Below are 70,894 nucleotides of genomic sequence, written 5' to 3' on the forward strand. Positions count from 1 at the left end.
CCGGGCCGGTCTGGGTCCTGCTCAGCTGGCCGCGGGCTCTGGACTCGCTGTCCACTTGCACGCGGTGGGCTGGCCTGGGGACGCCTCTTGCTGGGGCCTGGGCTGAGGCCCCTGCCAGTGCTGCGGGGTTTGCAGCAGACCCTGCTGGCGGGCTGGGCGTGGGAGCCCGGGTCCCTCGAGTTCTCTCATGTTCCTCAGCCCCGTCACCGGCCACGTACAGGCCGTCGGGGAGATAAAGGCAGAGCGGCCTTGTCTGCGGGAATGGCTGGACACGGGGAGGCCATAGTGCGGAGTCCATGTTTCAGTTTCAGGTTTTGCAGCGGGGAAACCGAGGCCCAGGAAGGTTAGGGGTTACTCAGGGTCACGGAGAAACCAGACAGCCCAGATCTCCAGAGCCACAGGCCGTGGTACCCAATGCTTTGCACCGTGGATTCCGAGAAGGAGGCAGGATGGTCCCATTTCAGAGCCGAGACACTGAGGCTCAGTGGGGCCGAGCGGCCAGCAGGTCACCGGACGGGCCCAGGTGGACCCAGCACCCTGTTCTGTCCAGTGTCCCGTGCCCCAGCCCCCTCGGCACACCTGAGATGTGTGGGAACAGGGCTGTGCGTCCACATTCCCTGCATATCAGCGGGGAGCTGCGAGCCCCGAGCAGATAAGTGGGGCTGGAACCACCGACGGAGAGTCTTTCCAGCCCAGACGCCCTCCGCTCGGGACCCCCCAGACCTGACGCATCTCCAGCCCTCCCCTGGCAACACCCCGATCTCAGCAGCCCATCAGCTGTGGAACATTAGAACTGAGAGGCCCCTTTGAAGCCGGCAGAGGTGGTGCTAGGACACAGAAAAGGAAGCGCTGTTTAAGAGGCTGTGTGGAGGCTTGGGGGACCTGGTCCCCTCGGGAGGCCGTTTAGGCTGAAAACAGAAATTAAACTCAAGGAGGGTTTAGATAAATGAGTGCACGACAGTAACAGCTGCTATTTCATTTGTGTCGGTGAGCCAGGCCCGGAGCAAAGCCCTTTCACAGACACCCTCTTAATCCTGAAAAGAAAACGTCGCTCTCAAGCAGGTTTCAATCTCCCGGCTTGACGGGGGAAGCCAAGGTGTGCACGGCTTGTGTGGCTTGCCTGAGGTTACACGGCTTGTAAGTGGGCAAAACAGGGACTCGATCCGCTTCCTTCTCATTCCGGAGACGCGGCTCGCAGGTAACCACTGTGCAGACCGCCAGCGCCCCCGTCTGTGTTCTCACCAGCCTCTCCGCTTCAGACCCTGCGTCCTGGGCTCAGGGGACCTCAGAGCTGCAGGAAGCCGGGCCGTCAGCAGGCTGCCCCTCACCCCTCCCTGCCCTCTCAGGACAGCTGTGGCCGTGGACCCGCAGGCTGACGTGTCCTGCTGTCCCGACCCACGGTAGCAGGTTTCCACCCTGCGCTCCCCGAGGGCTGACTTTCTTCCCATGGAAGATCACTCTTGGGGTCGAGCGTGGGGGCATCGCAGGGAGCTGTCTTAGGTTTTGATTTATTCATTCGACAATTGAACCCGCTCGTATTTATCGAGTGATTACCATGTGCTAAGTAAGCCCTGTTCTGCAAGTGCTCAGAAGGAAGGAAACAGCAGAGGTCAGAGCAGAAATGAAGGAAATACAGACTAGATCGACAACAGAAAAGAGGCACAGAACAAGAGCTGTTTTTTTTTTTTTTTTTTTTTTTTTGCGGTACGCGGGCCTCTCACTGTTGCGGCCTCTCCCGTTGCGGAGCACAGGCTCCAGACGTGCAGGCTCAGCGGCCATGGCTCACGGGCCCAGCCGCTCCGCGGCATGTGGGATCCTCCCAGACCGGGGCACAAACCCACGTCCCCTGCATCGGCAGGCGGACTCTCAACCACTGCGCCACCAGGGAAGCCCAAGGCTGGTTTTTTGAAGAGGTAGACAAAATTGACAAACCTTTAGCTAGACTTAGAAAAGAAGAGAAGACACACACATATAAAATCAGAAACGAAAGAGGAGACATTGCGGCTGAAACCACAGAAATACAAAGGCTCCTAAGAGACCACTATGAACAAGTTATACACCTACACGTTGGATCACCTAGAAGAACCAGATAAATTCCTAGAAACATAGAAACTACCAAGACCGAATCATACAGAAACAGAAAATCTGAACAGGCCAGTAATGAGTAAGGAGATTAAAGAGTAATCAAAAACTGCCCGACACAGAGAAGCAGATGGTTTCGCTGGTGAATTCTACCAAACATTTAAAAAAAGAATTTAACACCAGTTCTTCTCAGCTCTTCCAAAAAACTGAAGAGGAGGGAACACTTCCACATTCGATTCACAGAGCCAGCATTACCCTCATACCGAAGCCAGACAAAGACACCACAAAAAGACTACAGACCAGTATCTCGGATGGACGTAGATGCCATATTCTCAGCCAAGTACAGCTGACCTTTGAACAACAGGCGTCTGAACTGTGTGAGTCTGCTCGTATGTGGGTTTTTTCAACAAATAAACAGTTGGCTCTCTGTGTTCGTGGGTTCCGCATCCTCGAATTCAGCCAACTGCCGCTCAGATTTTCCATCCTCGGTTAGTTGAATCCACTAATGCAAAACCCATGTACACGAAGAGCCAACTGTACTAGCAAACCACATTCAACAGCACTTTAAAAGGGTTACACACCACGATCAAGGGGAATTCAGCCCTGGGATGCAAGGATGGTTCAATACGGCCAAATAAATAAACGGGATACACCACGTTCATGGAATGAAGTATAAAAATCATACGATCATCTCAATAGGTGCAGGAAAAGCATCTGACAAAATTCAATGTCCTTTCATGATAAAAAATACTCAAGGAGGTATAGAAAGATTGTACCTCTATGTAATAAACCCCACGTATGACAAGCCCACAGCTAAAAGCATACTCAGTGATGAAAAGCTGAAAGCGTTCTCTCCAACATCAAGAACGAGACAAGGGTGTCCACTCTCACCACTACTATTCAACACAGCACAGGAAATCTTAGTTCAGAATAATTGGGAAAGAAAAAGAAATAAAAGTCACTAAAAATTGGAAGTGAAGAAGTAAACTTGTCTCTGTATACACGACCTGATCTTATACATAGAAAATCCTAAAGACTCAACCGGAACACTGTTGAACTAATGAATTCTGTAAAGTTGCAGGAGACAAAGTTAACATACAAATATAAGTTGCGTTTCTATACACTAACAACAAGCTAGCTGAAAAAGAAATTATGAAAGCCATCTCATTTACAATAGCATCAAAAAGAATGGAATGCTTAGGAGTAAATTTAACCATGGATATGAAAGATCTACACACTGAAAACTAGAAAACACTGATGAAAGAAATTGAAGAAGACACAATTTATTGGAAAGATATCCTGTGTACATGGACTGGAAGAATTAATAGGGTTAAAATGTCTATACTACCCAAAGCCATCTACAGATTCAATGCAATCCCTAGCAAAATTCCTATGGCATTTTTTTACAGAAATAGAAAAAACAATCCTAAAATTCTTATGGAACCACAAAAGACCCCAAATCCAAAGCAGACTTGAGAAAGAAGAACAAACCTGGAGGCATCGCACTTCCTGATTCAAACTATATCTCAAAGCTATAGTAATCAAACAGTATAGTGCTGGCGTACAAACAGATGCATGTATCTGTTTAGAACAGAATAGAAAGCCCAGAAACAAACCCAGGCATGTATGGTCAGCTAATCTTTGACAAAGGTGCCAAGAATGTACAATGGAGAAAGGGCGGTTTCTTCGATAAATGGTGTTGGGAAAACTGGACAGCCACTTGCAAAAGAATGAAATTGGACTCTTATCTCACTGAAATCAACTCAAAATGGATGAAAGGTTTGGATGTAAGACATGAAATCATAAAAGTCCTAGAAGAAAACATAGGGGAAAAGCTCCTTTATATTGGTCTTGGCAATGACTTTTTGGATATGACATCAAAAGCACAGGCAGCAAAAGCAAAAATAAACAAGTGTGACTGCATCAAACTAAAAAGCTTCTGCACAGCAAAGGAAAGAATTAATAAAATGAAAAGACAACCTACAGAAGGGGACAAAGTATTTACAAACCCTGTATCTCATAAGGGGTTAATACCCAAAATATACTAGGAACTTACATAACTCAACAGCAAAAAAACAAATAACCTGAGTTAAAAATGGGCAGGGACTTCTCTGGCTGTCCAGTGGTTAAGACTCCACGCTTCCAATGCAGGGGGCGCTGGTTCGATCCCTGGTCGGGGAACTAAGACCCCACAAGCTGCGCTATGTGGCCAAACAAACAAACAGAACACCGTCATACGCCTTAAATATATACGACGATTATCTGTCGGTCAAACCCTAACAAAGATGAAAAACAAACAAAGATGAGAATACAGCCACAGCCCAATGGACTACGTCCCTGATCTTGTGTCCTTATACTCTGGGGGTGGTGGGGGGATGGGTCGTAAGCAAGGAGACACCACATAGCTCGGGGGGGGGGGCATTATCAAAGGGGCGGCCGGAACAAATTACCACAAACCGCATGGCTTATAACAACAGAAACGAGTCTTCTCATAGTTCCAGAAGTTCCAAGTCCAGAGTCAAGGTGTGGGCAGGGCCCCTCCCTCTGGAGGCCCTGCGGGAGGGTCCCTCCTGCCTCTTCCAGCCTCTGGGGGCTCAGGTGTCCTGGGCTCGTGGCTGCGTCCCTCCAGGGCCGTCTTCCCTGGTGTCTCTCTGTCTCTCCTCTTCTTGTAAGGACATCAGTCGTTGGTTTTAGGGCCCACCCAACTCCAGTACGATCTCAGTTTGATCCTTAACTAATTACCTCTGCAAAAACTCTATTTCCAAATAAGGTCATGTTCACAGATTCTGGGTGGACGTGAATTTTTGGAGGACACTGTTCATCCCACTACAAACCAAGATGAAGGAGGGAAGGGGCTAGAGTGACTGGTGGGGAGGCGCTGTCTAAAACAGACAGGTGGGTGGGGGGCCTCTGGGAGGAGGCCCGAGAGAGGGGAGAGTGTGAGCTTGTGGATGCGCCAGCCGTGCAAAGGCCCCGAGGCAGGAACCCACGGCTCCGAGCATCGTGATGGAGGCCGGAGGGGCTGACTCCGTGTTCACGGGAGGAATGGCCTGTGTCGTGAGTGTGGGGAGAGAAGCCGCCCACGGTTTCTGACCAGAGGAGAACCCCGCTGACTGGCTGCCAGTGGAGCTCTCGGGAGTGTGTGAACTTGGGGGCCAGGGGCCCCAGAAAGCTCGCTCTGCCATGAGAACGGGGCCTGGAGAGTGTCACTGTCTGCCTGACTGGTCCTTAGGGGGCCTGGCATTTCCCTCACTCTCCAACCCCCACCTGAAGCTCCTGGGCTCCCAGCCTCTCCGCAGACTCCCTCCCGCTCTGTGCTGCCCAAGGTTGCCTGGCCCGAAGCCTGCTTTCTCCCTTGGCAGCCCCAGAGAGCTAGCATCGGGTCCAACTTCCCAGGCTGAGCCGGCGCTCGCCCATCGGTGCCCAGGCCCCTCACCCTGATGGGGACCCACCTCGGGCAAGAGCCCAGAGGAGCCGACACACACTTGGCAGGCTGGGGGGGCCAAATGTGTGTGCCCACGGGTGCCCCACAGTGCCCACGGGTCAGGTCCACGCTGAGGGGCCGGGGGCGCTGTCAGAGCTGGGAGGCCAGGAGTGGCCGGATATGGACGTCTTCCTGAGACACAGAGCTGCCCAGGGAGGGTGGAGGAGAGGGGCCAAGACCCTCAGGATGCGGCTGCGGCCGCCCTGGGGAGGTGACGGGCACGCTCCCACGCTGGGCTACTCAAGGCAGCTCGTGACCAACATGCCGATCGCCCAACCCCCGCAGTGACACTGTGACATGAGCCCACAGGCATCCCGAAGGTCCACGTGAGGACGCAGGCTGCACGCCACAGCCCGGCACACGCACGGCCCCGCCACGCGCGTCTATATCCAGGGCCACTGCACCTGGTGCTCAGCAGGGGCTGAGGAAACGTCTCTGCTTCAGCCGCAACCCCCAAGGATGACGACTCCGTTTTCTTTCAATTAAAAATAGTGTTTTTAGTTTGGGAGCTAGAGCTATGTAACGTTGCCATTTCTCTATGTTTGCACGGGCTTTATTGTCGTCGTAAAATACGCGTACATAAAATTTCCTATTGCAACCATTTTAAAGCACACAGTTCAGCTGCACCGGGTACGTTCACGATGTTGTGTAATCATCTCCTCCACCTGGTTCCAGACTGTTTTTATCACCACAAAGAAAGTCCTGAACCCATTCACAGTGATCCCGGCAGCCGCCAGTCTACTCTCTGTGTCTACGATGTGTCGTATAAAGGCAATCACACAGCATGTGGCCTGTGGTGACTCTATTCCTGCACTTTGCATACTGTTTCTGAGGCCCGTCGATGTCGCAGCCTGTGTCAGAGCTTCGCTCTTTTTAACGGCCCAACAAACATTCCATTATATGGACGGACCACATCTTCTTTTATCCATCAGCCCTTGTACAGCCTGGGTTTAAACCCACTTGTGGATGTCAAAATAGCACATTAGAGCGAAAATCGTTTCACCCTCACAGACAAGCAAGAGCATGGCCTGGACCCCTAGGCCGGGCAGCTCCCCAGCTCCCCAGAGGAAGCCCCCTACAGCCCCCCTACAGCCAGCGCCGCCCCCAGGCCTGTCTCCAGCACAAAGACAGCTGCTGGGCCCTGTGAACGGTGAGCCCTGGACCTTTCTTGGGGTGGGGGGGGAGGAAGGCAGAACATCACAGTCACCATCTGCTTCAGGGCCTTCCTGAGGCCTTGGCCTTTGATTTAAGTTCTTTTAACAACAAACCCCGAAGCCTGGGGAGGAGGCCAAGTGAGCCCAGGGGCGGAGAGAGGCCTGGGAAAATCACCCCCTCTGTCCGCCCATCTTGTGGACAGGGTGACTGAGGCCCAGGCTGCAGGTGCTGTGCTAACGGGCGCCCGGGGCCAGCAGCGGGGAGGGACGGCGGGCCAGGCCGTGGCTCCCGTTTGCGGTTGCGCTGTGCTGTCGGGGCCCCTTGGGATGGCCGGGGCGCGTGAGGCCCGCGAGGGGCTCCGTGGACAAGCGTTTGTCACCCTCTTCCCTGTGCGCCCAGAGTGCTGGCCTTGCTGAGTCCCCACCCTCATGAGGGACGGACCACTGCTCCCCACTGATGACAAGGAAACCGGGGCCCGGCAAGGTCACGACACGTTTCCGAGGTCACACAGCCATGCGGGGGGCGGGGTGTGTGAGTTCCTATGAGCTGTGAAAAATCACCACGTCTGTGGTTAAAAGTAACACGTGTTTATTCTCTGGTAGTTCTGGGAGTCGGAGCCCAAATCGGCATCACGGATGGACGACCGTCAGGCCGTCACAGGATGGTTCCCTCTGGAGGCCCCCGGGGGGTCCGTTCCTTGGCCTTCTCCAGCACCTGGAGGGGCCGTGGTCCTCAGCTGGTGGCCTCCCCTCAGCTCGGCCTCTGCTCCCATTGTCACCTCTCTTCTCTGACCTCCTGCCTCCCCCTCGTAAGGACCCCGAGATGACACCAGGACCCCAGATAACTGTCTTCCGTCCCAAGGTCCCCCTGCCGTGTGGTCACACACTCCCAGGCTCCAGAATTAGGGTTTGGATGTCCCTGGGGTCTTTATTCCACCGACCAGGGGAGCCTGGGCTGGAACCCAGGCTGCCGGCCTCCCAGGTGGCCTCTCACGGGGGAAACTGAGGCTCCAGGCGGCCAGGCCAGCCACCCAGTCGCAGCTGGAGTGATGGTGGGCTGCCCTGCCCTCCCCAGAGTGCTCCTGGCCAAGGTGGGAGGCCACGGTCTGGGGTTTGGGATTGGGGGCCGAGCCCACGTGGTCCCTCCAGAGGCTCACGGGCCGAGGAGAGGGGTGGCGGGGGAGAAGGGAGCTGGTGGGAGGCCGCCCTCGGCATCAGTGTCTGAGGGATCAGACTTAGAGGGGCCGTTGCTGGCTGTCTTCTCTTTAAATGTGGAAAGTATTTTCCCTTCCGTAACTAAAAGCAGCTCTGTGTTTATAGCATCGGCCCCTAAGGTGGGGCAACGGGAGGGGTGACCTGGACATGGGGTTGCCGCGGAGAGGCCTGGCTGCTGACTTCCGTGCGGGGATCCCCTGGGGTGTCGGGTGGAGTGGGTGTGCGTGTGCCTGTGTGTAGTGTGTAGGGTGCCTGCCTGGTGTGTGGTGTAGCGTGTGCGTGCACCACTGTGCTGAATAGCACCCGGGCCCCACGAACCTTTCTCCCAGCCTCAGTTTCCTTATCTGTCCAATGGGGACGCGGCCTCCGACTGGCTGTGTGTCTGCTCTGGTGATGCTGGCAGGATGGAGGCGAAGGGCCGCCAGTTTCTTTCTCCAGCTTGCTGAGGCTTCCTCTGCCTCCTGGCTGGAGCCGTCCGTGCTGGCCAGCAGCCTCGCGGCCCCTGCAGGTCTTTCCCAGTGAAGTGATGGAAACTGGGGTCAGAGAGGCCCACAGCCGGGAGGCAGGGGATGGCATCCACGCCCTGGGCACGTGCACACAGGCCTGCGTGTGGTGCCCAGGGCCATGCTCTCCCACATGGCCGCTCACTCGCACACCCTGGGGGCTGCTGAAAGGGAGGGGTCCTCGGCACCTCCTACCTGGAGAGTCGGGGTCCCAGCGCAGGTAGGGCGGCTTACCCAGGCTCTCCCACATCCACCCCAGGCCCTGGAGCTCAGATGGCATCATCACGAGGCCCCCTGGGGCCTCAGGTGCTGGAGAGGACCTGGCCGGGTCAGCACCACCACTCCTGGACCTGGCTCAGCGCTACCCCTCACCCCTCTGACTAGTCCTTTGGGACAGAATTTGGTCGCTCGCGGTCCCCGGGCAAGGTCCTTCCCTGGGGGGCCCACACCCAGCACAGGCCTGAAACAAAAGCACGTGGCTCTGTCTGGGTGGGCGGGGGCGACGGCGAGGTGCAGCAGGCGCCCCAAGGGATGCGTCCACGTCGTAACCCCTACCTGTGAATGCGGCCTTATCTGGAGATGGGGGCCCTGCAGATATAATCTGGTTAAGATGAGGTCGCTACGGTGGGCCCTAATGCAACATGACGGCTGTCCTTATAACAAGAGGAGAGGACAGACACACAGGTGGAGCCCACGTGATGCCGGTCAGAGGCTGGAGGGACGCGGCCGCCAGCCAAGGACACGTGCAGCCCCCAGGAGCTGGAGGGGGCAGGAAGGACCCTCCCCCAGGCCTCCAGAGGGAGCGTGGCCGTGCGACACGCTGACTTCAGACTCTGGCCTCCAGACCTGGGAGGGGCTAAGTTCCTCTTCTTCCCCCGTCTGTGGTGCTCGTTACAGGCCCCAGGACTCCCCTGCAGCTGGGCGGGGCAGGGTGGGCCGTCCTGGGGGAGCGGATCTGCGCACCGCGTCACGGCCCCGTTCCCCCAGGCCAGGGTTCCTCGAGCCTCGACATCGCAGGGCAGGTCCACGGGGCCCCCGGGGATCAGGGTCTCTCCGGGATGTGCACGGGGCTCTGAGAGGCTCCGCCCCCTGCCCTTTCGCTCTCTCCTTCCCTGCACGGCTGGGGTCTTCCCCTCCCCTCCTCCCCTCAACCTGTCTCTTCTGGGACCCGAACTGACCCTCTGGTCCGTGGAGGTCTGGGGGCTGGAGAGGACTCTCGGGTGGAGACGGGACGTTTAGGAGACGATGGAGTAGCGTGGGCAGAGCCCGAGGTGACAGTGGGCTGGGGTGGAGTAGCGTGGGCAGAGCCCGAGGTGACAGTGGGCTGGGGCGACACGGCCATCGTTTCCTGGACTCTGGCTGCCTGACGGCTCGTCCTGTGGCTTCGAGGTGACACCGTGAGGGGCCCCGGCCAGGCTCAGGCAGGGCAGCACGGGGCAGGCTGATCAGAGTCTCCTGGAGGGCCTGGCCGGGGCCGAAAGCCTCGGCTACAGAGACGGGCCGGGCGGGGACGCCGACCCCTCCCCCCACACGGGCTCCCCCCTAAGCGAAGGCCGGCTCCTCCCCGTCCTGCACCCGCGGGCGGCTGGGCCAGGGGTGGAGAAACGCGCGTGGGACGGCGCCAAGAATTCCGGTCCCCAGAGATGTCAGCCGGGCACCAACCAAGAAGGAGCAGAAACAGAATAAAAACTCTTTTTTAATGCTCTCGGCTGCTAAGTTCAGCCCTTCAGCCAGAAATCCGAGCGCAGCGCTCACACCGAATCCCGTTCCAAAGCTCGGCCTCGTCCAAGAATCTCGGGAAGAGGGGCGCCTTTCCCGGTCCCTCCGGGGCCCTGTGCTGCCAGGTCGGCACAGAGATACCAGACTGGGAGCAGAGCAAGACCGTTCTCCGTGAAGAGCGGGCGGGCGGGCACACAAAGGCACGGTCGGGACCAGCCCCGCAGGTCGCCCCCGGGCCGGCAGGGCGGCCATGCGCGAGACCGACACCGGCCCGGGTGGGTGCGCGGGCCCAGCATCTCCACGGGAAAGCTCTCTCACAAAATCTGCCTCTTTCCAGGCCTCGGGGGCTTCACCAGCGGGCAGGGAACCCACGCCAACGTTCCAGGGCAGCCTCTTGGAAAGGGACCGTCCACCGCACCGCAAGCCACGAGGTCCCCTGTGAAGGTGTAAAAAGGGTCCGGAGGATCCCCATGTGGGCGAGGAAGGGCAGGTCCAGCCTGCCCAGGACCGAACCTGCATCCTGAGACGTCGGCTTGGAGGGGTCCTGGGGGCGCTGTCATTTTACAAGGGGGAGCCTGAGGCTGGGCGGGGAGCTGGGTGCCCAAGTCACATGGTGAGTGACCACCGCGGGGCCTCACCCAGCTCTCCTCACGCCTGGTCATCCTCACCAGCACCGACTTATAACGAAAACCGGCGCCCATGACGTTTAGCCGCAGAAGCTTGACCGGGAGGGTAGCTTTTTCAGCAAAGGTTCACTCTTTCCTCCCCAGGTTTGTGGTAGCGTCAGACTTCTCTGCCCCGGAGATGCTGGCCTTGCCCAGTAAAGTGTGGGTGGGCGAGATGAAGTGTGAGATCCGAGCCCAGGACTTGCCTCGGGCCAAGAGGAGCAAGCCCTGGTGCCCCACTGGACCAAGGAGAACGTGGGGCAGACCTGAGTGAACCCACAGTCTGGAGCGGGCACAGCTGAGCACAGGCCGGACCCGCCGTGTCCCAACGGACCCAGTGAGTGAGAAGGAAGTGCGCACTGCTCTGACACGCTGTGGTTATGGTTACACAGCCGTAGCTGGTGGATAAAGCTTGAAACCTGGTAAAGACACAGGGACGACAGGGAGGGGGGATGAAATCTACAGCGTGCTTTCTGAGTACCAGGCTCTTACGAGGATGGTCGGTAGGGCAATTTGCCCCATTTTGAGACAAGGAAACTGAGGCTCAGATCGGTAGAGTGACCTGCTCAGGGCCACACAGCAGAACGCGGTGGAGCCGCGTCGGAACCCACGTCTACGTCCCCAAAACGCACGTGTTCAGCCATTACATCTGCACCGTCCAATGCGAGAGCCGCCAGCTGCCTGTGGCTACTTAAACGTAAAGACTTAAATCAGACAGAACGACAGATTCAGGTCTTCACTCATACTTGCCACCTTCCAGGTGCTCCCAGGCCACGTGTGGCTGGTGGCTGTCACAGGCGACAGCGCACACACAGCATGTCCCCAGCGGCCAGAGAGTGCTGGTGGACAGGGCTCCCGGGGATGGGTTCCGGCTAGCCATCCTGACCGCCTGGGAGACGGCACGCCGCCACCTCTGCCTCTGCCACCAGTTTGCTCTGCGAGTGAACCAGGGGCCTCTGATGGTGGCTGGGCAGACGGCGCACCCACGACGGCTGTGCAGCAGGGCTGACTCCCCAGGGATGTGACCTCACGCGCTCCCTCCCTCGGGCCGTGGAAACTGCGTGGGGCCAGGGCAGCCACGCCAGACTGTCTGCTCATCTCAGGACCCGATCATCCCATGGGCTCTGTCACCACCCGGGGTGGCTCAGTTTACCCCTCTGTGACTTAGCCACCAGGCCCTGGGTCAGAGGTGGCCCTGGGTCAGAGGTGGCCCAGGTAGGGTCCCTGCTGGGGGGGCTTGAAGCTGGGGGCCAGGAGCAAGGGTGGGGGCCCATGCTGCCCAGGGGTTAGACACATGCCCAGGTGGCGATGCCCCAAGTGGGGACGCTTCAGCTCTGCGGGTCACTCAGCGCAGAAAGAAAACAGGGTCTCCGTATCCCACAGACACATGTGCTTGTACGCTCGGCTGCCCAGTGAGGGGCAGGGCTCAGTCCACTGTCTTCCTCTCACAGGCCGGCAGGTCGGGGGTCACTTCCCCTGCCAATGGGCGTGCTGCCCGGGGGAGGGGGGTTGGAGATTGGGGGTGTGGGCCCCCATAGGCACCAGCAGATAGTAAGCACTTCATAAACAGGGGTTAACACTGCCTGTGAAAGAAGAATGGCCTTATGTTTTTAAAGGTTCATAAAAGAAAGTGACAGACACCATATGTGGCCCGCTGAGCCTGAAAGAATTACCATTAGCCCTTCACAGGAAATGTCTGCAACCTCTGGGATGGAGAAAAGGACCTAGCACACAGGCCCCAAGGGAGGGGGCCTCCTGGGGTGGCCAGGAGCCTGCAGACATGCTCCACTCCTTGGACACCAGCCCCGCACCTGCCCAGACACCTGGCGTCTCTAGACGGTCCACGTCCCCACGCAGATCCCTGGAGACTCTGGGGGGCCCACCTCCCCCACCCAGATCACTGGAGTCTCTGGAGGGCCCACATCCCCCACCCACATCCCTGGCGTCTCTCGAGGGTCCACGTCCCCCACCCAGATCCCTGGAGACTCTGGAGGGCGCACCTCCCCCACCCAGATCCCTGGAGACTCTGGAGGGCCCACCTCCCCCACCCAGATCCCTGGAGACTCTGGCGGGCCCACCTCCCCCACCCAGATCCCTGGAGACTCTGGAGGGCGCACCTCCCCCACCCAGATCCCTGGAGACTCTGGCGGGTCCACCTCCCCCACCCAGATCCCTGGAGACTCTGGAGGGCGCACCTCCCCCACGCAGATCCCTGGAGACTCTGGAGGGCCCACCTCCCCCACCCAGATCCCTGGAGACTCTGGAGGGCCCACCTCCCCCACCCAGATCCCTGGAGACTCTGGAGGGCCCACCTCCCCCACCCAGATCCCTGGAGACGCTGGAGGGCCCACCTCCCCCACCCAGATCCCTGGAGACTCTGGCGGGTCCACATCCCCCACCCAGATCTCTGGAGACTCTGGGGGGCGCATCTCCTCCACCCACATCCCTGGCATCTCTGGAGGGTCCACCTCCTCCACCCAGGCCCCTGGTCCCTCTGTGAGGCCCCCCCCCCCCGCCCTCTCCATGGCCCCTAAGGGCTGGTCTGCCAGCAACGTGTGTTCTGTGGACAAGCTCTTCATCCTACCCCCCTGGCTGACCAAGGTCTGCAGATTCTGTTCCAGGAGGCCCACCCTGCACGGTCACTGCCTCCTTGGAGCTGTGGGTCCCATGCCTGTCGTGCCGCCTCCTGGGCCTAAGTGTCTTCATGCGCTTCGTGTGTCGGCTAGACTCACCCTCCCTGGGGGGGTCCTTCCAGCTCCCAATGCCCGCATTCCCTAACCCCCCAAAGCTGAGGACCACACCTGACTTCAGGGTCTGACACCTGGCTCTGGCGCCTGGCCTGTGGCCCCTGGCCCTGACCTCCATCTCACTCCCACCTGTGAGGTGCTCTGGCCTGAACCACAGTGACCCCATCCTCAGGCCACGCCCACCAGCTGGCCGAGTGGGCCTGACTGGCACCGTTGGATCAGCGATGTCTGCTGGAGCTGGGGAGGTGGTGACAAGGAGTGCTGGGTACTCGCCGACCCCGCTTTACAGTGTGGGCTGTCTTCCTGAGCCTCCATTCTGGGGCCCTTCTTCCCTCAGAATAGACTGCAAACTCGCAATGTTTATGACAAGGCCGCCCTCTTGTTCCCCGGCACTGGCCGCCCGCTCACGTCAGGGCCCCTGGGTCCAGGGCTGATGGCTCAGCTGCTTCCCTGTAATCGCCGTCCTCTCTCTCGCCCCCCCTTGGGCTTTGTGACTGTGCCCCGCCGTGGCCTGCAGCCCTGCCAGGGGAGCTGCGCTGGGGGTCAGAGTGGGTGCTCGGTCGACACTGGGTGCCCTGGAACAAAACGAGGCCCTCCAGAAGGACGGCAAGCACACAGGACGGTTACTAGTTACGGGGACACGTGGGGGGTCGGGGCGGAGGCCCCGGGGGGCAGGGAGCTGAGTGACGGGGGGCAGGCGGGGGCGTCATCCGTCTGCCCTGTTGTATTTCCTGAGTGAGAGGCGCTGGGAGGGTGCGTGAGCTTTTTCTCGACACCTTGCGATATCACCAGAACACTGCAGAATAACAGGAAGAGAGCCGGCGGAAGAGAAAGGGGCACACGGGCGCCTCTGACACGCCCGGGGGCATCGGCGCGAGGGGGGTGGGGGGTGGGAGCCCCAGGGAAGCACCTCTTCACACTTGTGGGAGCAGAGGTAAGAACAGGGTCCCCGTCTTCCATCCGTTGTGACTGTTCCCGACAAATCGGCATCCCGTGCTTGGAGGGTGACGCTGCAGGCCACGGCCGACCCCCGGGGGAGCGCCCAGGGGGAGACTCTGCTCACAGGCCGGTGTCCGTGCCCCCACGGTGCCCCCCCGCCCTGCCGCCGCCATCACACGGCCTCCTCTGTGTGTCTGTGCCCCCCCCCGCATAAGGGCACCAGTGTGACCACCTCTTAACTAATTACGCCTGCCAAGACCCCATTTCCAAATACGATCGCCCTCATGGGTGCCGGTGGGTGTGGATTTGGAGGGGCTCTGTCCACCCGGCACACAGGCCGCGCCTATCCCAGGTGGGATAGACCCGGGTGGGTCTTACATGGGGACAGCCATAGGAGAGAAGATGGTCCAGTACCTCTGAAGGGGACAACAGTGTCCTGGGGGGATGGGGCCCCGTTGTACCCAGGAGATGGCCCTCCTCTAGCAACTGGCCCACGTGTCACCAGAGACACGAACAAATCAGTGGCACTTGGGTTGCCTGGCCTCATTTCCCGCCAGGACAGACGCCACTAAGAAATCACAGACCACCTTCCCTACGGGCAGTAGCCAGCACACGTGGGAGGCCTCCTTCCTGGAGGCGGAGGGTCCCCCCGGGTAATCAGAGGGACTGCAAGGGCTACGCAGAGCTGGGAAGGGGCAGCCAGGCAGTTTGCACGCGGCCCGTGGGAGAGCTCACAGCTACAACCGCTGATCACGTTACATCATTTTTCTGAGATGTGTCACCCAAAACGCAGGCAAAAAAGAAAAGCAGATAAGTTGTATTCACTGAACTTGCAAATGTTTGTGCTTCAAAGCGCACCATCGACAAAGTGAAAAGACCACCCACAGAATGGGAGAAAATAGTTACACACAGTATATCTGATAAGAGTCGAGTAGCTACAGAAAATCTATAGAACTCTTAAAGCCCAACTGATCTGAACAGACATTTCTCCAGGGAAGATGCCCGGATGGCTGAGAAGCACAGGAAAAGATACTCCACGTCATCAGCCACGGGGGAAACGAATGCAAACCACAGTGAGGGGCCACTTCACGCCCCTGGGGCGGGCTACAGTCAGAAGCGCGGATAATAACAAGTGTTGGTGCTGGTGTCGAGGAATCAGGGCCTCCTACTCAGCCGGCGGGAATGCAAACCGGTGCAGCCGCCTCGGAAAACAGTCCAGCAGATCCTTGAAATGGTAAATGAACAGAGGGACCCAGGACTCGGCAATTCCACACGCAGGTGTGCACCCAACAGAAATGAGAACATGGGTCCACGCGGAAACTCACACCCGCAGGTTCATGAGAACATAGGTCCACGCGGAAACTCACACCCGCATGTTCATGGGAACATAGGTCCACGCGGAAACTCACACCCGCATGTTCATGGGAACATAGGTCCACGCGGAAACTCACACCCGCATGTTCATGGGAACATAGGTCCACGCAGAAACTCACACCCGCATGTTCGTAGCAAACCAAACGCTCGTAAGTGATCATGGGTAAATACAATATGTTCTATCCACACAATGGGATGCTATTCAACCGTAAAAAGGAATGAAGGACTAACACATGCTACAATGTGTACAAACCTTAGCAACATTATACTAAGTGAAAGAAGCCAGACACAAAGGGACCATAGTGTATGAATCCACCAACAGCAAACGTCCAGGAGGGAAAATCCACACGGATAGAAAGTAGCCTTGCGGTTGCCAGGGGCTGGGGGAGGGGAAATGTGATCCCCTTGAGTTCAGAGTTTGGGGATGATGAAACTTGTTTGGAATTAGATGGTGGCAGTGGTTGCATAACTTTGCGAGTACACTAAAAGCCACTGAATTGTACACTTTAAAAGGAAGAATTTTGTGGTGTGTGAACATATCTCAATTTTTAAAGTTTCATCCATGCATCCACCTGTCCATCCATCCATCCATCCACCCATCCTTCCATCTGTCCATCCATCCATCCTTCCATCTGTCCACCCATCCATCCTTCCAACCATCCACCCACCCATCCATCCATCCGTCTATCCATCCTCCCATCCATCCATCCATCCATCCACCCATCCTTCCATCTGTCCATCCATCCATCCTTCCATCTGTCCACCCATCCATCCTTCCAACCATCCACCCACCCATCCATCCATCCGTCTATCCATCCTCCCATCCATCCATCCATCCATCCATCTTTCCATCTGTTCATCCATCCATCCATCCATCCATCTGTCCATCCATCCATCTGTCCATCCATCCATCTGTCCACCCATCCACCCACCCACCCACCCACCCACCCACCCATCCATCCGTCCATTGCCGCTCGCTCTGGAAAGCTGTTAAGCTGGTTCTGTGTGAGGCAGAGATGAGTGGGTCGGATCTGGCCCCCACGGGGCTTCTCGTCTGGGGGACTTGGGATCAGGTTGCTGGTCACATTCCCCCATCAGCCCATCACTGCTTTGATGAACCAAGAAGTCCTGTCCAGTGAGCCATCCTCAACCAGGTGAGAGTAGGGACGGTGGCTCTGAGCCACCCCTGGGTGACCCAGACCCCCAGGGTGGCCACAGGGGAAGTCATCCTCTGCTCCTCCTCCCACTAAGCCCCTCCCCCATGCCCACGTGCTTGACCAACGGGACGCAGCAGAAGGGAGGTGTTGGGAAAGGAGAGTGAAGGTCCAGGCCATCAGGAGGCCCCTTGGGCTGCTCCTATCAGCCCTGAGCTGCCATGGAATAAGTCTGACGGCTGCTGGAGTCCAGCCCGTGGTCACAGCTGGCTGGCCTCCCAGCTGTCCCCGCCGAGGTGCCCACCGTGGGAGGGCCGCCGTCTCGGACCTACTGCGGCAGCCTGTCTGCCGGCCGACCACCACGGAGGAACGCCTGTTGACACCACAGGGCACTGAGGAGCCGCCTGGTGGTCCTGCCCATGTCCCTGACCCTGGGGAGGAGGGGATGCAGTGACCCGGGCTGTCCCGAGTGCTAAGTTTTGGGGGGTCATCACGTAGCAGCAGAGAGCTCCCCCTGTGCTGCCCACCGCCACCTCCCTCCCTGCCTTCCCTTCCCGTGGAGCAGGGGACGTGCCCCATGGGGTCGATGTCACCTGCCCCGTCCCCGCCCTCACCCTGGAACCAAAGCCATGTCACGTGGCACGCTGATGGGGCTGCTGACCCGCGGCTCAGGTGGGAAGACGCCTGCTGCATCTCTCGGGGCCCAGAGCACTCACCCTAAGGCAGCAGCCCCTGACCCGGGTCCTGTGAGCCGCTGGGCCCATGTCGGTCCCCGGGGTATCGTGTGGTCGGTTCTACGGCTCTGCCAGGCATTCGGTCCTTTGGGTTTCCCTGAGAAGATGCAGCTGTGTCCACACCCCCACCCCCCGGCCACAGGGGGCCCCACGTGGGGGCTGTGCTCCCTGTGCGCTGTGGCCGGGGGTGGGGGTTTGCCTGGGGGAGGGGACACAGGAGGGGCTGCGGACCGAGCGGGCGGGAAAGGAAAATGACCGGCTGACATCAGGCGCCGTCGTCAGCAGAGGCGGCAGGGCCTGGCCTGATGCCTTCGCCAGGTTGGCCCGAGTGTGGCCCCAGGTGGGTGGGGAGGCCAGTGGCCAGCAGGACGCACCTGCACAGAGCCCTGCCCGGCCCTGCACCTGCCCTGCGGGCCGCCTGGCGAGGTGGGAGCCCCCAGAGCCGAGTTCCCCGCCAAGGCTGGGGCCTGGTCCTGGTCCCATCTGTCTAGTGTCGCCGGATTTGCCCAGAGACCTTCAGCTTCAGCTTCCGGGTGGCTTATGCTACAGTCCCTCTGTGCACCCGTAGTGCCGCCCTGGAACTCACGTCCACCTGGAGCCCGTGAGGGTGACATTACTCGCCAAGGGTCTCTGCAGATGGGACTGAGTTAAGATGAGCTCACACGGGACAGGGTGCGCCCTCGCCCAGTAGGACTGGTGTCCTCACAAGAGGACAGGCACAGAGGACAGGCCGTGAGGAGACAGGGTGGGGCTGGCCTCAGGCCCAGGGGCTCAAAGGCCTGCAGGCAACGGACTGCTCCTTTCAAGCTGGTTATTTACATAAATCCATTCATAAGAACCCACAACGGAGAGACAGCGTTTATACATTTTATTTCCTTTTAAAACGAAGATGTCCACTCTTACTTTGTCTTATAGCTAAGGTAACGCACGTCTGGGTTTGGCAGGGACAGTCCCAGTTTATGTCTGTTGTCCCAGCACCCCATCCAATTTGACATTTGACCCAGAATTTAGAATTTTAATATTCTTCTGTTAATAGTTGGATTAAAATAGGCCTAGATAAGCTTGGTGTAACGCCCTGTATTTTTTCCTACTAGCTTGTGCAAGGTTCTTTTCTAGTAGGGCGTGAGGTGCACAGGCAACGAACAACTTTCATACTTTATTTTTTTAATTTTTATTTATTTTTGGCTGCGTTGGGTCTTCATTGCTGCATGCGGGTTTTTCTCTAGTTGCAGTGAGCGGGGGCTACTCTTTGTTGTGGTGCGCGGGCTTCTCATTGTGGTGGCTTCTCTTGCTGTGGAACACAGGATCCAGGCACGCAGGCTTCAGGAGTTGTGGCATGCAGGCTCAGTAGTTGTGGCTCACAGGCTCTAGAGCACAGGCTCAGTAGTTGTGGTGCACGGGCTTAGTTGCTCCGCGGCATGTGGGATCTTCCCAAACCAGGGCTCGAACCCGTGTCCCCTGCATTGGCAGGCAGCTTCTTATCCACTGCACCACCAGGGAAGTCCCCAACTTTCATACTTTAACAGGTGGCAGAAACTGCAAAACAAGGGCTAACCTATCACTTTTTTTGACTCGTCTAGACAGATTTAAATTAGCATCTTGCTTTAAAGGACAGCACGCAGGGGGATGTGCAGATAAAACAATATATCCTTAGACACGACTGGGGTGGGATAACTCGCTCTTTCCAGTCTCTTAGCGGTGAAAGAAGCCGCCTAGTCTGGGCAGCAGCAGGCGGGAAGGACCTTCCCCGGAGCCCCTGGAGGGGAGAGCAGCCCTGGGACCCCTCGATCTCAGACTTCCAGCCTCCAGACTGTGAGAGAATAAAACGTGTGTAATATCCATTCTACGAGACAAGGACAACTGGGGGAGGGCTGGGGGCTCAGAGACCCCCCCGGCAGGGAGTGGCAGGGCCACCCCATCTCGCTGAGGAGGGAAACGCCACCCAGCGTCCTCCTGGTGGAGGAGCCCGGTGCCGGGCGAAGTCGGGGTCTGGGGCCGTGCCGGTCCCCAGCTGATCTGCTGCAGCCCCTCGGCGCACCGCACCCTCCTGGGACGGCTCCGGGCCTGATCACCGGCTATCGGCCGCCCCAGCCCGGCTCCAAAACCCAGACTCCTTATCGCTGCGCTGAGAACGCGGAGCCGCCGGCCGGCAGAAGAGGGAAACCCATCCAACTGGGGCCAACGGGACCGAGAGACGCACGGCGCCCTCCTGAGCGGGGCCTGAGGAGGGGACGGGCACCTGGCACAGAATGACAACAGGGCACAGGGACCCTGATTAAAGGGAGGGAGGAAGAGTTTAAGTAAACAGAGAGGCTGCAGACTTGGTGATGAGTCAATTGATGTTGGAGAAACACCCAAAAGGACGCGACCCCGCAAAACCTGGCGACGCGTCTCACGTCAGAGCTTTCAGGCTGAGATCGAGGGCTTTTGAGAGGCGCCCTCCACGTGCTATGGGCTCCGGGCTTGGTCGCCCCGTGGCAAGTTCTGCTGGTTTCCCTGGTCCGAGGACTCATTTGGGGTGAGTGAACAGAGGAGATCCCGGGGACCTGACCCAGCCACTTCCCCCTGCTGAGGGAGCCGACCCTCCCAGGAGTGCCCTGCAGCTGCCACCGTAAACTAACACAAACTTAGCAGCTTGAAACGACAGAAATTTATCCCCTCACAGTTCCGGAGACGAGAAATCCGAAGTCCAGGGGTCACAGGGCCGGGCTCCCTCTGGAGGCTCTGGGGGAGGGTCCTTCCTGCCCCCTCCAACTTCGGGGGGCTCCAGGCGTCCTTGGCTTCTGGCTGCAGCCCTTCGGGCTCTGCCTCTGTCCTCACATGGCCTCCCCTCTGTGTCTGTGTGTCAAATCTCCCTCTGCTTTTCTCTTCTAAGGCCACCTGGATTTAGGCCCATCGCGATCCGGGACGAACGCTCTCCTCTCATCTCTTTACCTTAACTACACCTGTAAAGACCCTTATTCCACGTAAGGTCCCATTCTGAGGTTCCAGGTGGACCTATACCAGGGGCCACATCTCAACCCCTGCCCCCTCCTGGCCGGTTGAGCCCTCAAGGCTCACGGGTTCAAGGGGCCCTAGATTCTCACCCTGCGTTGCTGGTGGCTTCCTGAGAAGGTGTCCCATCAGCGGGCCGTCACTCCCTTCGGCTGTGTTATTTACCCTGATATCCCCAGAATGGCCCAGCGACAAGGGGTCCGAGGTGGGGCACGAGGAACTGAGCCGGCTCTTCTCCCCTCCTCCCGGGGAGCAGGCTGCACGCGAGCGATGCCGTCGAACCCCACGTGCCCAATCCGGCTGCTGCCTTACGGCCTGTGTCCTGTCTCCCGGGGCTGCGGGGTTCTGACCTTCCAGGGCATCTCCAAAGATGCTGGTGGTGGTCGAGTTTCAGTGGGTAGAATCCACCACCGGGAACGACGTCCACAGACCTATGGGCATCCAAACGCTGGATACAGGAATCCCACCGAAGGGGTGAAAACCGAGGGAACGATCGAAGCGCCCGCAAATTAAAGCAGAGATGTTCCCTGCAGAGCGCTTTACGGGGGCAGATTCTGAAGCAACCAAGGTTCAACACCTGGGCAGCGTCGAGGGACGCGGCAGAACAGCCCCCTCAGGGACGTACTGGCGGCCAGCGAATCGCGTTCAGGGGCCTTTTCACGACCCGGAGGAGCGACGGGATGGGACGCAGCATGTAAGGCAGCATGACCTCATCTGTACCGTGTGCATGTGACCCACTCACACACGTGTCAACGGAAGCGCAGTCCAGTGTCCGAAAAATAACTGATGTCTCCTAAGTCTTCAGTTTCTTAGGAAAAGGGGGCGACACTTGATGCCTCGGGACTTCCCTGGCAGTCCAGTGGCTAAGGCTCCGTGCTCGCGGTGCCGGGGGCCCGGGTTCGATCCCTGGTCAGGGAGCTAGATCCCACATGCACGCCACAACTAAGCCTGCACGTGGTGACGAAGCTCCCGCGCGCTGCAACTAAGACCGAGCGCAGACAGACAAACAAATACTAACAAAAGAGAGAGAGAGAGACTTCTTCAACTTCCCTCCTGCCCCCCTCACTGAACTGGCCCCTCCAACACCACATTCTCTCCAAGCCCAGCTGCCCTGTTTGCGTTTGTCCCCCTCAGATCTTACGAGCAGGCCGGAGCCCCGGCCCGAATCCGTCGGAAGAACAGACGCTCCCCCCGCTTGGAAGGAAGGCGAAGCCGGCGTGAGCAATCGTGTGGAGGCAAACCCATTCTCCCGGCGCCTCTCTCCGTTGCCCTCTCTCCCTGTCTCCGTCTCCATCAGGCTGGAAGGAAATGCCCCCAACTCGCCCCTGTGAGCCACCTTGGACCCCTCCTCCATGCCCAGCCAACCCAGAGCCCTCTCTCAGCTGAACCCCAGGACCTGGTTTCTGTCCGGGTTGGTGCGGAGCCACAAGGACGCCTGGGTGTGCCGCGGAGGCCAGAGCGTGGCTGGGGGTGTGATGTGAGGCTGGCTGCTTCCCCTGAGGCTCAGGACCAAGGCAGCGAGGGGCAGCAGCACAGACATGACGACGGCTCACGGGGTGGGACCTCACTCCCTGGAGGCGCAGCTCGGTGGCTCTGAGGGGATGGGAAGCTGCAGGCTTTGAGGCGGGACCCCTGGGTCCCAGGTGCTTGGACTGAAGGGGCACCTGGGGCGCCTTAGTCTCCTCGTCTGTGGAACGGGGCAGACACTGTTCGCATACATCCTCCACACGAAGGTGACCTCTGCAAACTGTGAAGCGACGGTTCTGGGCAGTGGGTACCAGAGGGGCCCCCACGTTCCCTGCCCACGTTCCCAGGCATCCTTCCCTCCAACTGGCCCTCCTCAGCTTACATGTTATGGGGCCAGCCTTGCTTCATTCACTCAGGCGGTGCAGGATGTGCCTGGTGACTGCACAGAAAGGGTTTCTTCTTCTAAACAGCCCCCAGTCCATGACTTGGACTTGGGACCACGTCCGTGCCAGCCCCGGCCCTGCCCACGAGGACCCCCGGCTCTGAGGCTGTGCCCTGGCATGGAGGTGCTTGCACCCCCGTGAGGGCTGGTGGGGACGGGTGCAGAGTGTGCGCTGATGCCTGTGTCGAGGGTTCCCATGGGTGTTTCCAGGCGGCAGGCGCTGCCGCCAGCTCCCCACACTGACAGCATCATTCCCTGCAGTAAGCCACAGCATTCTTGGCCACCGCACCGAAACCTGACCCTCTTAATACCTAATGGGAAGGCGCACTTGGCATATGCTCCGTATGAGTCATTTTCCATCCTCCATCTGTCAGAAATGCAAGTTTGTTTATTTCTGAGAGATGCTCTCAGTGGTCTTACTGATGACAACTCAACACAAAGGAAGGGCGGCAAGAGCCCCTGCCTCACCGTGCCTCTCCTCAACACTGTGAGGACAGCCATCTGCGGAAGGAGACTCTGGAGACCCAAAGGCCCGCCTGCAGGGAGAGCGCCCTAGACAGAGGGGCTGGGGCCAGACCCAGCTCTGCTCTCAAAACAAAGAGGGACTGTCCCCAAAGCCTGCATCCTAAGGTTTCAGGACACAGGGGTGTATCCCCGGAGGGGAATATGAGCACTGCTGCTGCTAATGGCAGTGATGGTGGTGATGGTGGTGATGGTGATGGTGGTGATGGTGGTGATGATGGTGATGGTGGTGATGATGGTGATTGTGGTGATGGTGGTGATGGTGATGGTGGTGATGGTGGTGATGATGGTGATGGTGGTGATGATGATGATGGTGGTGATGATGGTGATGATGATGGTGATGGTGATTGTGGTGATGGTGGTGATAGTGATGGTGGTGATGGTGGAGATGATGGTGATGGTGGTGCTGATGGTGCTGATGGTGATGTGATGGTGGTGATGATGGTGATGGTGGTGATGGTGGTGATGGTGGTGCTGATGGTGATGGTGGTGCTGATGGTGCTGATGGTGATGGTGATGATGGTGATGGTGGTGATGGTGGTGATGGTGGTGCTGATGGTGATGGTGGTGATGATGGTGATGGTGATGGTGATGATGGTGGTGCTGGTGGTGGTGCTGATGGTGATGAAGGTGATGATACAGCTGCCCAGTGTTTAGTGAGCACCTACTGCATGCCACGTGTTTTCTCAGCCATGCTGTCTTGCTCCGTCTGTGTGCTCCCTTTCTGTGGATGACGCTCCGATGAGTGAAAAGGTGAGCCCGAGGTCACAGCAGCAAGGCGGTGTGAGGCTGTACCGAGTCTGGCTGCCTCTGAGCAGCAGCGTTCGTGCGGGCAGCTTCAGCAGTGGAGGTCGGGGGGGGGGCCAGAGGAGGAACTGGCCCCTTTCCCAGAGGCATGAAACCTGCTTCCCCCACCTCTGGAGGCAGTGAGCCAGACGGGGGGGTTCTTCCTCAGCCCTGTGCCCCACCAAGTGGAGGTCCAGGGGAACTGAAGAAAGGCAGAGTGAAACTAGGAGACGCCCTCTTGGTTTTTGATTTTTGTCCCAACATGGGAACACTGGTAACGTGCAGGGCTAACGTAGGGGTGGTGACGCAGCCCTCTTGGCTCTGGGGTGGCAGCCTAACCGGTCCAGCTTTTTGGAAGGCCTGGCAATAGGCATGAATGTTTTACAGTCCCACATCTAGGTACTGATCCTACAGAAATGCCGGCAAGAGCGTCCACGCTTACAGGAACAGAGGATGCTGGCAGCGGACAGCTGGGAGTAGCAAGAGACGGCAGCAGGCTGCATGGCCATCAACAGGCTGGCTCAAAGCATCCTGGGAAGGTGTCCCCTGGCGTCACAAGCGAAGGACATGCTTTCAGACCCTGTTAGTAAAGACACTATATACCCATGAAGGCGTGGAAAGCTCTGGGAGGTTACATATCAGTGTTAACAGCATTCTCTCTGCAGAAGGGGGCGGGCTGGGGCTTGTTTGGGCAGGAGCTGAGTCTTACCTGTGTCTATGCATCCCTGGCCCTGAGCATTGTGTCTGGCAGGGGCAGGTGAGTGAGGAGTGTGGGGTGAGTGGGTGCTGGGGGCACGAGCTGGATTCAGTAGGGCCTAAGTGAACAGCTGGGCAGACAGGAGCAAAGCCCAGGGCTTACGGCCAAGGTCTTGGTCAAACTGCTTGCCCTCAGCCTCGGTTTACCTCTCTGTGAACCGGGGTGTGACAAGCCCCTCCTTCCTAGGCGAGCTGTGAGGGCTGGAGCCCAAGAGGGTAGGAAGAGTGAGCACCAGGTCTATACATGCTACGACCATTCCCCGGTTTCTCCCTGGCTTTGCCAACTACTTATTTATTTATTTATTTTGGCGGCACGCGGGCCTCTCACTGTTGTGGCCTCTCCCGTCGCGGAGCACAGGCTCCGGACGCGCAGGCCCAGCGGCCATGGCTCAGGGGCCCAGCCGCTCCGCGGCACGTGGGATCTTCCCGGACCGGGGCACGAACCCGTGTCCCCTGCATCGGCAGGCGGACTCTCAACCACTGCGCCACCAGGGCAGCCCTGCCAACTACTTTTAACTAGGGGGTTGAGGGAAGAAATTATGTTCGAAAAAGATGGAGAACGGCCACGAATAAAGGCACCGGCCGAGGACCTTCCCCTGGGCTGGGCCTTTTTCTGCACCCCCTCCCCGAAGCCTGCAGTGAGATTCCTAAGCAGGAAGGTCAGCCCCTCTCCCCACCCAACCGCCACTCACTCAGTGGAGGGTCGGGGCTCAGGAAGAGGGTTCAGAGAGAACCAGAGGTGGGGCTGCCAGGAGGCAGGGGTTCTGCACCCTGCAGACAGGCCAGCGGGGCCTTCACAGCGGTCTCGAAGGGTGTGATGGCAGGACGCTGGCCTGGGCGTCGGGGGAGGGAGTGGGAGGCCTTGCTGGTGGGGTCCACCTTCGGGCAGGTCACCGGGGCATCTGGAAATCGGGCTGTAGCCGGAACGTCTGCTCGGTTTGCCCGTGATGAGAGGGTTTCCGGGATGTGGGATTTTTTAGTGTTTAATGTGGCCGGTCACCCCTGGCTGTGGTCCAGCTTTGCATTACTTTTGGGGCGTCTCACCACACACCCCCGAGGCTCTGTTGTCTGAAGGGATGGGATCAAACCACAGGGGCTCATCCCAGCCTTGTGGTTGGCCTGGCCACCGGGGGTCCAAGGCGAGGAGGGCGCTGGGGTCTGTGGAGCCCCTGGGCTGCCCTCCAGGAGGTGACGGCGGAGAATCATGGGGAGGGGGCGGTGACCCCGACAGACATGCTCTGGCCCCTGAGAGACGGACACAGAACCCCCAAACCAGGCAGGTCAGCATGAGCCAGGAGCCACCGGGCAGGTGGGAGGGGAGAAGGTGCCAGTCGGGGGGGTGGGCACAGAGCTGGGAGGCGACATGAGGCACAGAACCAGGAGCGTCCGCACCGCGGGTAGGTGGCCGCTGAGCCGCCGCCTGGTCCCGCGAGTCACGCCCTTGATCTTCCCTGCGGAACCCCAGGGCGGACATGTCGGCTGGACCGTGCAGTGTTGCTGGACGGTGCGGAGGCCTCACCAGACACCTTGTGGGTGCCGGGGTCTCAGAAGGTCCAGCGAGCTCTGCTCTCGAGTGCCCTCCACCAGCTGCCGGCCCTGGGTCGGGACGAGCGCCAGCACCCGTCCCCATCCCCACCCTGCAGCTGTGGCTGCGCCTGCGGCCAGGGGACATCCCAGAGATCTCGGCAGTACCGAGGGGCCCAGCAACGCGTCGGGTCCCGGCCTTACGCTGACCTTGCACATGTGTTTCCAGGCCCATCTCCTGGGTCACGGAATTTCCTGGCCAGTCCATAACCAAGCCAGCCGCGGTCCCTTTAAAAAGAAAATGACCCCCTTAATCCTCGGTAAGCGCCTCCTGGGATGCGGTTGCCAGCCAGGATTCCTCTCTGAGATGTCATCCTCTGTGGAGGCGGATCTGGGTCGGGCAGGCCGTCCCGAGCTGTGGACGGAGCCCGTCCAGAGGGGCGGCCGCGCCGGGTGAGGGGAGGGCAGCCGCAGCCACGTGGGCACGGGAAGGCGCCCCTGCCCCCAGCCGGCCACCTGCCCTGGGGAAGCCACTGTCGGGGTGGAGCCTGCGGGGAAGAGGCCTGGCTCGGCCTGGGACGTGCTGAGCGGCCTGGCCTGTGCCCCCGGCCAGCCTGCGAAGTGCTGGGTCTGCTGCAGGGGCTGAAGGCGCACGGCTGGAAGGGGAGAAAGAGAAAAGACGGGAAAACACAGAACCCACGAGCGGCCTGCAAGGAATGTGGCAAACCCTGCCTCACAGACTCCGGGGCCGAGTGCCCTCTGCAGCCCCCAGGGAACCTTCCCGGCAGCAAGAACCTGCAGTCTCCTTCCCTTGCCCCTGGTTGGGGCTGCCAGGCCCCGGTTACGGGGGCAACGTCCAAACGGCCCTCCGTGTGGGCTCTGACCCTTCGGAGGCCTGGTTGCTGGACCCCCAGGGCATGTAGGGGATCAGAGGGACAGAGCAGCCTCGGCCCGTGCCTCTGGGACCACGGAGCTGACCCTCTGATGGCCCCAACCCCACGTGCGGGTCGGCCTCTGATGGCAGCCAACTACCCGGGAAAGGGAGACGCTGATCTGGATCGGAAACGCCTAAACTCTTCGAATTCCCGCCTTCCAGCAGGATTCTTAGTTCTTTTGCCAAAACAGAGTCGAAGGGAGGGCACGACCTCCACTGTCACCTCACCCAGTAGCTCAGGACGCACACGCACACACGGCTCACCTCTGTGTGTGCGTGTGTGCACGCGTGCAGCGCCTGTCAAATCCCGCCCAGACAGAAACCAGAGCTCGGGGCACAGCCCTCTGCTTGGGCTTCCACACTTTCTTTTGTAATTTGAAGACCATCAAAGCGATACTTAGTGCGAGGAAGAGTCAAACATACAGAAAAGGATGTTTCTCTCCCACCAAACGGGACCGCTGCCAACGGTTTAGGGCTTATTATTATTTTAGTCCGTATAATTTTCAAAACCATGAATGCATGCCAATCACAGAAGAAATCCATGCTCACGAGAACAATTCAGGAAGGGAAGTGCTGGCCTGGGTCCCCACGGCCGAGGCGGGGGCTGTGCCTGGGGGCCCCTGGCCCTCCACCCCACGGGCACCCCAGCGGGATCCCAGCAAAGGGCTTGCTGCCCCAGATCTGCAAGGGCGGAGCAGTCACGTGGCTTTAACTTTTGAATGTTGGTGTCTGTTTTTAATTGAGATATAATTCACACACCATCAGATCCTCCCTTTCCAAGTGAACGTTTGGTGGCTTTCAGCGTATCAACAGCGTTGTGCAACCATCGCCACTACCGAATTCCAGAACTTTCCCATCATCCAGAAGAAACCCTGTTCCCATTAGCAGCCTCGCCCCACCCCCTCCCCCAGCCCACGGCAGCCACCCATCTGCTTTCTGTCTCTGGGTTTGCCTGCTCTGGACATTTCACATCCATGGAGTCATCCAATATGTGGTCTGTGTCTGGCCTGTGTCACTTAGCCTGACGTTCCTGAGGGTCGGCCGTGCTGGGGCGCGTTCGTTCCTTTTTATGGCTGAGTAGTGTTCCGTCGGGCCGGCGGGCCGCCCTTTGTTACCGTCACCTGACGAGCATCGGGGCTGTTTCCGCGTCCTGGCTAGTGACCTGCTTTGAGAGCATCCTGGGTGAGCTCTTCCACTTCTTGGCCTCGGCTGTGCTCCCCCTTTGGACCCCATGAAATTTTAAGCCCCAACATTGTTCAAGAAGTTTTTCCCTGACTCCCCGCCCTGGGACAGTCAAGAGACCAATACTGTCAACAAAAGCCAATCCCAGCCAGAGTGACCAACCTTCCCGGACTGTCTGGGACCAAGGGGTTCCCAGGGTTCAGGTGGGGACCCCATCCTGGGACACGTGACCTGGAGCTGCTGAGACCCTCTGAGGAGCGTGGGGTCAGGCCCCCGGCGTCCCGCCCCTCCAAACTTCTGAACTCCCCGCCGGCTCCTCTGGGCTGGCCCGGTCCCCACACCCCGGCCCCCCCTCCCCTGCTCCAGCTCTGCCAGCCGAGGCTGCTCAAGAAAGTCTCCCCCCACCCCAGGTCGTCACGGGTGATCGGTGGAAGGAATCAGACCCGTCACATCTGTCCGCCCTTCTTATCTGCCGACTTTTTCCACGTCGGGACTGACTCTGACCCAGGCCTCTCCCTCTGGAGGTATTTCTACGAGTTCTCAAAAGGTGACGAAGCGCAGCGCAGGGAGAAGTCAGGCCCCCTGGAGCCCCTTCACCAGTGGGGACTGTGCTGCTCCCCAGCTCCTGGATCCTCAGTCGCTCCCTATTACTGACAGTAACAGTTCACAGGCAGACCCCTGGACCCCATCGCCAGGGCTGGATCAGTGGGTCAAGGGCAGGGCCCAGGAACGTGCATTTTAATAAAAACCACGGGAAATTTGTGTCGGGTGTTCTCCGAGTTTCCTTTGAACCTGACTCCCCTGCACGTGTCTATGTCCCAGCCGAAATGCACGAGTGCCGTCTCCCCGGACTGGTCGCCCTGTCACTCACAGGCTTGTCCCCTCCCCGGCACCCAGCTCCCCCACCACCCCACCTCCCAAGACTTACGTCCGCCTTGATTCACTCCCCTCAACCGGTGCCCACCACGTGGGGGTTGCCCTGGGGGTAACTGCGGTGTCCCTGACGGGGTGTGGTGTGACCACTGCCCATGCTCTTTCTGAACTTCCTCCCCATTTTCCTAGCAACCCGGAGTGACACGTGCCTTGTTCTGCCCTAGTGTGTGGAAGCGAGATGTGCGACACCAGGGGGAGCCCTCCCCTGCCTGCATCCCAACTTTTGGGGAGTGGAGCGCAGGTGTGATGGCAGGAGCTGAGGCAGTTATCTTAGGCCACTGAAGAAATACAGTACCAGGGAGAAGGAGCAGGCTCCCGGAGGCTGCAGACACCGTATCAGCCCTAGGCTGCCTCTGCTCAGACTCCTCAGCAGAACAAGTCGACTGCTGACCCTTGTGGGGCTGTGGCGATGTTTACTTCAGCAGCAGAAGCTTTTCATTAGCTGACATGGCCAGACCCGGGGCTGAGGGCTCCAAGGACATTTTCTTAGGGGCTGTGAAGAAGGCACTATTATTTTTTATTTACTTTTTTGCGGTACGCGGGCCTCTCACTGTTGTGGCCTCTCCCATTGCGGAGCACAGGCTCCGGACGCGCAGGCTCAGCGGCCATGGCTCACGGGCCCAGCCACTCCGCGACATGTGGGATCCTCCCGGACCGGGGCACGAACCCACGTCCCCTGCATCGGCAGGCGGACTCTCAACCACTGCACCACCAGGGAAGCCCCAGAAGGCACTATTATTAATCCCATTTCACAGGTAAGGAAGTGGAGGTTTGAAGCATTTCCGTGGCTTAGCCAACATCAAATGATCGACGGCAGGGTGAGAATGTTGTTCTTTTAAAAAACATTTGACACGATCTTTAAAAAGAAGATGCTGAAAGTGGCACCCCTTCAGTGAGGACTCTGGGCAGCAGCAGAAGGCGCCAGCCCGGCCGCCTCCCCACAGGGCGCTCCCGCACCAGGACCTCCCTCCCTCCTCTCAGCTCCAGGACCTGGAGTCACACTGTGCGGGCCCCACCACATCGGGGAGGCTGGCCGTGTGTGCCCTCGCAGGCTGTCGCCGACGTCCCGCTGTCCCCACAGTGGCCTCGCATTCTGCGGCCTGTGGGCAGGCGGGCTTGGGCCACGAAGAACTGTCACGGGCGTCTGACGCTGAGCGTGGTGGGTACAACCCACCTTCCAACACGGCCAGTCCACTGCCAAGCGGCGAGCTCCAGCTGTTTCCAGGCGGAGAACCGTGACCCCCATTCTGACCACACAGCCGGACCCTCCCTTTTGGGCTTCAGAACGTGTGCAAGGAAGTGGCGGGGCGGGCACAAGAGCAGGGAGGAGGCATGAGGGGCAGGCATGGTGCGACTGTCTGCCCCCGCTGAGTCACGGAGACTGTATCTCCTTCTGCCCCAGACGACCACAGGCCATACGTCAGGACGGCCCTCCCACGCGGCCGTCCTGTTTGGGTGACAGCACAGCGCGTGGCCCCAGCCGGCCCTGTGAACATCCGTGTGGACACCTGGCTCCCACAAAGGCCCAGCCCTGCCTCATGCCCCGCAAACTCCACACAAGCAACAAACAGCCACGACCGTCCTCCCCTCCTCATCACAGGTGGGCCATCCCAGGCCGGGGGGCACGGAGGTGCCTGACCCAGCCAGGCCTCGGCCTGGATCATCCATGGAAGGAGGGAGGGACACGGCAGGGCCAGATAACAGGCCCAGGGTCTCCAGCTCCGTCCCTGACGCGCCCCACCCCAACCCTGCTCTCTCCTAGTGGATGTTCAGGAGGCAGACCGCCACTCAGCGGAGCGCTTGGGCCAGGCCCGCCGCCACTGGGGGTCATTCCTCTGATGGGGCTGCCTGCTGTCCCCCAGACACATGGCTCACACCCCAGCCAGGACCTGGGGCCCCTCACACCAGTCAGCACGACGGATCCCACTCCCTGCGTGCAGAGCATCGCTTCCCCGGAGACCCCACAGGGAGGATGCTGGGGACAGAGGACGGAAGGACATCCTGGACATCAGCCTCACGCCAAACGTGACTGTTCTTACGGGGCCTTGACACGAGCTGACGGCGTCACGCTAGAGACGGAGAGACGGAGACACAGAGACCGACAGAGAGACAAGGGGGCACCAGCGGGCATCCTTTGGGTGATGACGGGGTGAGTCAGGAAGTGCTGGGCTTCAGGGCCGGGCTCCAGAGAGCAGCCTGCCTGGCTGGGGGAGGCCTGGGCGCCCCGCCCGGCCCGGATGGAGTCCCTGCGGCAGTGAGGTGGACGCAAACACCCTCCAGGATTCCTGCCATTGCGGTGCTGCTGTGCTCCCACCTGCCCGCCCCAGCTGGGCTCCTGATGGAGGCTCGGGACCCACCGGGCAGTCAGTGTAGCAGGATGCAGGGAAGACCAGGGCTCTGGAGTCGCGGCCCTTCTCCGCCCCCAACCCCGAACCCTGATGGCTGTAAGTGGGGTCCGCGTGCCACAGAGGCCCCAACCACACTTGCCCTTGCTCTCCTCTCTGGGCAATTCCGAGGCTCAGTGAACCCAGAGGCCCTCCCTTGGGGCCTAGACTCGAAGCGCCCCGGCCTGTCCTTGGCTGGGGGCTGGAAAGGCCCGTCCTTCTGCAGGAGACAAGGGGGAGGATGAGGGACTCGGGGTCCCTCCTTCCTCCAGAAGGGTCCTCCCACCCTCCCGCTGCCATTCCCCCAGCAAACCAGAGCTTGGGGACTCGATCAGGTTCTGGCCCTCCGGGGACGCGGGGGCTGGAGGCCAGAGGGCGGTTGAAGGGCCGCGCCCAGCGGCTCCAGGCAGTTTCTGACCTCTCCCCAACACTCCCTCCCCCACCCCGCAGAATCTGATGGGCCAGCCTGTGAGCGATCAGGACCTCGCGGGTCCAGGCGTGGCACCCTGTGTGAGCGGCTGGGATCCCCGCCTCTAAGGTGCAGTTACAGACGGTGGCGGCTCGAGACCACACCCTGTGGTGGCCCCCCACCAGCCCCTGGGCCAGGGCTAGGATGCCAACAGGCCCTGGCATGCCCAGTGGACCAGGGTTTCCACACGCAGAGGGGTGAGTCAGAAGCTGGCAGCTCTAGCCACCGTCCTCGGGCACTGACTGGCCCTGGGGAGAGCGGCGCAGGAGTGGGTGCCCAGTGGACAGGCGCACCTGCATCTGCACCGGGCCTCTGGGCGAGCAGCTGCCCCGCTGCCCCATCGCTCTCAGCACACGCGCTGCAGACGCCGGTCACTCATCCGAATCCCATGACCCAAGACACTCTGCGGCCCGATGCCTGGGGGAGGGGGAGAGGGAAAGGGAGGGGGACGTGATGGCAGGAGCAACAGCCACTGAGACGAGGGATCGAGTTGTCACAACCGCGTTCATGTCACAATCGCGATTGCTGGGAACGATGTGCAGCCGGGGGAACCGAGCCCCAGGGGTGAGGTGGGGACCTCCGAGTCCAAGGGGGCAGGGAGGCAGGGTGCTGACCCATCACTTAGCGGGAAGGGCCATCCTGGCTCCGCTGTGGGTCTGGGGGGAGGCCCCAGGGAGGCACTGACGGCAGTGGCGTGGGAACCAGCAGACCTCGGAGGCCCCTCCAGCTCTAGTGCCAGGGCCCCAGGTCCCTCCAGGCCCAGGCCGTGGGGCGCCACCCCTGTAGTGCCCCCTGGTGGCCGACGGCGGGGCCACACCTTCTCCTGGTCCTCTGCGGAAAGTGCATCCCTGCCATTCGGGCCTAAAGGGAGAATAAAGACGTGTTCCTAGAAAGCTGTGCATCTCCCTCTGCAGCTCCACAGCCACCTCCACGTGGCACCGGCCATGAGGCCTGGCGGGAACGTCCTGGGTCTGAGCCCCGGAGCCCCTGCCTCCTAGAGGTGAGAACTGGGTGGCCCCGGGCCTCTCTGGGCCTGTCTCCCCACCTTAGAGTATGTGAGGACTGAGGTCACAGATGTGACAGGAAGGGGTGGGAGGGGACGGAGCCGGGAGCTGCAGCTCCTCCCGTGGTGATGGAAGGTTCCAGGTCCGCTCTGGCCAGTGGATGCCACCAGCCACGGGGGTACTTGGAACGTGGGGGGTTGCACCCAAGGCCCTAAAGCTTCCAGGTCACCACGCTGCAGCGAATTTACGTTTAGGGGCTGCACGTGGGCAGTGGTGGCGCGCTGGGCGGCCGAGGTGGGGGCGGGGAGACCGCAGGCAGAGACCGAAGGTGAGCACTGTTGTTTCTCAGCAGAAAGCAGCTGGGCCTCCCTGGGGGCGCCCTGGCTAAGAGTCCGCCTGCCAGTGCAGGGGACACGGGTTCGAGCCCCGGTCCTGGAGGATCCCACATGCCGGGGAGCAACTAAGCCCGTGCGCCGCAACTACTGAGCCCACGAGCCACAACGACTGAAGCCCGCGTGCAGCAACGAAGACCCAACGCAGCCAAAAATAAATAAATTTATAAATAAATAAATAACTTAAACAAACAGACAGAAAGCGGCTTTGGGAGAGTCATCCATCATCTGAAACTCTGTGTCTGAGAAACAAAGTTTCTCGAACTCTGCTTGAGACAGGGCTGTCCTCCAGCCTGGCCAGCAGCCCGTGTCCTGGACAGACCACAAGGGCACAGAGGTGGGTGGGAGCCGGGCAGTGCACGTCCGCTCGGCCAGCGCTGCTGGGACCTGCGAGGGGCTGTTCTCTGGGGCGGCTGGAGTGGAGCTGGTGGGGCTGGGAGGCCGTGGCTCAGCGCCTTCCGCTAATGTTTAATGGTGACAACTGACTCGAGGGGAACCAGGAGCTGACACCTGGGCCCAGGAGCCCATGTCCCAGGTGATCACCACGGGCAAACACCAGCCGGCAGTGGGGGGCCTGGGCCCTACTGGGCAGAGGGGCTCTGCTTCCGGTGGGCAGCAGGTGCCGTGCGGGCCGGGGTACAAGCTTACAATGCCTCCGTGGCCCCTGCCTTCCACCTGCCCCTGCCCCCCAAGCAGCCCCCAGTCGGTCCTGGGGTGAGGACGGACATGGTCGTGACACTTCAAGTTCATGCGTCAAGCAGCCACCGTGTACGGCAGCAACACGTGGCCCTATCGTGATAGAGCCCTGCTAACCCACTGAGAGGCCTGGAGGGCGTCAGGGGCTGGGGCACGGGACCAACTAGTGTGGATGGCAGGCGGGTGTGGGGAGATAGCACGGCCGCGGCAACAACAGAGGAGGAGATGGCCTCAGCCCCTCAGTGCCTTGGCACTGCAGTTTATGAGGAACCTCGGGGACTGGGGACTCAGGGGACTTGGCACTTTACAGTTTATAAGGACAGAGGACCTGGGGCAGGCTGCGTGGAATAAAAGACGTGGCCCTGTCGCCGGGCGCCTGCCTGCTCAGGGTGGGAGCCCAGGCGAGGCAACTCTGAGCCATCACGGTCCCCACTGTGCAGATGAGGGAGACTGGCCCTGGCGTGGCCGTAGCTGTGGCCAGGGGTGCCTGCTAAGCGCTCCCTGCCCATCCGGTTCCCTGGTCCTCAGAGGACACTGGCCCTGAGCAGTGACTCGCCCCTTTACCCAGCAGGTCTCCCAGGCTCCAGACTGCTGTACACACACAAGATGACTTGGCTCTGGGGCAGGTTTGAGCCTGGCCTCCCGTCCTGGGCCAGCGCGCACCCCTGTGGTACATGTCACACGCACTGTCCTGAGGGGTGGGGAGTGATGGAGAATGTTCGCGGGTGGGGGGCTCGGTCCCCACGGGCCCCAGAGCCCCTCCGGGAATGACGGCCCCCGGCCGACTGCACAGCCCTCCCCGGCACAACTGCTCCTGCTATCTGGGGCCGGAGCCACGAGGGACCACTGTTGATTTCGAGAAAACTGAAATTGGCATTCCCCATTAATGAGGGTAGCTGCCGGCAGCTCCTGCCAAGAAGCTGTCAGGACACCTATGCCCAGAGTAATTACGTGTGGGAGGGGAGCACTGCGGACTGGCACACGCCATGAAAGCCAGCGAGCGATCAATGGCCCCCTAGGCCAGCCTCACATGCCACCTTGTGTGACACGAGCCTGCTCAAAACTGGCCATGGGACCTGGGCAAGTCGCTACTCCTTGGGCCTCGGTGTTCTCAGGTGGAGTGGGTGGGAACTCAAAGACTCCGGCGCTAGAGACGCCACAGGAAGCTGGGAAGATGAGGCCAGGGTGGGGGAGAGTCAGAGGGGGCTACGGCTCCTCCAGCTGCCACCCTGTGATGCCGGGACCTGCAGGCCTGCTGCCTGCACCCTGGCTCAGAGGGTGTGATGGTCAGGGTTACGTGTCGGCTTCACCAGGCATGCTCCCTGGGGAGCCAATCAGATGCGCGTCTGGGTATTGCCATGGAGGTATTTGGGAGACAGGGTTAGTCTCCACGATCGGTTACCCCAAGCAAAAGAGTTGCCCTCTGCATGCGGTGGGCCTCGTCCAATCAGGTGAAGGCATTACAACAGAATCGGGGGTTTCCCTGAGATGAAGAAATTCTGCTTCAAGCCTGTGGCATCAGCTCCTGCCAGAGGTTCTTCGCCTGCCCCATGGATTTGGGACCTACAGGGACACAGACGTGGTCCCTGTGACATCCCCCGGGGCTGGCTTTGGCCCCAGGGCTGCCGTGACCAGCCCACCTCCTTCCCTGCTCACGGCCTGTCTGGGTCACCCTGCTGGACTGAATTAGACTGAATGTACCACTGGACGTGGAGGGGGCTCCTGTCCTTCACACTATAAGCAATACTGCCTGGTACATCTACCATTAGCAATAAAGAGTAGCAATGATGATACCACCTGTCTTTACAGAATTTTTGGCATCTCCTTGTCTACCAAGCAAAAGCCTTGTGGGATAGTGTCAGAGGGCATTCCATCTCTGACCCTTGATCTGCCACGCAGATAACGACCGGATCTGGGAGCCTCAGTGTTCCCGTCTGTAGAGTGGGAACAGCCCCACAGCCCTGTCGGCAGTCGCAGGAAGGCTCGGCATCCTGGGGGGCTGTTATTCTGGGAGCTCTCAGTCGGACTGAGGTGCTGAAGTCTGCAAGACCCCAAAGGGGTCGTTTTCATAAGGAGGGACTGAAATACTGGAGGGGGGAGGAGGTGGAGTGTGTGAGAAGGAGAGAGGCCCAGAGGGCCGTCTTTGGGCGGGCGCCTGTATCGCCTCTCGTCCGAGCTGGAGACCTTGGCAAGTGAACAGGGGGATAACACGACGCCCGGAGCAGCATGTGTGGACAGGGACTGGCCGCCCGTCCCGCGTGGTCCAGCAGCACCCCTCCTGCGTGGCTCTGCTGACAGGACCCCCAGCTGTGCAGAGAAGCCACCTTCAGCTCCACAGGGGCCTGCGGGTTCCATTTAGAGAACACCAGGGTCCAGGTCCAGCATCTGTAAGGAGAGCCTCTCCGAGGCGAGGCTGAGGGGACACAGGCCCCCGTGTGGGTTCCTGGGTGGACTGCACTCCGGATCTGCCCTGCGCGCCCACCTCATGGGGGTGATGGACGGCGAGCCCCTCGCTCCTGGGCATCTGCCCCGGGTCCCGCCCCTGAATGTTCAGGACCACCTGGTCCCACGGATCAGAGGCTCTCAACCTGGAGCAAGGGGGTCCACATGCTCGCCCTGTCTGGACGGGCTGGACCCTTGATCCCTGTGCCTCCGAGCAGCCTGAACCCCCAATCCAGCATTCCAGTGCCCTAGGCAGGATGTGGCAAAGACTCCTCGAAGACCCCTGGAGGCCAGGACTCCCCCCAGCCCCACCCGATGTGCGCAGGCCCCGTCCAGAGCCTGGCAACGAACAACGCAGCTTCACGCCGTGAGATGCACCGAAAACGCCAGGCCACGCGGCCGGCTCTGGCCGCCACCCGGGAACGTCCACATGCTCCGTGAACCCGGGCTCCCTGCAAGAACAAGCCTATCCCTGGGTTCTGCTCGCCGGATACTGCAGGTCCATGGCAGCCTCGCAAGGTGACGAGCACGTGAGCGAGTGGCTGCCCCCCCATGACCGTGGCAATGGTGTCCCTTGCCGTGTGGGTCTCCCGTGACCCTGCCCGTCTCCCGTGACCCTGCCCTTTTGGAGTCCCGTCCTTGCACGCGATGCTTTCCTCTTCTGAAGGCCATGATCCCAGAGCAACAGTGAAACTCTGAAGCACTTCTCATTAGGTCCATTACACAGACGGGAAGGCAAGTCCAGGTGGCCGTGTGACGGGTCCAAGCGTCCTTATTTATGAGAACAGAGCTCAAGGGGCCCCACTTCCTGGATCCCCGCCCTCTGCCAGCAGAAGCCACTGCTTCTCGACTTTCTAAAGGACTTGTGGGAAAATCACCCAACTCTGTGATGCCATTTCTAGTCCCAGAGCCTGTGGGAGGGCAGCTGCCCTGGAAGGCTGCTTCCTGCTCTCCCAGGTGGCCAAAGGGCACCAGGAGGAGGGGTTGGCGGTGACGTCCCGGGAGGAGGTGGCTGCGGAGGGAAATCCTCAAAGGCGGAGCAGCTTTCGCTCCACGGAGCGTCCCTGCAGCCTCCGTCCCTGCAGCCTCCGTCCCTGCAGCCTCCGTCCCAGCCTGGGCTCAGCACGGCAGCTCTGGAGGAAAAGGGAGCCTGCTGACACAGAGGTCACTGCTACCTGGCCATCCAGACGCGAGCGGCTGGAGCGCACACTCCCCGGTTAAAGGCCCCGCCTGTCACATGTGGGACACACCTCTGATGCTGGAATGTGAGGCCATAACTTGTCGAGAGGGGTTGCAGACTGGGGACAGGGCTGGGACCACAAAGCCCGACTTGCCAGCTGCCGCAGGGGCCCCACTGCACGTGCGGGGACCCCCCCGACTGTAGCTCATGGACTGTGGGCTCCTCACTGCCCCAGAGAGGGACGGCCGAGCTCGGAGCCAGGCCAGGCTCCGCGGCTCACAAAGCAGGACATAGGGCGAAGCCATAAACGGAGCCAGAGGGGCTTCGGGAGACAGAGGGAGATTCCTAGAGCTTCCCATGGATCCTGGGAAGATGGTCACTGAGAACAAGGTGGGGCGTGTCCACACGGATATCCTGAGGTAGGAGAGAAACCAGGGCTGGAAGTCAGGCTGGGAGAAATCAAAGACCACAGAGGTCGGGAGAGAGGGGCTGCCGCCACCACGACGAGCCTGGTGGGTGCTCCGCCTTGGGGAGAGGGAAGAGGAAGGCTGCACGGGGAAGGTGAGGCCTGGCTTGGGCCTTGACATATGAATAGGAGTTCATCGGGCTGGAGGAGCAATTGGGGAACTGCTCCTTGCTTCTCTGCTCCTGCTGTCCAGAAGAGGTGAAATTCTGCCAATGGCTCCTGCCTGACTGGGAAGGGACCAGGTCAGCCTGTGAGTAACAGGGCTTCAGCCCTGTGGTTGATTTGATTCTATCAAACTGGGAGTGGGACGGGGCCTGCTCGTATAGCTCGAGCCAGGGGCAGTCGTATGTGGCCACCCTCCTAAAGTATCCTGCCAGCCCGTTACCCTGCCCCAAACCCTGCCATTCAAGGCCTGCTTACTTGGGTTAAGCATGGCCCATCCCAGCCTGGCTGGAGAGGAAAGGGCCAAGGCCAGGGGCTCTGGGTTTGGGGCTCGCAAGCCTGAGCGACTTGGAATTTCATGTGTGTGTCTCTTCCATGGAGAGGGTCCAGGCTTCAGCAGACCCTGCAGCGTGATGGAGACGAGGTGTCCTATTCTCACTGGCTGAGCAGCAGGGGGCCCAGGCCAGCTGTCAGACACGCTCTGTGGACATCAGCCCCCCCCAAGGTGCTATCCCAGATTCCTGGATGAGGAGAGATGGGGCAGAGGATGCAGGGCCTGCCCCCAGGAGGGCGGGGCAAACCCTGTCCTGTCCCATGCGGGAGCGGCTCCGTCCGGTCCCCAAGGTCTTCCACTGGAGTCAAACGCTGCAGAGGACGAGGTGGCAGCCAGCATCACCCCTGCCCAAGGTTTAGAGATGCTCCCAGCTTCCCGGGAGTTAAAAAAAATAAACACTAAACTGCCCTGGAGGTCCAGGCGGGAGGGACTGAGTTGTGGAAGCTGCTGTCTGCATTTCAGGTTGGGGGCTGGTGGGTGTGGGGCGGTGGGTCTCTGCCATCTCTGCCCACCGGGCCAGCTGGGACTAAGGAGCGTGGCCGGCCTGGCTGCAGCGGCCTGGTGGCCAGGAGCTGAGCCGGGACAGCAGACATGCTCCGCGGGCTGACGGTGCAGAGCTGCAGGTGCGCAGGGATGACACAGCTCCCCAGGGGCGGGGCCTGGCTCCATCCAGCCCCTTGTGCCCCCGGTGGCTTCCTCTGGAACACGGAGCGGGCGGCCTGGGGCGGAATGTGGAGGCTCCCTGGCTCTCAGAAGGCCCCGGCCTGGTCTCTTGTGGCTCAGCAGGGGGCGGAGGGTAAGAAGCACCGGCCAGCAGCCGCTGCACATCCCCCCTCCTCCGAGGACCCCGCTGGGACCTGGCCTCTCCCCTCGGTCTGCATCTGACTCCCCGGGCCATCGTATGGAACCCTGGGGTCTCTAGGGCTGAGCCACGGGGCGAGGGTCTTTCTGCCCCTCTCTCCTCCTGCGTGGGCAGACGCAGCTGTGTGTTTGTGCACGGAGGTCGCAGCTGTGGGAACATCCCCGCACTGGGGAGGCCACCACCTTCTGTGGCTGCTTCCTCACCTGTAAAGTCTCTCCGTCACCCTCTTGGTCACAGTGGGGATAAAAGTGAGCCGGCAAGGGCGAGCAGGCTCTGCAAAGAACAAAGGAAGCTTCCAGTTCCCCCGGTCGAGGGGCGAGCGCCACCCTGCAAGGCCCGGCCAGGGGCCAGGCACACGTGTGGCCGAGGGGGTGGGAATGACAGTGGCTACTGCTTGCTGGGTCTGTGGCCATGGGCACCTCACTGTGCCCAGTGGTCCCCCTTCACCTGCACCTGTGGGCCCTGGGCCCCTGACTCGGCCCTTTGGGGCCTCGGTTGTCTGTGCTCTGAGATGGGACAGCAGCACCCACCCCCTGAAGTTGTAAGGATTAAATGAGGAGTGTGTTTTGGGACATGGAAAAACTGCCCTTTTAATTTGAACTCATAATTGGAGAACGGTTCTCTAGGTCTCCCCCAAACCACCCAAAGAATCATATGCTTTCAAAGTCCCATTTCTGAGTCAAGGTAATTCCTTCCACCATCCCAAAGCTGTCTTTTTTGGCCAACGTTGCCGAGTTGATCCTAAAATTCACACGGAAGTTGCACAGGACCCAGAACAGCCAAAAAACAATCTTGAAAAACAAGAAACAATGTTGGAAGCCTGACATGTCCCAGTTTCAAAACCAACTTCAAAACTATAGTGATCAAGACCGTGCGGTATTAGAATAAGAACAGACACACAGATTAATGGAATGGATTAGAAGTGAGAGTCCAGAAATGAACACTCACGTTTACAGCCAACCGATATTTGACAAGCTTCTCAAGACAACTCAGTGGGGGAAGGATAATCTTCACGACAAGTGGTGCTGGGATAACTGGACATCCACACGCAAAGGAGTGAAGATGGATCCCTACCTCACACCATACACAAAAATTAACTCGAAAAGACTCAACAACTTATATTAAAGGTAAGAGTTAAAACCATAAAGCTCTTAGAATAAAACAGGAATGAGTCTTTGTAACCTTGAGTTGGGCAATGACTTCTCGCTATGCCACCAGAAGTGCAAACAAAAAAGAAAATAGAGAAACAGGAGTTCACCAAATTCAAAACTTTTGTGCTGTGAATGACATCATCAAGAAAGTGAGAAGGCAACCCCCGAAGTGGGAGGGAGTTCTTGCAAATCATATATCTGACGAGGGAGGTGGATCTAGTATATATAACGAATGCTTGCAACCCCAGAATAAAAAGACAAAAAAATACAACTGAAAAATGTGCAAATTAGCTGAATAGACATTTCTCCAAAGAAGATGGACACACGGCCAGTAAGTACAGGAAGAGATGCCCCACATCATTAATCATCAGGGAGAAGCAAATCAAAACCACAGTGAGGGGCTTCCCTGGTGGCGCAGGGGTTGAGAGTCCGCCTGCCGACGCAGGGGACGCGGGTTCGTGCCCCGGTCCGGGAAGATCCCACACGCCGCGGAGCGGCTGGGCCCGTGAGCCATGGCCGCTGAGCCTGCGCGTCTGGAGCCTGTGCTCCGCGATGGGAGAGGCCACAGCAGTGAGAGGCCCGCGTACCGCAAAACAAAAACAAAAACAAAAAAACCCAAAAACCACAGTGAGATTCTACCTCACACCACTAGGATGGCTAGATTCAAAATACCAGAAAACAGGGCTTCCCTGGTGGCTCAGTGGTTGAGAGTCCGCCTGCCGATGCAGGGGACACAGGTTCGTGCCCCGGTCTGGGAAGATCCCACAGGCTGCAGAGCGGCTGGGCCCATGAGTCATGGCCACTGAGCCTGCGTGTCCGGAGCCTGTGCTCCGCCACTGGAGAGGCCACAACAGTGAGAGGCCCGCATACCGCAAAAAAATCCAAAAAAACAAACAAACAAACAAAATACCAGAAAACAACAGGTGCTGGTGAGAACGCGGACAAACTGGAAGCCTCACACTGCTGGTGGGAATGTGAAATGGTGCAGCCCCTTTGGAAGACAGTCGGACAGTTCCTCAAAATGTTAACTATACAGTTATCATATGGCCCTAGGTACCTACCCAAGAAAAATGAAGACCTATGTCCACATAAACACTTGTACACGAATGTTCGCAGTGGCACTGTTCCCAACAGCCAGAGTGGAAACAACCCAGACGTGTCTCCACGGAAGGACGGATGGATAAACGTCCTGTGGTGCCGCCACGCAGTGAAGTCCCTCGGCCTAAATGCAGCGCTGATGCAGGCTGTGACCCGGGAGACTGGAAGGCACGATGCTGACCGAGCGGAGCCCGTCACAAAGGGCGTCCGCTTTAGGTGAGATGTTGAATGCCTTGGAAACAGAACGTGGATGTGAGGTTGCGGGCTGGGGTGTGGGCTGAGGGGAGGAACAGGGGCTAAAGGGTATGAGGGGTTCTGGGTGATGAAACGTCCTGGAATTCGATGGTGTTGATCGTTGCACGACACTGTGAGTACAGAGAAACCCACTGAACCTCACTCTTTAAAAGGGCGAGTTTTAGTATGTGAATTGTTTCTCAATAAAGCTGTTTGGAAAAAACCCTCAGTTCTTCTCCCCTCTCCCTGCCCTTTGCTTGCAGCAGAGAGTGAAGATGGAATACAGCCAGAGGCCCTTAAAACCCGTTTCTGGAGCAAAACTCCAGGTTGGGGTCCGGGCGAGGGCCACCCGGTCTGCGCCTGGCTTGGAGGCAGGAGAGCTGGGCTCCTGCCTGGCCTGACACCAGCCTCGCCGGGCGCGCTGGAGACCAAGCGGGGTGCTGTGTGTGACCTACCCGGTACCCACAGGAGGCTGGAACTTGGCCCAGTGTGCAGCCCTGCAGCTCCCGCATCAGAGACGGGGACAGAACATGGGTCCTCCCCCTGGGTGTATGGACGCCCAGGGACACGTGCCCGTGGAGCGCCCAGCAGCCCCGCTGCCGCCAGCAGCTGGTAAAGCAGCGCCGCGGGCACGAGGCTCCCGCGCGTCTTCCTCAAGCCCAGGAAGCCCCGGAGGCGCGTCTGACTCCAGCACCTCCAGGTGCTCCCGCCGCACGCCGTACAAGGGGGTGTGACGCTCCTCCCCACGTGTGTGAGTGCCTGGGGTGTGAGTGTGTGTGGGCACACGTGTCACGCCGCTCGTCAGGCACGTTTATGAATACGTGTGTTAACTGTGCGTGCCTACGTGCACGAATGCATGAGTGCATGTGTGTGTGAGGGTATGTGTGCTTGCGTATATGTGTACACACGTGTGAGTGCACGTCTCAGGGCGCATGTGTATGTGTGTGCACCTGTGTGCCCGTGTGTGAGCACACATGCTCACGGTTCCTGGACTTGCAGAATTCCCCCGGCTTGGCCTGCCCTGCCCCCTGCCAGGCGTGGACGTCAGCAGCCTCCGGAAGGACTCTGAGGTTTTCGCAGGACATCACGCCCTTTGACGTTCGCTGCTCTGAGCTCCCTGGTGTGGGTGTCGAGCGCGGTCTGTCCCCAGCGTGGCCGGTGCTGCCCTGGCACCCAGGAGGAGGCCCCTGCGTGGTAGCTGGGGTTGAGGGGAATCCTTGATGGAATACGGGTGTGACTTGGAGAGCCCAGGATTCAGGACCTCACCTGGGGAACCAACCCCCGACCCCTGCAGGGGGAGCGAGTCACAGGCCTCCGGGGCACGGCACCAGCGTCCGCCCTCGTGGACAGCCTGTACCCCAATCTCTTAGCCGGGGGAGGCAAGGAAGTGATCCTCAAAGGATCACTGCCAAGCCGTGACCTGCAGGGGCAGAGGCCCTCGAGCAGGAATCAGAGGCAAAGGCGTTGGAGGGAAGGCACCGGGCTGGCGGTGGGGTGCTGTCTTTAGATGCCCTGTGGCGTCAAACTCTCGGGGCTCAGCCGCTGGGCCCAGACCAGACACGCAGATTCCCAGGTGCATCTGGTGACCAGGGGTGAGTCCGTCACTGTCAGTCAAATGCCCTCCCCGCCACTCTCGTCTGCGCTTTTGGAAAGGGAGCTCTGGGCGGAGGCCAGGTCCCTGCCTCCTCTGTCGGCGCTCTCAGCTTCCCACCTTCAGATGGTTCCAGGCTGCCGTACGAACTCGCCCGCAGCGGCGCGGGTGTGGGGACTCCCTGGTGTGGGGTCTGCTCCATGGCGCTGGGCGTCGGGCATCGGCGACCTCCAGACAAACAGGCCAAAGGTACGTCGTCCCACCCCTTCTCTGGCCTCTCCCTACACCATCGGGACGGGCTTTCTGAGAGCGTCCTGTGTAGGGTCCCCACCCGCCCTCAAAAGCCCACACTCTTCCCGCAACAAGCCTCCACGGGGTTCACTCCGGGCTGTGGGCCAGGTCCGGAGCCGCAGTTACCCTGTCCACCCTGCAGAGCTGCCCCGTGGCCAGCAGCTCCATGTAGAGGCTCGGGGGCTGCTCCCAGATACTACCTGCAACTTTGACAAGAATGGACGACATCCCGTGCGGGCCACCACCCTCTCTAACCCGCACGGCGCCCCCGTGAGATGGAGGCCGTCCTCGTTCCTTCTCCAGACGAGGAACAGGCTCCCGCGAGGTTCAGGATGTGACCAGAGCCCAAGCTCCAGACGACAGGGACCCCATGCCTGCCCGTGAGGGGCGGCCATCTGGCCGGGAAGACGAGTGAGAAAGAAATAGGCAAAGTGGGCCTCGGTCCCGCAGGGAGACGCCACCCAGGAAGATGCAGCTGAGCCGGCGCCCCGTGGGCGGCCCCTCCCGGCTCCGCCGCCCTGGGGTCGTCTCCTGAGGTACCCCACAGAGCACGGGTAGCGGCAGTGGCGTCCTGTGCCTTGGGGCAAGGGGAGCAGGTGCAGGCGGCCGGTGGGCTCGGAGGAGGTGGGAGCTGAGGGCTCTGGAAAGCGGGGCGCCGGGGGCAGGCAGAGATCTGGCGTCGGGGAGGGCCTCACTGGGGCAGGCGCACCCGAAGAGGTGCAGGGCAGGAAAGCACCTGTCGCCAGGCCTGCGGCCCTACCGCCCAACAGACCTGCCATGAAGAGGCTCTGGAAGGCGGCCGGAGTGGCTGAGGATAGAGATTTTAAACTTGATTTCACTGTAATTCACTTACACGTTAAGTAGCCACACGTGGCTAGTGGCTGCCCCATCTAGAGGGCAGCTCTGGCTACTGATAACGACGCCTGTTACAGACAGTTTCATGTTTTATAATTGGGCTCAGAGCCCCCGGGGGACTGAGGGTTTGGCTTGACCGATGGGGATCAAGAGAATAAGGAAATCTGCCTTCCGACCTTCAGGTCTGAGCTTAACTGCAAGGACAAGGGTTTGAGGCCGGGCTTCCACGCCAGCGCTGGCACAGAGGCGCTGGGTTCCAGACCGTTCCCGCACCCCCTGTGCTTCCTGCAGTGTTCTGGGGTCGCTGCCAAGCCTCCCCTTGGAGCAGCCGGGGGCAGAGGGTCCTGTCGTGGAGCCCCGCACGCCCGGCCGCCCCAGCCCCTGTAGCGCAGACTCTGGAAAGTGGACAGAGGGGGAGCCTGACGAGCAGCAGTAGTCAGTCTGCGTCGGGGAAGCGGAGCTGCGGGCCCACCTCCTCATGTCCCGACATCTGCTCTCGCCCAGCGAGCACCTGTGGAGCGCCCTTTGTATGCACAGCCCTGACCCAGCGTCTCCTCCGCCAGAAGGCCGGCAGCCCACCTTCCCCAACTGCAGACCCCTGTGAACGGAGGGAGGGGGTAGGAACGCAGCCTCCTTTCAGGGCAAGAAGCTGAGGCAGAGTGCTGGGAACCAGGCGGGGCGGCCCCGCTGGCCTGGCCAAAGGAAGCAACCGCTGAAACAGATTTTAAGAAGCAGCACATTTAAACGTATTTGCTCTTAAAAAAGGAGCGACCTTTATCTTGAGAGACGCCATCAGCCGGACTCAGAGATGAAATATTTTTACCATTAATACTATCTTGGCTCCTATGTAACTGTTTCATAAGAGCTTGGGGCCCCACCAGCGGCAAGGACGGCGGGTCAGAACACAGGTGGCCAAACCCTCATCCCCACCTCTTCTTACCTCCTCCGGTGTCCGCGACTTCCCGGAAGCAATGAACACCAGCCAGGAAGCCCGGGCCCCTCTCGACCGGGGTCTGCAGAGGCACTGCTCTCCGCGGGCACGGCGCTGCTGGGGTGGAGCCTGGGGCTTCTCTGAGCCTCAGTTTCCTTGTCTTTAAAGTGGGCACAATTATACCCACGTCACAGGTGCTACTGTGAGGACAAGGGAAGCAGCACCACCGTCAGACTGTCATCCCGACCGTTACCCGCCTCCCCCTGACCCCAGGCCTCGGATGCCCAGCCCTGCCTGGGACCTGGAGGGGCTGGGGGCAGAGGGCGAGACCCGTTTCCCACCAACCCGCCAGAAACATGTGCAGAGACACAGCGAGCGACGAGAAGGGCAGTGGCTGAGTCAGCCTCACCCTGGGCACACCTGCAGGGGTCCCCCACCGACACAGCCCACACCCCAACAGGCTCCTCCCGGTGGCGGAACTCTCCACGTGCCCCACGCAGGCCCTGTTTACAAATGACCACCCGCCCGTGTCTGTGGGCCATGTCTGTCCCCCACCCCGCCCTCTGGCCCCAAAGGCCCCTACAGAAGCTGCTCTGGGATCGCCCTCCTCTCACCTCCCACGTTCTGCTGCGCACACGGCGGGGCCAGGCACGTGGGGAGGCTCCCGTCGGAAAGATTATCATCAGAAAAGTGAGGCCACCCCTGCGAGCATCGCCCAGCCTCTCACACGGGGGGCAAGCTCCAGGCGTTTGTGGGGTCGTCGCAGAGGCCCCCAGAGGGCTGCTGCAGAGTCACCTGCTAACTCTCCACGGGACTCAAGTCCTCCCTGTCGCAGCTCTACCTGATGGAGGCCAAGCGCCAATGCTCCCTGGGAGCGCCGGCGCGTGGCCCTGGGAAGCTCCCACTGCCCTGCTGGGGGTGGCAGGGCCCGGGGCGCCGTCCAGCGCAGAGCCGGGGTTGCCCAAGCTCACTCCCTCACTCTGCAGCTTCTGGATTGGCCAGAAGAGCACAGCAGCCCCATCTCCAAGGGCCGGGGATGAAGATGGAGACGTGGCGGGCCGAGGCGACCGGCCTGGCTCCGAACCTGGGTCTCCCAGCCATAAACCCAGCGTCCATGCACGGACACCTCTCACGCAGCCCTGAAGGCAGCACACGTCTGCACAGAGGGGAGAGCCTCCAGGAGACCCATCAGCTGTTGGAGGAGAATCAGCCCTGTTGAAATCACAGTGACCTCAGGCCACGGGGAGGCGATCTGACCTCGGACAGCGCAGAAATTCCGATCTCTTTTCCCAGGTCAAACAACCAAGGTCAGATGGTGCAAGCAAACCTCCTGGAGCTGCGCCCTCCTGGCCGGGCTCCGAGGCATCCGGGACCCGCCCCGCTCCTCCCAGGTCTGCTGTCTGCCCGTTCGGCCCAGCCACATCTCCTCCATCACAGCCTTGGGCCAGGCTGCGAGAGATCCGGCGGAGGGACTAATACGCTGTGACGCTCCACTCCACCCTGCGGTGCCAGCCTCACAGACCAGGGGCGGGACGCTCCAGGCAGGGCGCTCAGGCCCCTGGCGGGAGAGTCTGCACAGCGCACAGCTGGCCGTCCTGCTGGTACGAGTCCCCGGCCGAGGCAAAGACGCAGGCCCCCGGCCCGTCCCTCGGTCTCGTCCAGGGGAGGCACGGTGCAAGCTGGCGGGACCCCATTTATCCACCCGTCTACTCTTTCAACCACCCATTCATCTATGCATCCACCATTCACCCTTTCATCTAGCCACCCATCAACCATTTCATCTATCCAGCCACCCTTTCATCTATCCACCCATCCAACCACTTCATCTATCCAGCCACCCTTTCATCTATCCACCCATCCATCCATTCATCCACCCATTGGTTCACCCAGCAATCCATCGGTTAATGTGTCAATCGATGGGTCAGTCCCTCAATTAATCCATCCACCTGCCCATCCATCCACAGGCCTCAGTCGATGCGTGAGAACGGAAGTGGGTTTGTATTTCTGGCTGCTGGCCGGCCCCTGCCGTCGACTTCCATCATTCTGTGTGAAGGATGAGGAAGACTCCAGGGTCTCCCCTCACGGATGTTTGGGTTGAAAGCGTCAGCCCTGCTCTCAGAAAGACTATGTCCAGTGGACCAGCATCAGATAAAGGATCCAGGACCAGGGAGCTAAAGTTCAGAGGAGGGTGGACACAAATCAACATCAGCTAGAAAAAAACTGTACAACACAGGCTGGAGGCAGCTAATATACGGACAAAATGACTTAGGCAGCGCCTGGAGACACTGGACGTTTCCCCGAGCAGCAAACACAACCGCCAGCCGGCAGCGGGAAGGAACGCGGCAGGGCTCTCATCTCCCCATCACCCCCACGTCCACCCCCATCCAGCAAGCCTGTTCCTTCCTTTTCCAAGCCTTCGCTGTGACGGGATGCGGCTGTGACCTTCACCACGTCTCACTCTGCCCGGTGCTCTCCAGTTGAGCACATCACACGCACAAGCTCGCTGGTCTCCCACCGCAGCCCGGGGTGGGGGGCTCTACGAGCCCCTTTCACGGACGGGCCAGCTGAGGCCTAGGGAGGCTCAGTTACTAGTTCTGGGATCACGCTCAGGCCCCAGCCCTCGACCTCCCGTGCCCTGGACCACCCCTCCCTCGCTGGAAGTAGAGGGTCCCCGGATTACTGTCTGGGCAGAGCCCCGCCGGTACCACACCGACCCGCCGGCTCCATGCCCACCCTCATCCGGGGGCCTTTTGAAGCTCCCCTCCTCTGGCTCCCCCGCCGCCTCAGGGACGTCCGCTAGGCTCATTCCCTAACCCACACTCACTGCGTCTCCCTCGCCTTGGGCTGCGGCCCCGTACCCAGACCCAGTTCACATCCTCCAAACTCCTTCTGGGACCCGAGGCCAAAGCCATGGTTCCCAAACCTCCCTGACCCAGGATGTGGACGTCATGCCCCTAGCACAGGGCCATCAACACCCACTGAGGCCCAGCCCCAGACCGTCGCCTGCTGCAGGGCAGGAAGCAGAACAGACAAACAGTAACTAAGCCCCGCGGCCCCCAGAGGCGAAAGGGCCAAGGAGGCTCTTCTTGGGAGGGAGACAGAAGCCAGGGCGGTTTAGGGCTTGTGTCAGTGATTCAGACTCAGGGCGGACTGGGGATGGAAAGTCTTCCCTTCCTTTCTGTGGTTCTCGCCGCCGCTTGGAGCAGTCGGGGTGGGAAGCTTCCCACGCAGGCCTCCTCTGCGTCCAGGCTCGGGCCCCGGGGGTAGGGGGCACGGATGAGGGCGCGGGAGCTGGAGCTGGTGGGACACAGCTCACCCCTGACTCCCTTTCTGTCCCGGAGACGCAGGCAAGTTGCAGTCTGAGCCTCAGTTTCCTAATCTCTAAAGTGAGGAAACCAGAGCCGCCCCGAGAGGCTGCCGTGGGATTAGCCACTCAGTTACGTGAGGAGACCAGCACGTGCCGCGGCGGGCGGCAGCGGCTCGGCGAACGGGGCGGGGCTTCCTCGACGCGTCTGGCTGGGCGGAGAACTGGTGGCGTCGAAAGCGGACCCCGGCGCTCGTGGCCCAGGTAAGCCCCTCCTGTGGGTCGACCTGTGGCCGTGCCGGGTGGCAGAGCACCCGAGAGCCGTCCCCACTCAGCGGCCGCCGAGGATGCCGGGCGCCCGGCCGAGCGCCGAACGGGAGGCCTCGGCTCTGCCCGCCTCCTCCTGGGTCCAGGCGGCAAGAGGGGCTGGTGGGTGAGGGGCGCCCGGCCCACACCCACACCCACGCCGAACAGCAGCACGGGACGGGGGCCCCAGGAAAGTGCTGAGTCCGGAAAACGAGGCTGGCCTGACGTCCACGAGGTCACATCTGGTCGGGGCCGTGATCAGCCGCGCACTGGCCACGTGTGACTCCATTCGTTCGCTCGTCCATCCGTCCAAAAACCCTGTGGGTGCCGGAGCCCTGAGACGGCTGCAGAGTGGGCAGGAGCGCACCTGGCGGCAGTTCCGCGACCGCTGAGTCTGGTGGGTGGCGCGGGGAGGCTGAAGCAGCGCCGCTACCAACAGTCCCACCCGACGCAGGCTGCCCAGAGCCAGGGCTGTTTAGAGTCCCGCGTTTACGTACGTAAATGCGTGCGCAAGAGAACAGAGCCCCAGAGTGCTTTTTTTTTAAAAATTCTTTATTGGAGTATAATTGCTTTACAATGGTGTGTTAGTTTCTGCTGTATAACAAAGTGAATCGGCTATACGTATACGCATGTCCCCATGTCCCCTCCCTCTTGCGTCTCCCTCCCACCCTCCCTATCCCACCCCTCTAGGTGGTCACAGAGCACCGAGCTGATCTCCCTGTGCTATGCGGCTGCTTCCCACTAGCTCTCTACCTTACGTCTGGTAGTGTATATGTGTCCGTGCCTCTCTCTCGCTTTGTCACAGCTCACCCTTCCCCCTCCCCATGTCCTCAAGTCCATTCTCTAGTAGGTCTGCGTCTTTATTCCCGTCTTGCCCCTGGGTTCTTCATGAACATTTTTTTCTTACATTCCATACATATGTGTTAGCATACGGCATTTGTTTTTCTCTTTCTGACTTACTTCACTCTGTATGACAGACTCTAGGTCCATCCACCTCACTACAAATAACTCAGTTTTGTTTCTTTTTATGGTTCTTGGGAATCTCCCGGGAAGGCAGTGACTCACAACCCCAGGGTGATGCTGCCGCGGGCTCTGTGAGGGAACGCCACCCACTCACGCAGTGAAGTCCCAACGCAGCCACACGTGGAGGGTCTGTGAGGAAGGCCATCCCCTACCACGGCAGAGGCAGGCTGTCGACGCCCACCCCTGTCCTGCCAAAAACACACCTTTGTCTCCCCTCTACGGGCACAGTTGAAGAGGAAGAGGGGTGCGACCTGGAGATCAAGGACACAGGAAATTTCGCCTTTCATCTGAATATCCATCAGCTGCAGAGGAAATTCAGAGCCGGGCGGATGCCTGGGCAGTGGCTCAGCGCACATGTGGGCTCCTGCTGGTGTGAATAAGCCCGTGGTGACGGCTCCCGTCTGCGGTCAAGGCCTCGTCCCTCCGGGAGGAGCTGCCCCACAGGCAGTGCCCCCGCATCCACTGCTGCTGCCCCAGCTCCGCGGGGGGCGGCGTGGCTGGGACTGGGAACAAGCTGTTTTCCCAAGCAGCTCCCAGACAGAGCCCATCTCCCCGCACGCTGACACAGCCCCAGGCTCTGGACACTCAGGACCGTCCACCCCTGGGAACACCAGAATGAGTTTTCTCGTCCCCGGAGGGCTCTTCCGGGCGAGGCAGAGCTGCACAGACCCCCTCCACTGCACATGAAACATGCAGCAGGGCATGTGCCTTGGAAGGCCCCGTATTTGGTCCACGCATCCTAAGTGAACATCTGCTGGCTGTGTGTGCCAACATCTGCTGTCAGGACCGAGGCACGGGGGCCGAGGGCCCGGGCACACACTCGCCCGCAGGCACCTAGATTTGGACTCAAACTACCCGGAACACTAGCTCCACCACTCACGACACACTCATCTCTCTCTGCCTCAGTTTCCTCATGTGTAAAACAAATAAAACAACACTCATCTCTCGTGACGTGGGGGTGGGGTTTTTACGAGCATCTGGCGTCTCTCTGTAGACAGCTGTCATCACAGGCAGACCAGGGGCCTGGAGGTCAGGGGACCTGGGCTGGGTCCTCACTGGACGAGAAGTCCTGTAGTCCTGGGGGTCTCCGTCTCCCCACCTACACGACAGGGGTGTTCATGGGTGGTACCGGGGGGTCCCTTCTTGTTCCAATATTCCAAGACACTCCTGGATGGCAGAGCTTGTCTTATATTCATTGTGAATCCTCCAACACACACAGTAGGGGCTCAAGGAACAGGTGCTGGTTTAATGAGTAGATATGATGAGTGTAGAGGCCAAAGGTGTGATGCAGAGAATAGGTGTCACAGGGTTACAAGCAAGGATTAATCATCACTCAGGACTGAGGAGGTCAGGCCACCTGGAGGAGGTGGCCGTTGAGTTTGGCGTTAAAGAGCGATTTAGATGGGTGGAAGGGGAGGGGTTAATGTTCCAGGCAAGAAAAATGGAGGGAACAAAGGTGAATCAAAAGCAAGTCCTGGGCTTCCCTGGTGGCGCAGTGGTTGGGAGTCCGCCTGCCGACGCAGGGGACATGGGTTCGTGCCCCGGTCCGGGAAGATCCCACGTGCCGCGGAGCGGCTGGGCGCGTGAGCCGTGGCCGCTGAGCCTGCGCGTCCGGAGCCTGTGCTCCGCAACGGGAGAGGCCACAACAGCGAGAGGCCCGCGTACCAAAAAAAGCAAGTCCTGCCACCAAGGAGCCTGAGTGACAGAGTAGAACGAACACATTGAAACGCATTTAAATTCTCAGCAAATATACCTCCCCGGCACCCTCTCTCGGGAAGCTGCTGGGGGAATGTGCTCCAGGAAAACAAGGGAGTAAACCAAGAAAGTGAGATACAGATCTCGGAGGCAAGGGATCCAACACAGGAGGGAGGCAGACACTCCCCAGGGAGGCAGGGAAAGGGGATGCCTGGAGCCTTGCTTGGGCACGAGGCACAGAGAACGTCCAGGGCAGACTGGGGCAGCAGAAGGATCCAAGAAAGAAATGAGGTGGAAAGATGACCGGGCGGGTTTGCAAGCACTGACAGGAGAGTCACACACCTGGGAGAGAGCGTGGGGTCAAACTGGTGAGCAGCCCACACAAGAGCAAGCCAGCCAGCCACAGGCGGCCAACAAAACCCCCAGGACACTTCCAGCAAAACGCGCGGTAAAGAAAGGCTGTTACGATGCACGACAAACCCAGCTACGCAGCATGGCCGGCGGCCCCCTGAAGTCAGTGCTGACCGTGGCTGGGGCCGAGCACGAGGCAGGAGGTGTAGCGTGGACACGGCACACCTGTGCCTAAAACGGGACATCCAGAGGGAGTGGTGACGTGGAGACAAAGGCCCTGAGTCAGCTCCACGGACTGCGTGCGATCACACAGGGACAGCGGGGCTGCAGGGAGGGGGGACGTGGCAGGGCTGTGGTTCCTTGCCCCCGCCTTACAGAACTCTTCCACATTCCAGACGTGCGCACTTACAATTGCTGCGCACTTACAATTGCGATAACAGGATGAACTAAAGGAAAAGGGAGGGACGGTCTTGCCACCACTCGGCTGGGGTGGGGACGCCTGGGGCAGGGCTGCCCCTTGGGGGCGTGGTCAGTGACGCCACCCTCGGCAGCACCCAGCTGCGCTGGCGCGGACAACCTCCATCCCCACGTGGCGCCCACGTGCGCGCCTGCACTGAGAGACCCTCGCACACTGGGGGCTCAGGGCGTGCGTGGTGGCTTTGCTAGTGACGGTGAAACCCTGGAAGCTCCCGTGTCCGTGAACAGGAGGACGGGGTAGACAAACAGTGGTGCCGTCACACGAGGGAGTATTACACAGCAGCGAAAACAGAAGCCCCCCGGCTACGGACATCACTCCAGGTGCACCTTAGAAACAGAACGGTCAGTGGAATAAAGCAAAGCCACAGAATAAAATATGCCCCAGGCTAACACCATGTTAATAAAATTCAAAACAAGCAAGACGAACTGTAGGATTTAGGGATGCTACGTCCCTAAAATAAGTTAAAATTTATACATTAAATTAATAAAATTAATTTAATATAAATTAAAATAAATAAAATTGCTCGCAAAGAAAAGCCAGAAAATGAGAAAGGCAGGAGGACGCGCCTGTTTCCGGGGCAAAGCCTGGGGGGAGGGTGGAAGAGCCCCGAGGAGCGCGATGGGGCCGGGGCGCCCGAGTCTCAGGTGGGCGGGGGCACTTGTGCGCATTGCTCCCTGAGGCTCTGCATGGCCCCACTCGACTGCGCCAAACACACCCTCACGGGAGGGGCAGCCACGCCCAGCCCACGGGGCCTCCAGGGGCCTGAGCTGCCGGCCTGAGCCGCCCTGGCAGCAGGAAGGCATGCTTCATTCCTCCCCAGCTCAGCAGTTCACCTGCGCCCCGGGGGCTTTGTTCCAGCCCAGCTGAGAGACGGCCTCTCACGGACACTGCATCCCTCACAGCTGCTGGGGACAAAGCCCTGGCTGGGGCCCAGGCCAGGTGAGTGCAGGCAGGGGCCAGGGAGGGGGCAGCTGTCATCTGCAGCCCAGATCAGCTCCCACGTGCCCAGCAGCCAGCGGATGGCATGTGGGCACAGGCTCTTGCGGACAGACAAGTGTGATGGACAGAAGACAGGGAAGAGGGGGACGCGCTGAGTGAGCCCACGGCAAACAGGCAGGTTCAGAAAGCCCCGACCGCCACCTGGGGACCGAGTCCTCGATGACGGCAGGTGTCAGCACCCCGGCCGCGGCCGCAGGACCCTGAGGCGCACGTCAGTCCTGCCAGGCAGGGGGTCGGGGGCACGGCTGAATCCTGAGCCTCAACCTGTGAAGGGCTCTGTGGGGAAGGACAGGGCTGCTTAGGGAGCAGCTAGAGGGGGCTGTGACGTGGAGAAGTCCATTCACCCCAGGATCCTGGGCTTCCCAGGAAAAGAATTCCAACGGCAGGCTGACCAGGACCACCATACATTAGCAAGTGTAGATGGTCAGAAACAGAAATGAAGTGCTGGTGTTCCACACTGCGGGTCTCCAGAGGGCGATGACGGGACACAGGGCCTCCCCTCGAGGCAGCAGGAAGCTCTGTGTCTGTGGCATTGAGAGCCTTTGCAACAGACCCCTGCAGCCATGGTCCTTCCTGTGGCTGCAGCCACAAGACGCTCGGTCCCTCTGGTGGGTGAAAAGGACCCCACCCAGATGCAGGAGTGGGCAGCGGCCTGTGCTCAGGCAGCCCTTCCAGCCCCGGCCTCCAGGCTGCTACGGGGCCAGGTGCCTGGCCTCGCCACTGGCCCTGGGGCTGTGGGGATGCGTGGCCCGAGCAAAGGGCAGTGGCAGCTGAGGGAGAAGAACCAAACCCCAAAGGCATTGCTTGGCCTCAGAATCCAGCAGTACCTGAACCTGGGCGGGTCAGTCACGTGGGTCCGTAAGCTCCCTTGCTGCCTGAGCCACCTCAGGTGGGCGACCTGGCTGAGACACTTGGCCTTGACGCCAGAAGGTCGGGATCCAGCCCGGTTCTGCCCCACCCAGCCTCTGGACTGCCCCACGGGTGTAGCCACCAGCTCTCCTGATGCTAAGAGTCTGTGAAGGAGACTGTTATCTGGGTTTGATCAAAATAACTTCTCTGAACTTGGAAAAGGACAACAAAAGAAAATAAAAACGGTCAGGAAATAGAACTATTCCTACAGGTGTGGCCTCTGGCCCCAGGCAGCCGCCACCTGACACCACAGTCACAGAATTTAGCCAGGAGGGGGCATCTTCTCGAGCCAGAGCGGGCTGGGACGCTGCCCGTTAGACTGGGCGCCCGCACCAGGCCTCATCCTAGTGTGGGACCCGAACCGGTACGGGTAACCCTCGGTCTTCCTCTCAGAGCCGGCCGGCGGGGCCGAGGCCCTGTAGGCTGCAGACGGTCACGAGAGGGAAGATGAGCGCTAACTCTTTCCTGTGGGGAGCCAGGGCAGTGGGCCTGCCCCGAGCGCTACCTCGTGGGGGAGGGACGGCGCAGTTCGAGGCGGTGAGTCCACATGCCTGGACCACAGGCCGAGGCCGGCGCCCCCCATCAGAATCCCCAGAGCCCCCCTCACCAGCACAGCTGGGTGCACCTGAGGCAGAGGCTCCCAGACAGACCAGCAGGAAAGCCACCGTGAGAAGCCACACAGGTCCCACGAACCCCGTGGGTCCTACAGTAGTTCACAAATACAGAAGGGCCCCCATAAGCCCCGCCCAGAATTTTTCTCCAATGTTCACAGGAATGGACGGCAGACAAACGTGGCAGGGAGCGTCCACAGACTTAAACCTCGGGTCACAGCCGCTCGCATCGTGCTCTGTTTGCCTCTTTACGGGACAGTTCACTTCCCATCCTTCTACCTGTGCGCCGACCCGCCTCATTTTTTGAGGCATTTCGAGGAAATGGCAGACATCCGTGTGCACCCCCCCTGAACACTTCAGCCTGCACTGCATTAACTAGACTTCAACTTTTGCTTATGTTTTTTAGGGGAAATTTACAGGCAGGGCAAGCCACACCTCATAAGTGCACCAGTCGAGGGGTCTGACAAAGGCATCCCCCACGTGACCCAACCCAGTCAAGAGAGAGACGGGGTCGGGCCACCACCCTGAAGTTTCCCTCACAGCCCCTCCCCCTCACGCCCGCAGCCGCTCACCCAGCGCTGGGCTCGATAAACATCAAAGCTGAAATAACCAGTGTGTGCAGCCACGTCCTGCATCGTCAGGAACGGGAACGCGGGTTGGCAGATTTCATGACATAATGAGCTGGCCACATTCCTGACGGACTCACACAGGCCCTGACATTCCCTTGAAGCTAAATGTCAAGACGCTTTGCGTTCTGCCTGTTCAGGGAGCAGCCCTGCTCGAGGCTGCCAGGAGGGTGTGCTCGCAGGGAGGACCCCTCCCCTCCCTGCAAACCTTATCTGAAACGAGCCCACGAAGCCGCTTGCCAAGGGCAGGTTTTATAGACAGCGAACAGCGGCACGCGTCCCACCGGGAGGGTGAGATGGGCTGCTTCCCGGAACAGCGATGACCGCATGGGCAGGGCGACCTTACATACTTACGGTCAGGTCCTTGCTCACACTCTGCGCGGCCTGCGGGCGGCCACGGAGGCCGGCACACAGACCGGCGCCTCGGTTGGAGCGTCGCCACGTCGGGGAGGGCAGGCTGCGGGCTCTGCGCACCTAGCCACATTCCGTGCCTCTTACCCACACCCCGCCCACGTGGGCTCCAGATGGCCCTGCGGCAGCCTCAGCAGCGTGGACGTCAGAAGGTCATTCCTTCCCAAGGGGCACTGGAAGGCGGGCCCAAGGGCCAGGGTACAGTATTGATGGAAGCATACCCCACCTGCGCCCTCCTCTCCATGGCCGCCAGGGGCTCCCCCGCCAGGCCCCGGGATGGCCCGGGTGGCTTCTCAGCACAGCGCCAGCCCAGCTCCGGCTATGGCCCCCGCTTTTCCTCCTGGAGCACAGGGTGAAGGGCAGACCCAGAGGCCCAGCACACAGAGCTCACCCAGCACAACCGCCCGCCCTCCTGTGGACGGAGCTAGCACTGCCCTCTGAGCCACTCCCGGCAAACACCTCGGACCAGCTGGAGACAAGCGTCCTGCCCCTGGTCCATTGTGAGAGCCACCCAAGTGCCTGGATCACATCTCTTTGTCCACAACCACCCCAAACCGTGCACCGACATCAGCTCAACGCTGGCCGTGTACCAAGATCTGTGACACACTGACCCGTGTACAGACACCAGCTCAGCACTGACCACCTACCAGCACGGACACAACCGACCTGCACGCTGACACCAGCTCAGCACTGACCACCTACCAGCACGGACACAACCGACCTGCACGCCGACACCGGCTCAGCACTGACCGTGCACAGCATAACTGGTGACAATAAAGAATAAGTGAAATAAGGCAGGCAGTAGCACCAAATCAAAGTGGAGAGAAGAGGAAGCTTCTCCTACCTCGTGAGCCCCGGGCACAGGCCGACACTTCCGCTCGAGGGACGGGCAGGTCTGCCCGCTGCTGCCCCTCCTCACGGCTCTTCTCTCTGGGCCACCGGCCGACTCTGTGAATGACACACGAGTGTGTAAACGGGACTCAAGCAGCAGCCCCAGACGGCGCCCAGCTCAGGAACCGCCGCATCCAGACCCCTGGGCATGGGGGTGGGGTGGGGAGGGACCCACCAGACGGCCCCCCTCCCACGCTGTCCTCACGGTCGGGGGGAGTGAAGGGGGTGGGGTGCCACTGTCCTGGTGGGACCCTCCTCCGTGGTCTCGGTTTCTGCTTCCTCCAGCCCCTCCGGCCCTCATCCTCCAGGACTCGGTGTCTCCCTGTAGCCCTTTCAGCCAGCAGCTCATGGTCTGGGGGGGCCCTCCCCCGACTGTCCCCCTCCCCGCCTCTCAGCTGCCCTTCTGACTGCTAACGCATTCGTCCTCTTCTCCACTGGACGGTGAGGGTGGCAAGGCCCTGGACACCAGCCAGGACCCTTCTGTTCCCATCCACAGTCCCAGGAGGTTTGGGGGAAGGAAGGAACCAAAACGTGTTAACAAACACCTCTTTAGAAACTGCACTGAATTCGGAGACAAGAAATGGGGTTCCGTCCCAGCCTCTGGGCTGACTTGTGAGGGCGCCCAGCCAGCCACGTGCCCTGTCTTTTGGTGCCTCAGTGGGTCCAGTTAGGACACGAACATAAAGACGTGTGCTCCCTCAGGACTGTCACGGAGACGGAGAGAAACTGAGGACGTGAGATGCTCTTAGCGTGAGAGGCGTTGGAGGTGTCCCCCCGCCCCAGCTGCCAGCCGCGCCGGGAGCGCCTGTGGCAGGAACGAGGCTCCGTGGGTGCTCCGGGGACGGGTGGGGTTCTCTGCGCCTTCACCGGCGCCCACCATCCAGACTAACTCGCATGAACGTGAAGTGCTCCCTGAAAGGCGGGGTTCTCCTGCCCTGCACTCGGTGGTTTGCGCCTGCCCGTCGCAGCTGCGCTCTTGCAGAGCCGGCGGGGTTCCCCTCTCCAGGGGCTCGCCGGTTCCCTACACTCTCCGGTTTATCTAGAATCGTTTGGACTGTCAGCAAACATGAAAAATAACTACCTTCAGAGGCCAAATACACCACAGGCACCCATCTCCTTCAAGGGTTAATTAATAGTTTCCAGGTCGCCGTGGCCCGTGGGAACATCTGGGTCTCATCTCTCCAGCCCACAGATGTTCAGGCGGGAACAACGGGCTTCCAGAGAACCCCCCCCCCCCATACTCACTGTTTAAGGCGTGTTTGTTCCTTTTAGTCTTTAAATTGGAGAATGCTGGTGCGCGCGCGTGTGTGTGTGAGTGTTTGTAAAATAGCCCTGCCCTTTGCAAGGGGGCTGGTGGGACCCCTTAAGCCTGCTTTCTCCAGCACAGGTCTGTGGACCACGCGGGGCCACGAGGGTGTTCTCGAGACCCAAGGAGATGGGGGGAAGACTAAAGACAACACGGCGAGCCTCCCAGAAGCCACAGCCCTTTATCCTAAGACAGCCCCTTCTTTTTATTAAAACTTTCCCCAGGTACAGGAGACACACATAGGCATAGAGCTCACGGCGCTGCCACACCCTGCACACACCAGAGCCCCATCGGGAAGCAGAACGTGGCCCCCCTGCCCTGGGGCCCAGCCCAGCCATGGGGCTTCCTCCCGTGGCCGAGGGGGTCGGTCAGCTGGGCCACTTCGTTGGTAGTCACAGTGTGCGGCTTTTCATTCGACGCTATGAGATTCATCATATTTTTATTTATAATTGCAGTAAACTATACGTGGCGTAAGTTTTACTGTCCCAACCGCGGTTAAGTGCACGGGTCAGCGGTATTCAGCACATTCACAGTGCTGGGCCCCCATCACCGTCATCTGTCCCCGTAGCTCTTTTCATCTTGTAAAACCAACAGTGTCCCCATCAGATCCTCACTCCCCAGCCCCCTCCTCCAGCCCTGGCGCCCACCATCCTTCTTTCTGTCTCTGTGACGGTGACTCCTCTGGGGACCTCACAGCAGTGCCATCCTACAGTATTTAGCCTTTTGTGACTGGCTCGTTTCACTGAGCACAGTGTCCTCAAGGTTCACCCACGTGGTAGCAGGTGTCAGGGTCTCCTTCCTTTTTACGGCTGAAACCTATTCCACTGTGCGGATGGACCACGCTCTGTCTATCCATCGTCCATCAGCGGGTATCTGTGTTGCGTCCACCTCTTGGCTGCTGTAAATAATGCCACGGTGAACACCGGTGTACAAATATCTCTGAGACCCTGCTTTCAATTCTTTTGGGGACATATACCTGAAATAGAATTGCTGGATCACGTGGCAATTATGCTTTTAACTTTTTGAGGCGCTGCCGTGCTGCTTTCCACAGTGGCTGTACCACTGTGCATTCCTGCCAGCAGAGCCCCAGGCTTCCCATTTCTGCACATACTCGCCAACACTCATTTTCCGTTTTTTAGGGGAGCCACCCTGATGGGTGTGAGGTGCTCACCTCCTGGTTTTGATTTGCATTTTCCTAATGATTAGTGACGGTGAGCATCTCTTCATGTGCAAGATTGGTCCACATTTTTGTGTAAATTCTATTGTGTGAGTACAATTTATCTTCCCATTCCATTCTGATCAGCGTGGAGGTAGTTTCCAGCCCGGGCTAGGACGAACAGCACTCTGACAAGGTGCCGGGGCACGTCCTTTGTGAACATACACGAGTGCCCCACCCCTCCAGCCCCGGGAGTGGAGGCGGCGGCTGTGGGTGGGGGAAGGGCTTTTTAAGGCTTTTGTCCATTTTTCTGTTGGGTTGTTTGTCTTTTCCTTGTTGGTTGGTAGGAGGTTTGTGAAAGTAGAGTCTGCATAAAAGTCCTTTACTGAGTATGTCCTGAGAAATTCTGTAAAAAAAAAGGAGGCACAGCTCTCCCTCTGAAGGTCATTCCCTCCCCAGCACGTCATCACGCCGATCCATCCATCTGTCCGTCCATCATCCATCCATGATCAGCAGCCCCTGGCCTGTCTAGATCCCGACACTGCCGTCCCCCATTCCCTGCCCAACCAAGCATCGCCAACTGCCGCACCGGGGGCCTCCCTTCCGCCTGCTGCACAAGCCCCCCTCGCCGTGAACGCGCACCCCGCTCCAGGTGCTGGGAGCACCCACGCCCTGCACCTCTGCCTGTGCTGGTCCCGCTGGACCTGCGTCCCTGTGAACTCACCTTCCACAGCCTGTGAAGCTGTCTGAGCCCCTTGCCCGTCCCACCCTGGTGCCGAGGAGCCATGCCTGTCCTCCAATTCCCATGTGCTCTGTCAAGGCTGCTGCAAAGTCTGTTATTAACGAAGACAAAGATGACAGCGGCTGAACCCTGCGGGAAGCCAGCCCTGGACTAGAACCTTCCATGACTCCTCCCAACAACCCCACGAAGCAGGTTCTCATGTTACCCCATCCTATAGATGAGGACCCTGCGGCCCAGACAGGTAGAGTCCCTCTCCCTAAACCACAAATCGAGTAAGTGACGAAACAGATTCTACGATCCCAGAGCGGCGGCCAGCCCTGCACAGGGACCACACCTCAACGGTCTCCACGCTCCTGAGCGGAAAACCAGAATAAATGAGTGAACTAAGGGGTGAAGGCTCAAGCAAAGAGTGCGACCTCCAAGCCAGAGGACTGAGCAGTTAGCCACGAAATGGGGGCCTTCCCGTCGACACGGGCCGCCTGGGAACCAGACTTTCCTTCCTGTAAAGGAACAAGAAGAAGAAAAGGTACGAGCCAAGGGGAAAATAACAAGCAGAGAACAGCCCGGACATTCTCCCTGAAGTGAGCGTGGTTGCTCTGGGATCTGGGTGCAGCTGGAGGAACGTCAGGTCGCGATAAGTGTTTTGTTTCACCTGCTGCAGGCGGATGGGATAACGGCCATCTGGAGCCCCCGGGAGCGTGAGACCGCGGAGGGGCTGTCGCGACGCACAGGCCCGGCGAAAGCGGCCGGCACGCCCGGCCCGCGCCCTCGGCCGTTCCCGCTTTCTGTTCACGCTCCAGGCAGAGGACGCTCACGGTCGGGCTCCCTGGGAGGTGGCTCTCCGGGCGGCCTCACCAAGGCATCGGCACACGTTTGCGCAGGGCTGTGCCTGCTTCAGGGCCGCGGGCAGCGCCCTGGGCTTTGAGCAGCAGCCGTGCTCCGAGGCTGTCTGTCCCGATGACAGGACGCACCTGTCCTCGGAAAGGCGGCTCAGAGGTGTGGCCAGGAGGGGCAGGGAGGGGACACACCTGAGCGCCCTCACCGCTGCCTGCCTCCCTCCCCGCCCTCACCGCTGCTCTGCCTCGCGGCTCGCCCCCTGCCCCCAGTCACCTGGGATTTAGGATTTCGGGAAAAGCCACCCCCTGGGCTTGGAGTCTGCTCCCTTGACAGCCCTGGTGGACGTGCAGGGGTCCCACCGCACCACGGGACCCACCCAGCCAGCAGGAACGAAAGCGGGAGGCTCTGCGCAGATGTCTGCCCCCCCTTTCTCCTGCGGCCGTCAGAGGACCAGATCCGTCCCTCCCAGGGACCTGCCCACTGACCTGCCACTCCCGCTGGGTCCCAGCCACGGACGGGTCCCAGCCAGAGACACGCCAGCAGCACCGCGGCACCTCCTCCCTTGCTTCCCCCGGGGCCACCCCTCCCCACCCTGCTCACAGGTCCCAAGCAAGAGGGGCACCGTAACCTCCCCTGAGCTCCCCTCAGCTCAGCCTTCTGCAGCGCACGCCCAAGGCAGCCAGAGGCCACGGATGCAGGGCCACGGACCTCCGGGCCCGAAGATCCAGAGGGGGCCGAGGGGCAACAATCAGAGGAAGACACAGGCCTGTGGATGGTGGGGGGAGGGGATGGATTTCCGGGGCAGCGGGATCCTCGCCAGCAGCCCTCTCCCAGTGACACCTGGGGCGAGTCAGTACCTGCTCCAGGTTCACCGCGACCCCCACCTTCTCAGGTGTAAACTGAGCAGAGAAACATGTCACGTGAAGGAGTGAGGACCAAGGAGACGCAGGATTTGAAAAGCGGAGGGGGCCAGCCCAGCGGGATGCAGCCCCGGGAAGCCTGGCCCGAGGGCTCTGCCCCCCGTGGGCCGATCATCAGAGAAGTGGAGAGCCACACTTCACCTTGGGAAGCGGAGCGCTGGACGCACCTCCGCAGCCCCCACGCGGCCTCGGCGAGGGAAGCAGCAGCTAGTGAGCACTTGCAGTTCACCCAACACGGGGCGTCAGCTCAGCATCCTCCACGGCACCCACGATGAGGGTCCCCAGGGCGCAGGTTGAGGCTGAGACCCAGAGTAGACGCCTTGCCGAGGGCACGCGCAGCGGGCGGGGGTGCCGGGGCCACCCAGCATGTTCCGTCTCGGTCGCCCGACCTGTGGGGGGGGAGGCTCAGGCACCGCCACGGGGAGGCTCCCCCAAGTCTCACCCAAAACGACGGAGGGCAGCCCTGCAGCCCCTCCCGTGACACCCGCGCTGGGGAGAGTTACTCAGAGACGAACGCATACACAGGGCACGTGTGTACATAAATGAGCACGTGCACACGTGCAACACACGTGTGCACCAGCACGTGTACACCCCTGCACACATGTCCACACACGTCACGGTGGGGACCCGCACCAGCTGGTGGTGGCTTGCGCTCAGCGCGGCCCTGGCCGCCCGCCTGCCTCTGGTCCCGGCTCCAGCTTGCGGCCTCCGGGTCACTGGGGGCAGACGAGGCTGTGACCCAGGCTTGTGGCGGCCGGCTCCCCATGTCCCTCAGCAGCCGGGCACCAAGACTGGCAGAGGGGTGGCCCCCGGAAAGCAGGCGAGGTATTGAAAACAGACCTGGGGGCTGACCTCCCAGGCTCCAGACGGGGCCCCAGGGCAGAGGCTGAGCTCAGGAAGCAGGCGTGTCCGGGACCCTCCTCCCTCCGTCGGGCACACTAGTACCCGGTGGGCAGGGAACCCTTCACACTCAGATGCCCGGGTCCCTGCCTGGCCTGGCGAAGCGAGCTCCCCAGGGGCCCGGCCAGGACTGCGCCTGGGCCAGCTCCTCCGTGCTCGTGGGGTGATGCTTCGACGGGCACGAGGGTGGGGACCCTGAGGGCGGGGGGCCTTTGGCTGGGGACACAGCGCCACTGCCCGTCCCTTCCCTCTGCCACGTGGGCTTGGAGGGTGGGCTCTCCCCTCACCAGGGCCCTGGGCCCCCCTGAGCAGGGGTCTGCCTGGAGCCATGGTTCTCAAAGCCGGGCCTCAGCACCAGAAGTAGCAGCAGTCTCTCAGGTGCTTGCTGGAAACAGGACCCTGCCCCAGAGCCGCCCCAGAGTCAGAGGCTTCAGGGCTGACTGTCGTCTGCGTCCACCTGCCCTCAAGGGCGCTGGCTTGTGTGGCTGGGCCTGTGTGCTGGCAAACAAAGAAGGGGTGTCTGCTCAGCCCCTCGCCTTTGCCTGGTGGAGGCGATGGGGTACTGGGGCTGACAGGGCGGGGCCCCAGCAGGCTCCTCCGGGAGTGACGCCCTCTGTCTCGTGGAGGGACCGGAAGACTGTTCTAGAGTGACGGTCTGTATCACCTGTTATCCAGGTGTAGTATGCATTTGTCAGGACTTAACAGATAGGACTGTGAAGATCTGGCATTTCACCGTGTGTTCAATTTACCTCCCAACAAGGAAAGGAACCTCTAACAGGTGGCGACGGTCTACAAGCCGTCCGGGACGGAGCCTTCCCAGACCCTCGATCTTGGCTTCTGGAGGACATTCTGTCGACAAGAGGCGCGGCCTCCAGGGCCGGCAGGGAGGGCGGAGGGTGGGCGGGTGTCTGCTGTGTGTGTGGGTCAGTGTGACGGGTCAGGGAGCGAGCACGGCCGTGAACACAGGCACTGCACGGTGACCCACGGTCCATCCTGGAAACATAAACAGATGGGAGTGGGGATGGGACAGCTCTTCCTTAATGTACGATGCCAAAGAATAAGTGCACAGGAAATGACTTAAAAATGCACCCCAAAGTAGGACGGACAGAGCAACGTGGAGACGGACACACGTAATAAAGCACACGCGGCCGGTGGTGATGGGAGAATGGGGCAGTGGGCACAGGGGTGTCCAATGTACAGTTCTTTCGTGGTCTGTACGTCTGCAAAATTTCATAACAAGATGTTAAGAAAAGACAAAAAAAAGAGGATGAGAATTGGGAAATAAAGAAAAAAGAAGGCACTGCAGTTTGAACTCGGGGAGATGGAGGAGACTGGCTCCTCGGGGTGACATCCATCCCCCTAGGTGCCTGCAGCTCGGTCCCTAGCAGACACTCCCACGGACTTGAAGTGGGCCGGGCAGACTCCGAGGCGGGGCCCCAGGAGGGCTTGGGGCCCGGGAATGAATAAAACTCAGAACCACTCATGCCTGGCCACTCGCCAAACCTGGCCGGGCCAGCAGGACCCCCGGGGCCTGGGAGCCTCACCGCGCCCCCGTGCCCGGGGGAGCACGATAAACACACCAGGGCCAACAAGCGGCCGCCCTTCAAAGAGTCACGACAGAAAGAGCCGAGAAGCACCACCAGGGCCCGTCCAGCCTCACGCACAGCCGAGCGGGGTGGGGGTGCCCTTTGCTGGAGCTCAGGCTGAGCTCACGGAGGTCGGGGACCCCAGACCAGACTCGGGAATTCATCTCAGGCAGCGGAGGAGCGACACACGGAGCCCACTTCTGGACGGTGGGTTGGGCCGGTACTGCCCCTCCCCCGGGCAGCGCACGCCCTCCTTCCGAGACCCCCCCCCCTTCCAGGACCCACTCCCTAGGAGTCCCCACGACCCGCTACTGCCCGGAACCCGCCAGGCCTCCCCCACCGCGTGTCCCCTGCCCAGGGCCTCCCTTTCTGTCTGGGGCTGAAGGGCTTGGAACCCCGGCGGCCAGGAACAGGGCCCGCGGGCAAGCATGTCAGTCCTGGACAACAAGGTGCTGAGCCGGCCTGGGACCCAGTGGTCAAGCTGGTTAAAAAAAATTAGCCAGACAATGATCTGTCGCGACACCCCGCTGCCCTGCTGCTTTCTCTAATTAGCCTGGAGGGTCTGAGGGCCCCGCCCCCCAAGCTGGTGTGGCTGCCCTGCAGCAGGACAAGGTCCAGGGCCTCAGGGTGCCATGGGAACCAGGGCGGGGCAGCCAGCTTCAGCCCCGGCCTTCCCAGAACTGCTCTGGGGAAGCCCCGCCGCCGCCAAGTTACTGAGCTGGCTTTGAACAGCATCGGTGTGAAGAGTGTCACATCTCTCCCGACACCGCTGGGTCCGAGAAAACACACCTGTCATGCTGCCATCACCCGACAGGCACCTCCAAGAGTCACTGCCCAAGGGCTCTGCTTCCTGTGCTCCCTGGTCCTCCTCGGCACCGGCCCAACACCGCAGTTGGCCTGGGAGCAGCGGCAGTATTTCCCCCACTTCTCCACCTGACTCGCACTCTCGGGTCCGCTGTTGGCACCGGATGCAGAGGGCAGACACAGTCACGGCCACCGTTTCCCAGTGGCAGCCCCAGGGCAGTGGCATTCACATTTGGTGTTCTCTACCAGCTTTGATAAATGTCACTCTATGTTTGAAAGCTTTTTAGTGGAGGAAACAGGTCAGCAAACCCTCTGTGATCTTTGCCAAGTGAGACCTTGCCCATCTGCCCGTCCTGTGCCTGCTGGGTGAGTACACGGTGGACGCTGAGTCACCGTGATGTTACGGTGGAGGGCACAGAGCCTCATCGACGGCTGCTGAATTTATCCAGATCTAAAGATAACAGACATTCCCTTCATATATAAACAGCACCCAGAATCAATAAGAAAACCACCACGGGTGGAGGAGGGGTAAAGGATATGAGCAGCTGATTCACAGAAGCGGCTCCCAGTCCTAAGAGAAGAGATGCAAGTTGCTCTGAGCTCTGCACTGTCTCATTCAGACAGTGCGCTGTTGGCCAAAGGGCAGATACGGAGATCAATGGAGCAGACGAGAGCTCAGAAACAGAGTCGTATAACACACAGTCAACTGATTTTTGGCAAAGACGCAAAGGCAATTCAAAATGGGTCATATATCTAAAGCGATAATGTGAACTAGAAACTTCGCATTATAGATTTAGAAAACAAGGAAGAAAGTAGGAAACGAGGGAGAAAAATCTGCTTAACTTGAGGTCGTCAATGAGTTTCTGTATAAGACACCAAACACGTAATCCGTGAAAGAAAAAAAAATAATCTACTGGATTTTATCAAAATTTTAAAAATTTGCTCTGTGAAAGACACTCCTAAGAGAATGAAGAGACAAGTCACAGACCAAGAGAAATGTCTGTGAATCATATTTCTAAATATGGACTTATTTCTAGAATATATAAAGAACTCTAAAAACGCAACAGCAACAGAAACAAGCCAATTGAAAAAGAGCTGCACAGACACTTTACCAACGAAGATATACAGATGGCAAGTAGGCATAGGAAGAGACGCTCAACATCAACTGTCAGCAGGGAAATGCAAACTGACACACGGCGATACCTATACACCGATCACAATGGCCGACATCCAAGAAACCAACACCACCAAAGGCTGGCGAGGATGCGCAGCCACAGGAACCCTCGCTCATCCCCGGTGGAGATGCAGAAGGGTGCAGCCACTGTGGAGGACAGTCAGGCAGCTTCTTACAAAGCTAAACACAGACACACCATACGCCCCAGCGACTGTGCTACCAGGTATTTCATCCAATGAACTGAAAACACAAAAACCTGTATGTGAATGTTTACAGCAAACTTTATGCATAATCACCCCAAACTAGAAGTAACCGAGACGTCCTTCAACAGTTTATGGGGAAACAAGCTTGGTGCGTCCTGTCCACACGGCAAAATCACAGCTGGTGATGAGAAGGAGCAAGCTACTGAGTCAAGGAACACGGCGCATCTTAAATGCATTCAGCCACACGCTCTATGGCTCCAGTCCTGTGACATCTGGAAAAGGCAAAGCTACCGGGATGCAAGCTGCCAGATCAGGGATCGCCCGCGGCTGTGGGAGGGGACAGTGGCCGACTACAGAAGACAGGCACCGGAGGACGTCTAGGGGGATGCAATGGTACTGGGGTGACGTTTACATGACTCCAAGTATTTACGACCCAGAGAACTTGATGCCACAAAGAGCGAACTTTAATGTATGCAAATTAAAACTACTAGGATGGCAGGAGATCCCAGGATGGGATGCAGACTGTGATCAGAGAATCCAGTTGTATTACAAACGTGAACACAACCTCACCGAGGGGAGGGGGGAAGAAAGGCGCTGACCTAAGTAACTCTGGAAAGTGGACACTAAAGGCTGGGTGCCAGTGCTAAGACAAAGGGCCCACTGCATATCAAGACTGGAGTTGGTAGAGCTGCTTCTCATGGGAAGACAGGTTAGTCTTCAAACTGTTTTACGTGGACACGGGGGTCTGACAAATAAGTAAACTGACGCTGGAAGGAGGGGCCACGTGTCTCGCTGCAGATAAGCAGGGAGGAAGGCTGGCATGGTCCACGTGGCGCTGGGTTACTCAGAGATCTCAGCACAAACACGTGTGCAGCTTAATACACATACAGAGGGACAGAGAAACAATTCCAGGTCTGTGAGCACACACAGGTAGTGCACACTCACACCCACACGTACACGTTCCCTGGCTCTGCCCGCTCAGGAGGCCTAGTAACAGTGACATCCCAGTAGCACCGAGCACACCTGGGGCCCAGATCTTGGTTTCTAACACCATTCTCCAAAAGGAACCAGGGCTTCTAGGAGAAACAGCTGATTCTAGGGTAGGACTGGGGAATATAGGAGATGAGCACATTATACCGCGTCTCATAGAGCCAGAAAGCGAGGACGTGCCCAAGAAACGAAAGGAGGGGGGTCAAAGGGACACCGGTGCCACCCGGAAAGGGCTGACAGTGAAGCTGGAACATCTGAGAAACGAAACCAGTGACACGGGATTAGGGCCCAAGGCAGGAAGTACACATGGGTGAGTCCAGACTGAGATAGTTAAATGGCCGAACGCACAAACACATAGGAAAGAAGAGACAAATCTACACCAAAAATTCCAAATAACTCATGCAGATACCGCCCCTCTAGGAGGCAGAGTTTAATTCCTCCTTTCCGTCCCAAAACTTGAGGGTGGCCTGGATTTAGTGACTTGCTTCGAAAATAGAGCCAGTGATGGGCAGAGAAACCTGGTAAACACGACCTCAGCCAGGAGATCAGGGTCAGCGTCAGCAGCGATGGGTCACGGTGATGGCGTGTCCCCCACAGCACGTGACAGAGCACGCTCCCTCTGTGTGTCCTCTCCCCTCAACCCATCATCTCTAACCACGAGAAAAACATCGGACAAACCGCAGTTGCGGGGCATTCTACAGAACCCAGCACCCGCACTCCACAAAACCCTCACAGTCACTGAACACGAGGCAAGTCTGAGCAACCGCCACAGCCCAGAGTGGGCTAAGGAGACCACATGTATCCTGTAGGGGATCCTGGGGCAGGAAAGAAGACGGCAGTGGAAACCTACCGAGATCCAAGTGAAGTCTGGCCCTCGGGTCCCGGTGAAGGCCCTGGGGCTGCTCTCTGCGTTTTGATGCACGTGCCGTGGTGACATGAGGTGTTAACGACAGGGACAGAGAGAGGGGACGCAGAAACTCTGTACTACCATTGCAACTCTTCTATAAATGTAAAGCTCTTCCAAAATAAAAAGTTTATTTTTAAGAGACCTGAATAGGTATTTTGCCAAAGAAGACATATGAATAGTAGGTAAAAACACAGAAGGGCCCTCAACCTCATTAACAAAAAGGAAGATGCCAGTTAAGCCTCCAGGAGACGCCCCCTCGCACCCACCGTACAGCTGAGCAGGACCCTGCAGGGCCTTTCCAGGAACCCCCTCCCCGTGTCCCCTGCCTCTTGTTCATTAAAAAAACTGCACCTTCCCAGGCCTCACCCGAGTTCCAAAGAGCGAAAGGAAAGCAGTGAAGCAAGACAAAATTACAACAGTTTAGCCATTAAACAAAGTCGAGGACCTTCAGTTCCTCCTCAAGGGACACAGATGACATCCTGAGCCACGTCCTTGAGTGATACTGAAACGCCATCAGGTGGAAGAAGTTAACTGTCTGCTGCCCACCAGCACGCAGACCCCAGAGCCGCTGGAACCAGAAAGTTGATGACGTTGCCTCCCGATGACCTCACCAGCAACCAGTCAGAAGGATGTCCGCGAGCTGACCACACCCCCACCGCCCTCCCTCACGCTGTCTATAAAAACCCTCCCCTAGGGCTTCCCTGGTGGCGCAGGGGTTTGTCAGTGCGACGGACCATGTTTTCTCCAAAACTCCGCAGTGGGTGAGCTTTGCCGTCCCTAAATCCCTGTCTTCTGTGACGAGGTGACATCCCCGCGGCAGGGGGAGCTGCGGGTCCGGGACCTGGTGCTGGGAGGACCAGAGGCCCCCGGGGGCCGGGGCCCCGGGGGGGAGGGGCTCATGAGGAAGGTGTGGCCTGCCCCCACCCTCCCAGTTCCCAGGGAGCCTCCCTTCAAAGACGACCCTGGCGTCGATGCCACCTGCCCCCAGAGCTCAGGCCCTGCGGTGGGGCCCGTGCCCGGCTGAGGCCTTCCCCCGGTGCTGGTTCAGCCGCACTGGGACCGGCTCACTGGACGGCACGGCCTGGTGGTCCCTTGGCCGCCCAGGGAGGGCGGATGGGGGCGCTCCACGGGCCCCTCCCTCTCCCTGCTTGGAACTCCGGCACGAGCTCCCGTCTCCCCGTTCCAGCCTCCCCACTGCCTGCTGACGGGCCGCAGACCCCGCCTCAAGCCCCACGGCTGTCGCTGCAAACGCAGTTCCTCCTCCTGGGCCTCCTATGCTCACCTGTCTTCTGCACGGGCCGGAGGCCACCAACCTCGTCCCGCCCATCAGCCCCCTGCCTCCTCGAGGCCCCGCAGGTGGGCCTCCTCCCTGGCCTCCCTGGGTCTCCAAGCTCTCACTCACCTGCACCGTCCAGCACTTGGCCCCCATCTGTCGCCCTGCCACGCCAGCTCTTGAGCGGCGGGTATCGGGGCTTCTGCGGTGCGTTTCCGATGGGTTTCTGGGAGGTGGTCACTCCAGGAAGGTTGGGGGCAGGGGGCCTAGTCCAGGTGATGTGAGCCTTCCCCACAGAGGGACAGAGGGCAGAGTGGACCTTTCTGTCCACGCAGGACAGAACTCTTGCTGTCCCCCAACGCGGATGCTCAGAAGGGCCAGGGTCAAGGATTCGGGGTGGGGTGGGGAGAGACCACTTGCTCTAGGGGCCATTGCATCTCCTCGGTCCCTGCGGGACACCTCAGGCCAAGGCCTGCTTCCGGTTGCAGTGGAGCGAGGGGACCCGCCCTGCTGATGGGCTGTCCCTGCCCCGTCTGGAAGCACCCCTTCTCTCGTGCGGCTGAGTCACTGGCTTTGTCCTCTAACAACCCCCGGGCATGACTTCACCCGGCTTGTCTCTGAGACCCAACACCCTTCAGAG

This window comes from Leucopleurus acutus, assembly GCF_964270905.1.
Source record: "Leucopleurus acutus genome assembly, chromosome: 20".
Classification (NCBI taxonomy): Eukaryota; Metazoa; Chordata; class Mammalia; order Artiodactyla; family Delphinidae; genus Leucopleurus; species Leucopleurus acutus.